Below are 71,372 nucleotides of genomic sequence, written 5' to 3'. Positions count from 1 at the left end.
TTGAGGAATCTGGATCCCATTCCAAGAGCAGTGGGAAGCTCTGGAAAGGATTTTAAGTGGGGAGATGATGTGAGATGATTTATGTTTTTGAAAATATTGCTCTGACCGCCGTGTGGAGAATTGACCGAAGAGGGCAGGCGTGGAAGCTGAGAGGATACTGAAGGCACTCACGTGGGAGGTGACAGTGGCTCGGGCAGGGTGGCAGCTGGGAAGATGGAGGGAGGTGGTCGGACCCAGGATGAGGTGACCGCGGGAGGGGATGGAGGACCGACCTCTTGCTAGAGGCAGATGAGGGATGGGGGCCTTTTGTCGGGGACGGTGGAATCAATATGTCTTTTTGTTTTTTTTGGCTGCACTGCAAGGCCTGTGGGATCTTTGTTCCACGACCAGGGATAGAACCCATGCCCCCTGCAGTGGAAGCTCCGGGTCTTAACCACTGGACCACCAGGGAAGTCGGGAGTGGTGGAATCAAGCCCCAATCCTGGGCAGTATGTTGTCTGACATGGCCACGAATCTGCCAGGTGGAGTTTAACAGGCTACACAGACGTGGAGTTCCGGGAAGCACCAGCCTGGGACTGAGCCCCTTAGCACGAAGATGGCATTTAATTCCACAAGCAGATGAGATTACTGAGAGAGTGAACAATGGGTGAATGACTCCAGGACCCCCGTGTCAGGTAGGAGGGACAGCTGGCATAGGAGACCCATGACAAGGCACCTTAAGCCTAGGAAGAATGATTCAAGAGGGGAAGAAATGTCCATGGTACCCAATACCTCTGAGGGGTCTAGTGGGGTGAGGTCTGGAAAGACCCAGTACAATTCAACAACATTGGTGACCCCAAACTAGAGCATATTCAGAGGGATGGTAGGAGCAGGAAACCCACTAAAAACACAATAATAAAAGAGACCAGAAACGGACTTCTGCGCCTATGGAAAATTCATCCGTGATGGAGAAAGCATTACTGGTCAGTGGAGAAGAGGTTGGGCTATCTACAAAAGAATACTGGTGGATATTATCCAGCACTAAAAAGAAATGAGCTATCAAACCACGAAAAGACATGGACGAACCTTAAATGCATATGACTAAGTGAAAAAAGCCAATCTGAAAAAGCTACACACTGTATGATTCCAACTATATGACATTCTGGAAAACGCAAAACTATGGAGACAGTAAAAAGATCAGTGGTTGCCAGGAATTGGAGGAGGGAGGGATGAACAGGCAGAGCACAGAGGATTTTCAGGGCAGTGGAAGTACTCTGTATGATACCATAATGATGGATACATATCATTACACATTTGTCCAAACAAATAGAATGTACAACACCAAGAGTGAGCTAGAGTGTAAACTATGGACCTTGGTAGATAATGATGTGTCAATGTAGTTTCATCAATTGTAACAAATGTCCCACTCTGGTGGGGGAATGTTGATAATGGGGGAGGCTATGCATGTGGGGGGGATATTTATGAGAAATCTCTGTACTTTCCTCTAAGTTTTGCTTGAAACTAAATTGCTCTAAAGATATGAAGTCTTTAAAAAAGAATACTGGAAAATGATGGTCAATATGCAAAATATGCAGACAGTCTTTCAGGTGGTGCCTTGATCCCACCTCCTGATTTTCAGGCCTTTGTGCAGCCCGCTCCTCTTGAGTGTGTGCAGGACCAGCAACTTACTTCTAACCAATAGAATATGGCAAAGGGGATGGGATGTCATTCTCTTGATCACCTTACATTATATAAGACTGTCTTGCTGGCAGTCCCTCTCTCTCTCTCTTAAACTTTCTCTCTCTCTCTCCCACCCTCTCTCTTTCTTTCCATTGCTGGCTTTGAAGAAATAAGCTGCCATGAATCCTACAGCTGCAAAGAAATGAACTCTGTCAATAATCCAAGGAGTTTGAAAGTGGATCCTTCCCCAGTTAAGCCTCTGATGAGAACTCAGCCCCAGCCGGCTCCTTGACTATAGCATTGGGAAAGACTCTAAGGAGAAGCTCTTGCTAAGCTGTGCTCAGACTGCTGACCCACAGAAACTGTGAGATAATAAATGTGTGTTTTTTTAAACAATCAATTTTGTATGTAACTTTATTATGCAGTGTAGACAACTAATATACACAGTATTACTTTGGATTCCAAACTACATAGCACACATACCCACAAACAAATGAATTCAAGATGCAGTAAAGATCTAAATACAAAAAGGAAAAAAAATTTAAATTCCAGATGGAAATACAAAGCATCTGTATAACCCTGGGGTAGGGGGAGATTTCTTAATCATAGCACAAAAAACTTAAACCCCAAAGAAAGAGATGGTTACATTTGACTATCTTAAAATTAAAAACTTCTTTTCAATCAGAGTCTTCATAAATAAGTTAACAGAGAAGACAAAAACTAGAAAAAGGTATCTGAGCACATATAACTGAGAGAGGATTGAATCCATAGTATGTAAAGAGCTCTTGCAAATCAACAAGAATTACACCAACCACCCAGTAGAAAAATAGGCAATGGGTACAACCAGACAGTTCTCAAATGAGAAAACCCAAATGACTGAGTCATGAAAGATGCATTAACCTCACCAGTAATCAGGAAATACAAATGGAAAGAACCACAAGATACCACCCGTCTGCTTAACAGAAATTTTAAAAGTTGAGAATGCCAAGTGTCAATGAGCCTGCAGGGAAGCAGGGCCTCTCCTCTGCTGCTGGTGGGAGCGTGAGTTGGCACAAGCAGGTTGGAGGGCTATCTGAGAGTATCTAGTCAAGTTAAATCTTTGTAACTTGACCGAACTATTGTTTCTTGGTGAATATTCTCTAGAAACATTAGCCTGTTGCCCAAAGGGATACGTCCCAAAATGTTCATTACAATGTTGTTAGTAACATGCTCCTTAAGATGAGAACTAAACAGCAGGATGCTTGTACAGTGGGATACTATACATTGGTGAAAATGAACCAGTGCTATGCCGATTTGGAAAACAAAACAAGCAAGTTGCAGAATGATGCATGGAATAGGTTACCGTGTATATAAAGTATTAAAATGTGAAAACTATTGCAATGTAGTGGATCCATATATAGTAAAAGCATAAGAACATGAATGGGAAGGATAAATACTGAGACATAAATATTCAAGACAGTTGACTAACTCACTAGAGAAAAGGGGGAAACAAATCCATAACATCTAATTACTTAAAAAAAAATCGGAAGCAGATATGACCAAATGTAGATATTTGATAAAGCTGATGGGTATGCAGCTTTCATTACGTGAATTTCTAGAGCTGAGTGGTTCCATGCGGTTGCCTCTCGCCGTATATGGGGACTTCAATGTAAATATAAGTTTATTAAAAGTAAATAAAATTTGAAATTTCATTTTAAATAAATTGCTGAGTCGCACTAGCCACATTTCAAGAGCTCATTAGCCAGATGTGGCTAGTGGCTCCCATATGGATGGTGCAGATAGAGAACATTTTCATTACTGCAGAAAGTTCTTTCGGATGGTGCTGTTCTAGAAAGTTCTGTATGCTTTTCATATTTCAGAATGAGTTTTTTTAAAGCAGGGACTGGAAGGTTAATAAAGGAAGTAGGGAGGGTGAAGTGTTTGGCTTTGGAGAGAAGGAGGAAGATGGCAAAAGAGTTGCGGGGGGATGTCAGAGGAGCTGGTGGAGAAGGGGTTCCAGGGTCTTTAATTGTTGCAGTGAGAGATGCCCTTGAATGCTGATGGGAATGGTCAGTAGACCAGGAAGTTCAAGGCGGGGTTGGGGGGGGTGGGGGCAGGGGACAATGGAAGGGGTGAGGCCCGAGCAGGGAAGGAGAGGTGGACATTGTCCTCAGCGGCCCCCCTGAGGCCCCTACCTGGTGCCCCTCTCTGAGGACTCCCACCCTGCACCCTTTCAGGCTCCAGCCAGTGGAGATAAATAACGCCTGCCACACCTGTCACAGATGTTTGAAAAACATATTAATCACTTTAACAAATATTAGCTCATTACAGCAATAAACAGCCTCTAGAATCTCCTCTTTGCGGCTGTATTACAATGAAAAATATGCTAATATGGGTGCCTAATTGATTGTGTTTGAATAACTTTCTTTATGACAATAAGACTTGGAGGTGGCGTCACTCAGAGTCATAAGTGGTGTCTCCCCAACCCTGGAACGCCTCCCTCTGTTCCCACAGAGTCACCCTCTGGGGAAAAGTTCTTCAAATCAACAAACTAGGAGAGCTCCTGGCTGCCGATCTAGAGAGACTTTTCAGAAGCCCACAAAGGGGCTGACATTTGGCCCGTGGTTCCTATTGGTGGGCATCTCACACACAAACATCTCCTTTCATCTTCGCGGTACTTCTACAAGGTCAAGATCATGGTCCCATTTCACAGAAGGGAAAACTGAGGCTGTGAGGGATGAAGAGACTCACCCAAGGTTCCTGAGTCATGCAGCCAGAAGTCTCCTGCAGGCTTTTGAGTCTGGAGCCTGTGTGCACCCTCTCCACCCCCAAGCCAGGAGAAACCTCTAGAAACATCCCATTGCCACTGTTCAATATTAACACAACAACTCTCTGTTCAATTGGATGGACAGCTGGGCCAGGTGATTCTCAAACGTCCTGGGTGTTTCTCCTGTAGTGCCAAACACAAATAACCACCCTTGTCGGTCATGCGGGGTCCTCTCTCCCCTCATACACACCTCCTGCAATCAACAATATTGCTTCTTCTCCCTCACTTCCTCCCCTTGGTTATATGCATTCTGGACACTTGCACCAGGCACAGGATCTCATGATTAGTGAGGTGATGGAGGCTAGTAAGTGCTTCTCCCATATAGTTCCTGTATCTTCCTCTCCTCCCCTCCTTCTGCCTGCACATCCCTCAGCCATCACGGCTGCTGGTGTAACCCCCAGACTTGTTCAAGTTCATTTTCTCTTCTCCATCCTTGCTGCTTTGCCCGAGTCCAGGCCGCAGCATCTCCTACCTGGGCAAAAAAGGGCTGTGAACTGATTTGGCTGAACTTTGTTCTTACCAATTTACTTTTCCTTAAAAAAAAAAAAAAGGCCATTTTTGTTTTCTGGATTATGCTTGGGGTGACACTGGCATGGCCAGTGTGGACGAAACAGGTTGGATAGGGAAGGGGGATTTTAATGAGCAGAAAGGACTGACCAAGGATCAGGGTGATATTGAGAGGGGCATGATAAGCAGGCTTCCGGGGCTGGGAATGTTCTAGGTCTCGATCTGGGCATTGGTTATAAGGGGTGTTGATTTTGTGAAAATCCACTGAGCCAGACTCTGATGACAGGTGTGCTCTTTTATACGGAAAAAGTAAAGAAGAACAAAAGGGCTGATGCTGTCCTGTGCCGGCAGGATGCTGGGCACACAGGCGCTCCCACGCCATGCTGGGGAGGGTGTAATGGGGCCACCCCACGGGGGAGCAAAACAATGGCTCATCTCACAGGTGTACAGGACGTTCTCACACTTGTGTGCAAAGGTCCGTGTGCAAGACATTCAGGTCAGCTGGAGTAGCGGAAAGATTGGGAAAACTTAAATGCAGATTCACTGAATAAAGGATACTGTTTCTGTAGATGGAGTACCACAGCCACTGAGAAGAAGGAAGACGCTGTTCTTGGGGGGATGGAATGATCTCCCGGTGCAAAGTGCAGCAGAAAAACATGAGGTGGATATGAAAAAAAACCCAGCATGTACACACACACGCACACACACGCATATGATTTTGTCTACAAGCAAGGACAACTTTCTGGAAAGATACACAAGAGCTATGGGCATGGCTGTGGGCTCAGGGTGGGAGGCCGAGTACCCACGTCCTTGGGGCTATTTCATTTTCTGTGTTAGCGTGTGTCTGGGAACTTTACATCAAGGGCAGAAGACAACTGAAAAAAATCGGGGCGATGTTTTCCCATACACTGAGTATTTACTAATCCCCCAATATATCCCAAGCCCCTAATGAATCTTTGGGCCCATCCTAGGGGGCCCCCTGGAGAACTCGAGACACCCCAGCTGCTCTGCAGACCCAGTGAGTCCCTTGGTGGTCCGAGGGGAGCAGCGAGGCTGGCTGGGAGTCTGAACAATGGGGCAGGACAAAGAACCCTTTGTGCTTTTCCACCTGCCCCAGCAGAGCCCCAAGACTGGCCTCTTCAGTTACAGCCCCCGAGGGCTTTCCCTCTTAGCTGGCTGAGCCCCAGGGTAAATGCTCTCCAGGATCACCTGGCAGGCCTGAGGGAGGGTCCCCTCGGAGTTGGAATCTCCTCCACCCCCATTTCTCAAGTCAGCCTCCAAAACATTACTCCTTGGTGGCTTGGTTAGGGCCAGCCAGTTAGCTGGAATCCTGGACACAGGCTGGGTGACCTGGGCCAGTGGATCCACCTCTCCAAGCCTCAGTTTCCTCATCTGGAAGATGGGGCAAAAGTCCTGTCTACCTCCTCCACAGCTTGCGGTGGGGATTCAGCTTGTGGTGAGATGGTTTGCGTGGGCCCCTGCCTCAAGAAATGGTGCCTCTGAAAGTTTGGGGGATGAAAAAAGGTGGAGCTGCTTAAGAAGAGTTCAGCAGTTCCTCAAACAATGACGCCTGGAGTTACCATATGATCCAGCAATCCCATCCCCAGGCATCCACCCAAGAGAGACGAAAACATATGCCCACACGAAAAATTGCAAATGAATGCAGCATTATTCACAACAGCCAAAAGGTAGAAACAACCCCTATGCCCATCAGCAGAGAAATAGATAACCCAAATGGGGGTCCAGCCACACCAATGGAATATTATTCAGCCATGAAAAGGAACACAGCACTGACACATGCTACAACATGGATGAACCTTGAAAACATGATGCTAAGTGAAAGAAGTCAGACACAAAAGACCACGTATTCTATTATTCTCTTTATATGCAATGTCCAGAATAGGGAAATCTCTGCTCAACTTCCCTCCTCACCTGGCAAGTGGAACTAACTTTCGCTGCTTCAGTAAATGGTGGTGAAGTTTGAAACAGAGGATGGATGTTGGAACGGTTGCACATAGTAGGTGCTTGTTAAATGTCAGGATGGGGGGAGAGGGGGGGAGAGAGAGAGCGAGAGAGAGAGATTCATTGCTTTTATTTCGGCAGCATCAATTTTCTTTTACCCCAGATCCACCCAAAGTCTAAAGAAGGAACGGACAGAGCAGAAAAGAATAGGTCATGGGCTTGCCTCCAGGAAAACAGAGTGGTACCAGCGTCCAGGGGATAAGAGGAGGGAGACTTTTTCTTTTTTCAGCGGCTTTATTGAGATATAACTCACTTCCCATACAGTTCCCCTGACGTGTACGCGGGTCCTGCATCTGCCTGCAGGTTCAAGCAACCTAGGATGGAAAATATTCAGGAAAAAAATTCCAGCAAGTTCCAAAAAGCAAAACTTGAATTTGCCGTTCGAAGGCAACTATTCATGCAGCATTTACATTGTCTTTACAGCTATTTCCATAGCATTGACATGGTGTTAGGTATCATGAGAAACCTAGAGATGACTAGGATGCGCATATGTTATAGGCAAATACTGCCGCCATTTTATATAAGGAACTCGAGCGTCTGTGGATTTTGGTACCCATGCGAGTCTGGAACCAATCAATGCCCTGCAAATACTGAGGGATAACTGTACTGACAGACTCTTCAGTGTATATCCTTTTGTACCTTTTGAATTATGAACCATGATAGCGTATCGACTACTACAAAATAAATGAATGAATGAATACAACAAGAAAGAAGGAATGGTAGGGAAAAGGTGAGAATCGAGTAACCTGAATTCCTGGCTGTCACCCAACCTCCTTGGGCCTCAGTTTATCTCCCTGCACCAGCTTTTTTCCTCCTCTCCTCCTTCCCCATCGCTCCAGGATCTTGGTGGTTTGTTCCAGGCTCTGACCCTCCAGCCCGCCTTCCTGGACTTTGCTCCAGGCACATGACAGGTGCCTCCATCATACTCATATCAGGATCAGGTCACGGGTCAGCAGGGCATCCGGCCTCCCAGCAATGCCCTTGCCTCCACGTGGTGTCTGGCAGGGGAGGAATCCCATCCCTGGAAGATCTACTCATCCCAGGAAAAGTTCTGCAAGTGAAGGAACACCCCTTGTTCAAGTTGCAAAAAACCAAAGCAAAGTAAAACAATGCAACGCAAGCAAGGACAGCATCTAAGTTTAATCTGAATGCTCCTGCTGTGAGCATGTGCTTTTTGGAACAACCTCTCAATGTGTTTTTCTTTGCTGGAGCCACTTTCTGACTTAAGGATCCCTGCACACTCAGTGGGTCTCCTGTTGGTCTGCTGAGAAGCCTTCAAACTGGTTAGGAATTCAAAGTTCCTTGTTTTTTGGGGTTTTTTTTCTTCTTTATTTTAAAATAAATTTTTATTGGAGTATAGTTGCTTTACAATGTTGTGTTAGTTTCTACTGTACAGCGAAGTGAATCAGCTATGCGTATACCTATATCCCCTCTTTTTTGGATTTCGAGAGAGAGAAAAGGCACAGCCAGTGGGGAGATCCCTCTGACAATCAGACAGTGGATAAATTGATCTAGGTGCCTGCCAGAGAACCTGGGGGCTGAGTGGGTGCATCTCCAAAAACAAGCCCTCCCCACCATCGCTTATCTACATTTTTACCAGGCATGAGTTCATTGCCTGGGTCTGTTTACTCTGCTGGACTCCGATTTCTCTCATCAGGAGCTGGGTCTCAGAGCTCATCCTGGAGGGAGTTGTCTGCATATCTGATGATGGGAGAAATGCGTGGGACCCAAGCAAGTTAGTGACTATGGAGCCGAGGGGGGTGGAAGGGCCCGTGGGCCACAGTCACAGCCCTGAGGGGCAGGCAGGGGTGGGGGGCCCACAGGGGTGGTGCTTTGGGTCTTGGGACAGCCCAGGCAGGGTCAGCCGAGGTCCTGCAATGAGCTGGGCTCAGGCTCCCAAATGAAGGCTGTCTTTGAAGCCTCTTGACTGCCCTCCCTGCCTCCCCAGGGACCCACCAAGCCCTGGAACTACAGCCCCTCTGCCCACCTGCCCACCCCCTACCCAGGCCGGGCTGCCATGTTTGCTCATCTCTGTTAAGAGGTGGTCCTCCTTGGTCAGCTCCGACCAGCATACATGTAGCAGCGGAGGGGGTTTAAAAACCTGATCCTGCCACCTCTAGCTTTCAGACCTCCACGCTGCTCCCACCCCAGCCTACCTCCAGACCCGGCGGCCTGGACTTTGCTGTGAGCTCACTCCTCCCCAGCCCCCTCCACGCTTCCTGACCCTCCCTGGGCCTTCCCCAGCCTCCCGTGCAGCGCGTGCAGCCTTCCAGGTGTTACTGAATTCTCTCTTTACCTGCCTGCCTCCCTCACGGGCAGAGTCCCAGGCTGTCTTGTTCACAGGCAACAGCAGCAGGAGAACAACACAACCTTAGGGGCTCTGTAAGTGTTCGCTGAACTAACTGTGGCCTGGCCCACAGCCCCTGAGTGACTCGGCGGGAAGCAGATGAGGCCAAAAAGGGGCCCCAAGAGAAATGACTACCGAGCACCTACTGTGCGCTGGGTCCGGTCCACAGCCCTTCTGCACACGTTCCCTTGGTGGATCTCCACACTGGCTTTGTGAGGGGGGCTGATCTTGTCCCCATTTTGCAGACACTGAGACAGAGGTGAAAGGGAAGTGAAGTCTACAGCTCAGCTCAGCATCGTGAAGCCAAGAGAGGCGGACCAGGATTTGAAGCCGGGGCCTGGGCCAACTCTGGAGCTGGTTCTCTTGGGGTTAGAGGCCAAATACCTGGATTTGTGGCTCCCTTTTGGCCTCTTATCAGTGATGCATTTCCCTGGTCCGGGCCTCAACTCCCTCATTTGTAACGTGGCGGTGGTACCGATGTCTGCAGGTGATGCGAGGGAATTACAGGTGAGTACTGTGCCAATGATAAAAGCTCTGTGCACAGGCCAGGGGCTATTATTCTTGGTTGTGTGAGTGTAGCAGACACCGTGGTGCTCACCCATTACCCCTTGGCTCTCACCATCCCCATGCAGGCCCACCCCACGTTTTCCAAATGCCAGTCCTTCCCTGATGAAGTGACAGGGATTAATGTACCAGGGGAGTACCCTTTGGCCAATGGCAGGCCCTATGGGAGATGGAGGATAAATACCCCAGCTCCATCCCTCCTTGGGTGAGACACTCCCAGGCATACTCCACAGGTCTCTCAGAGGTTCCCAGTGGGATGGAACCCCAGCTGCTCACAGCAGAATCTTGCTGGATAATGAATCTTTCCCTTCCTCGCTTCACTCCCGACCCTCTTACATCCTTTGCACTGCTGTGCTTGTCGGAGGTGTGCTTCTGGGGCAGCACACACTAGACAGGCAGGAAAGGGGGATGCTCCTTTGAAACAAGACCCAAAGCTTTTCCTCTAGCATTCCTGTAACCCCTCTCTTTCCCTGCATCAGGCCGTTGTGGTAGGGAAGCATTCTGTGTTTATCACCCGGAGGAGGGAATGATAACTTTAAAAGTCAGAACCTCAGATACAAGCAATTGGTTGGGAAGAACTGGTGACCCATGACCTACGCCCCACCTCACCCCAAACTAGACAGAGGCTTCCCAGGTTGGGCAGCCAGAGAAGAAGTGAAGCCGGAGGCTGTGTGCCATAGTCACCACATGATGTGAGTTACATGGCAGGTGAGATCAGAACCTAGTTAGTGTGGCTTCGGTCCTGCAAGTTCAATTACAGGAAACTAACATTTGTGTCCTGCATACTTGAGTTCAGGCCAAGAGATTCCTGATATTATTTGGAGAGAAGCTTGTTTGCCTGACTCACTTACAAAGAACTCTCTCCCCCAGAGCCTCCAGCCTCTTTCTCCCTGAGCTTCCCCTTACCTGGCTCTGAGTCACCTTGCTCCTTCAAGCCTGGAGGCTCCAGGATGTTTTCTGGGGCCCAGTCCATTTGGGGAAGGAGGCACCTGAGGGGAGCACCTGGCTTGGGGGTGGTGTCTTCTCCAGACAGGAAGAGGCATTGCGTGTTGGGATTGGCCTGGTGGGGAGAGGTGAGGGGGGAGAGGGCTGGGGGAAACAGGAGGCGGGATGTCGGGGAGCTGGAGGCTGGTTGCAGGAGTTGGGGGGGGCTGCTCTTGGCTGGGGCCTATTCAGCCAGGCTCTGCTGTGTGACCCTGGGGAAGTCACCGCCTCTCTCTGGTCTCTGTCTCTGCAGAGTAAAGGGCTTTAGACTGGTCTTCTGTCTCCCATTCTAGATACTCATTGATTCTGGAGCAGCTGGGCTTTCAGTGTCATAAAGACACATGCGCTTTTCCTTTCTCCCTTCCTTCCTCCTTCCCTCCCTCTGTTCCTTCACTCATCCCCTCCCCCTCCATCCCTGGCCTCACACGGGATGCTGAGGGTGCAGTGATCATCCACGCCAGCCCTGCCTTAGGAGCCCAGCCTGGCAGCAGACAGATGCGTAACAGCCAGTTGCAAGAGAAGGCAGGATGGGCATGTTAGTAATGACCAGCCTCGCTGCCCGAGACCCTTCTTTGTGCCAGGCCCTGGACAACGCCTGACTTCCCTGAAATCTCAGAACCTTCCCAGGGTCAGGGTTCTTGGTCATCTCCATTTTCCAGGTGAAGAAACTGAGGGGTGGGAGATGAGGGTCCTACATCTAGGAAGGGAGGGTTGGGATCAGGCCAGGCCTGCCAGGCTCAAGGCCCATGCTCAGAATCACTTGTTTTACTCCATCTTAGAACAGGAGCTAGCAAGGGCCCTCCTAACCTGGCCCTGCTGGGGAGAACAGGCGTGAAGGGCACTCGTGTCCTCCGCCTAAGGATCCCAACCCTCTTAGTTCCCTTGCCTTTCCCGTCCTCTAGAGAGGCTCAACTTGGAGAGTCAACTTTTGTCACAATTACATAACAGCCGTACTAGCTAATATTCCTTGATGAAGAGCCTCCTTAGTTCTGATTGGTGGGCTTGAGTCGAGGGCTTAATCCAGACCAATCCTGGTAGCCAGAGGAATGGACTCTGCTGATTGGCTAGTTATGGGGGATGTGCCCAAGTCCTTGCACTGGTGGGCGGGGCCAGTACCATCCAATCCACATTGAGAGTCAGGGAGCGTATTGCAAATCAAGGTGCTTTTAACAGAGAAGGTGAGAACAGAGACACCCCCTAATCTAGCATTTAGGTAAATCAGCTCATTACTCCCCATAGTGACCCTAAGTAACAGAGAGGCTAAGAGACTCACCCAAGGTCACACAGCTCGTAAGTGGCCGTGCTGAAGTTTGAACCCTAAAAGTCTGGCTCCTGAGTCTGTGTTTTTAATGGCAGTGCTATGGTGCCTCTCAGAATAAAGCTTAGAGCTTGAGTCAATAGATCCTGCTTGGAAATGGGGCGGGGAAGGGGGCGGGAGGTGGTGGTGCTTTAATATTGCCAAACTCCTCTCCTCCCCCAGACCTGACTGTTGGCCCATAAATGATAAAGATGGCCAAACCTGGCTGGCACCTGCAATTCAAACTGGGCTCCATGGTTACCGGCGGTGGGATCAGCACGGCATCTGAAGAAACAGATCACAGCCACACCCGTTCCAGCCCCAGCTGCCGCTTGTCAGCTCTGCCCGGAGACCTGCTTCGGGCAGTGTCTGCAGCTAGTTCAAGTGGCTTCTTGAGGACACATCTTAGAGAAGGACCTCAGGGTCAACAGCCCAGGCTTCTTGACTGTGTGTGCGCGCGGGGTGGGGGGTGGGGGGACTGAGGGGGAGGGTGGTGGTTTAGAATACCAATCTGCCATCATTAGCATTCTTCGTCCTCCTGAAAAGGTTTCTCTTGCTTTCATGTATCTAATTTTATTGTTGCTTAAATATCCATTGAGATGTCCTTAAACTAGCACTTTTAAGCCCAAATGTCCTTTTGGTGGCCTCGGCTAAACACATTGTGTGGAAATAACTCCAGAACAAACTTTCCTTGTTTATTTCCCTTCTTTCGCGTCTCTCTTCCCCCTCCCTGTCCACCATCTGGCTTTGAATAAACCTATATTGTGCCTTTACTCTTTGTTAGGCCCCTGTGTTAACATCCCAGGGAGACACAGTGAACTTGCCCTTGGCTTAAAGGAGCTCCCAGCCTTTTCAGAGGAAACGGATGAGCAATCACCGTGTAGTGGGGGCCCTTGAGGCCAGGAGGAAGGGAGTGACCCCTGCCGGGAGCGCTTTGCCAGGCACACCTAGAGGTTGGGTGTGGGAAGGGAAGGCGCCCTGGCCAGAGGGCACAGCACAGGCAAAGGCACAGAGGTGTGAAGAAGTCGAAGTTCATGAACATTAGGTGGTTTGGGGAGTCGCAGGGGTTGAGACTGGAGGCATGGCCAGGGCTCAGACAAACCACTGAGGGCTGTGTCATGGCAGAATAAGGAGGGCGTGTGGTCCAGGGCCAAGAGAGCACTGAACTGGGAGTCCGGAGATGCAGTCCAGGCTGTCTAATTTGAGGCTGCCTTGGTGAGTCAGGGTTCCTCTCTGAACGTTGGTCTTTTCATCTGTAAAAGCAGATGCTTGTTCTGTTGGCCTTTAAAGCACTTTGTGACTCAAACATCTGATGTATTTCAGTGATGTTTCTTCCCTTGTCCTTCCTGGAATCCCTCCCCAGCTCAAGCGTCCTGCAAAGGCCTTGACCCCAGGCCTTAGCTGGCTCAGAGATAAACTGATCTTCCTCATCCTGGCAGGTCTATCCATTAAAGCTTTGAGGCGGTGCTCCTGGGGTGTCATTTCATACCACCTAATTGATTTTGATCTTATTTCCATGGTCGTGCGGTAATTATGAAAGCCTCCTGCAATTATCAAAACATAACTCCAAATATTTCATTATTAAAATACCCCTATGGCCTATTATTAATTCATTAGGTAAATTTGGATTATGCCACTCAATAGTTAATGTGCAGGCATGGATCTGGGGAGCTTGGCCACTGGGAGTCACGTGACAACTGCTGGGAACAGCGGGAGGTTGGGAGATTGAGGATGGAGGTAGGAGAGAATGGAACAAACAAGAGGAAAAACAGGTGCTTACGGTGGGATGATGACCAGCCGCCCTCGGACATTCATTTAACCATCAATTCAATAAACATTTATTGCCGGCCTACTATGTGCTCAAAACTTTGAGTACATTACCATCCAAATATTAACTATTAAAAGATGGTTTCTGGGGTTTTCTTTCATCTGTCTGCACATTTGTCCACCCATCTGTTCACCCTCCCACCCACCCAGCCACCCATCCACCATTCCATTCATCCTTCCATCCATGCATCTATTCACTCACCCGTTATTCCATTCATCATACCATCCATCCACCCATCCATCCATTCATCCATCTATCCACCATTCTATCCGTCCATTCATCCACCCATCTACCCATCCATCATCTATCCATCTATTTACTGAGCACATTCTATGTTCCAAGCGTGGAAGGTACATTGAGGAACAAAATATGGCCTCTGCTCTCAGGAAGCTCACCTTCAATGTGGGGACAGGGGGCAGACATGTAGACCAGTGCTTATAATAATGTGACACATATTTTGATGGGGAAGGACAGGGGGTGGCAGGAGCCCAGGAGGAGCCTGACTTTGCTTTGAAGGGAAGAGGAACGGTTAGGGAAAGCTTCCAGAAGAAAAACTGTTCAGCTGCGGCAAAACAGAGAAACCAGGGTTGGGGCAGCCAAGCCAGGAGGAATGGCTTATGAAGCCAGAGGCCTGAAGTGGCTGCGTGTGGCCTGGGGTGGCTGGGGTGTGGACACATGGCCTGTGACGTCAGCAGGGGCAGATATGGAAGCCTCTCAGCCCCGTTAGCTTTTCAGATTTCATTTTGAGAATGCTGGGTGTAAAGCAGAGAATGAAATGGTTCTATCTGTGTTTTAAAAATGTTTCTCCAGCTGGAGTTTGGAGAACTGACTGGAAGGGGCATGCCTGGAGGCAGAGAAATGGGGGGCAAGGGGGGGCAGTCATCTGTGTAAGCAATAATGGCGGCCCTTGCCGGAGGGCTGGCAGGGGACAGAGAGAAGGAGCTGGACTGGAGGGGCCTCGAGGAGTGAGCTTCCTGGCTCTGCGGGTGAAGAGCTCTGCGGGTGAAGCCATCCCTGGCTCTGGGAGTGTCAAGTATGTGGCCCTATATGGTCTGGGCTCTATCCTGATGGGCTCTACCTAGACAGGTCGCTTCAGTCCAGCAAAATTTTCTAGAGTGCCTGTGTGTCAGGTTCTGTGTAGGAAACCAGGGGTCCCTAACCTGATAATTCAAGAAGCAGCCTGATGTGTGCAGAGATCTAACTGCAGGCAATCTGGATGGCAGGAGCACGAGAGCTGCAGGGGACACTGAGGCTGTAGAGGTCAGCAGAGGTCATATCACTGAGGGTCTCAGTGGTCAGGCTAAGGAGGTTAGATGTTTCTTGAGATCCCTGGGAGCATGGGAAGATTTGCAACCAAAAAGTGGCATGATGGAAGGTCAGGTTACAGGAGGTGGACGGCTCTGGTTACTATCCTGAGGATGGGCTGGAAGGGGTAAGCCCAGGGCCCAGGACCCATTGAGGAAGTTGCTGCTGGCGTGTAGGGGAGAGATCCAATGGGCCTCATAGGAAAGCATGGCTTTTCCGCTTGCTTGCTGTGTGATGCTGAGCACATTACCTAACCTCTCTGCGCCTCTGGAAAATGGGGATCATAATGGTTTCCATCTCACAGAGCTGTCACGAGGGTTAGATGAGGTAACACAGGAAAGTGCTTGGAGTAGCGCCTAATGCATAACAGCTCGCATTGATGATCTTAGACCTCTGACCTCTTGGGGCTCAGTTTCCTCATCTGTAAAACAGATATCACAGCAATGCCTGCTTTAAAGAGTTGTCCAGCATTAAATGATTTGATACACACAATGTACTAGAATAAAGACCGACTGGAATTGCTATGGAATCCAAGGGGCCAGTTGCAGAATGAAAATGCCGGGCCTCTTGTTCAAAAACACTTAAGAATTTCAAGACAGCCACAGCAGAGCGTTACACCCAGCGCGGACCCCTTCCTGTCAGCTTGACAGGTTGACAAAGGGGAAATTCCAGGCAAAAGGAACAGCTTGTACAAAGGCTCACAAGGAGCCTGGAACAGAAAATCTGAAGCTGGGGTTGTTTCGGAAAATGCAAACCTGTGGCTGTCATCATCTCAGGACATTTGCAGGATGCCTCAGACACAGGGTGCCACCCCGGGAGATCCTCCACCCCCGGTTTTGGGCGGGGGCCCAGCTCGACCAAATGTGCCCCTTTCCAGGCCAGAGACCTGCGCTGACTTTTCCAAGGACATACAGTCTGTTAGGGGCAGGGCCTGGGCTGTAGCCGGTGCTCAGGGCTCTTCACCAGAATCCCCGCCGACTCCAGGTGCTCTGCGGATGACCAAGAGTGGAAACAATTCAAAGACGTTTTTTTTAAAAAAAAACCCAAGCTGGCCTATCCTTTCTGTCAGTATCATGCTTCAGAAAGGATCTATTGGGGGCCATCAGAGAAGAATGGGTCTATAAAACGCGGCATTTCCCTGTTAGCTTTTAAAAGTTTTGCACAACATACTTTATGTGTTTATAGAGAAAAAAATCCCAGACCCAAATTGATTGAAAAAATGTGTTGTTATTGAAAGGGCCGAGTTGAACTCTTTGCAGAGCGTGGTGCTCGACAAGACTTGGAAGGCGAAGATTTCACATAAATAGTTGTGCCGAGTTGTTATGGCAACTGAAATTTGAAAAGTAAATAGGTTTGAGGGAAATATTTTCCCTTGTCTCTGGAGGAGTTTTCTGTCGGGGATCATTTGCAAAAGGACGAGTTAATTCAATGCCCGGTGGGCTTGGCGTCTGCTATTGAAGGACAGAAATGGGGTGTTCCCATGCTGACGGTCTCCATGCCCATGGAGCAGGTTCTTTCCTTTCCTCGAATGGGGGTTGAGATGGATGACATGGGCTAGGTCTTGCATGCTGTGTGACCTTGTGCCAATGACCTGCCCTCTCTGGGCCTCCACTTTCCTGTCTGTAGAATAGTTTGGTTGCGACTAATAATCACACAGTTGAATACCTATTGTTTTGAGGATAGGCACCTACTTGTGGATTGAACCCTCACAGCAGCCTGCTGGAGTAGGCGTGCTCCTCTCCATTGGATGAGAATTGGGGAAACTGAGGCCCAGAGCAGAATGGAGTCTTGCCAGCCATAACACAGGAGCCAACGGCAATGCTTGTGTTCCTGCCCCAGTCTCTTTTCTGCCACATTCCTGGGTGCCCTTGCTCATGTGTGCTGGCAGCCAGCCCGTCGAGGTGAGGCCCCAATGAACACCCATCCCAACTCTCCCTGAGAAGTCAAGGCCCTGGGGGCCCCTGGCCAATGACCATTCACCTGTGAGAGTCTGGCTGGGCCTTGTGAGAGCTGGAGACCCTCATGGGTGGAAACAGGGTGGCTCCCAGGACACGGCACTCTCCCTCCAAGCGGAGACGGCCCCGGAGCTCCATGGGTCCTCTGCATCTCCCCTCTTCGCAGTGGGGACACTATGCTCCAGACGGGGAAGGACCTGCTGGCTGCAATGAAGAATAATTACTCTCTCTCTTACTTCCCCCGCCTCCTTGGGGAAGAGCTATACGTGCCGGATGGCGTTTAAGCCTCGTGGTGGCAGAGACCAGGTTGGTGGGGGGCACTGAGACCCCATTCGTGTTTGTAAATTGAGACACAGAGCGATAAAGGGGCTCTCTTCGAGTCGCGTGGCCGGCAAACAAGGATCCTTCCCATGTCATGAGCTGCCTGGCACTGGGGCGGGTGCCCAGGAATGTCATAAGCTCCCTGCCCCTGGGGGCATTCAAACTCAAAGGCTGGACTCGGGAGAAGTTTCTGCAAGGAGGAGGCTGAGCTGGATGACTCCAAAATCCTCCCAGAGACCCCACGTGGGGGCCTGAAGGGTTGAGGTTGGATCAGGGATTGAGATCTTGGGGACTGACCTCAGCTCTGAGCTCTCTGCTTGCTCCACCCTTGGCTGAGTCTCCAGTGTGAGGCCGCAGAAAGGAGTGTCTGGAGACTGTCCCCTCCCCCATACTGGGATCGGAGACATGGTGTCCCTGCTTGGAACATGGGGCCTGTGCCCATGCGTGCATTGCGAGCATGTGTGTGCATGCACGTGTGTGCATGCTCGTGCCTATGTATGTGCATGTGTCTGTGCACGCCCATGCTTCATTGTGTCCGTGTGCATGCGTCTGTGTGTGTACCTGTGGATTCGCGTGTGAAAACTCTTTCCCTTCTACCACTTGTGGATCACCTAGGCCTTTGCTGGAACCTGAGGTCACTATGGAGTTGAGGACCCAGCACCTCCCTGGGATGGGGCTTGGATGGGGCCATGAGGGCACAATTAAGGGCTGGAACTCTGGAGCCACCCGGTTTGAATCCTGTCTTTGCCTCTTTCTCTCAGGGAGGCTTTGGTTCGAGCACAGTAGGCCCTAAACCCCAGTTCCCCACCAGCGAGATGGGACACAGTCAGGGCACATCTGCCGGGCCATGGCCAAGGTTCAGTGATGTCTGTCTGCAGGAACCACCCGCCCCTCTCCCCAGGCTGGAGTCCTCGACACATCTGCCTCCGCAGGCCCTGATGGCTGCAGGAAGGGCAGTGTGACACCAGGTGTTCAGGGCAGGCGCGGACAGGCTCCGCAAAGCCCAGAGACACCAAACTCCAGCTCCTTCCAGCAGAGCCCTGGCCCTGTGCCCAACTCCCTCTTTAACTACACGGCTCCCCCCCGGAGGGGATCTGCAGACTTGCTGTTGGGGGGGAGGTTCCTATTTGGGGAGCCAGGAGGCAGGGGTGCCTGGGCTTATCGGGAGCATCTTGGTTGGGAAGGGGGAGCTTTGGTAAATTGAAGTTCTGAATTGATTTTCAGGAAGGGAGGGGGAAAGGAGAAAGAGAGAGACAGGGACAGAGATGGAAAGAGACACAGGTATCTGTCTCTCTCTATGTATGTGTATGTGTGTGTATCTCTCTCTTTCCATCTCTGCTTCTCAGAGCCAAGACAGAAAGGGAATGAGCATATTCGCAACAGCTCAAGGTGAGCTTTATTGGAAAGTGGTCAGAGGTTGGCCTCCAAGAATCCCAAGCCTAGCCCTGTCCGTGGCCAGCTGGGTGACCTTGGGGAGGTTCTCCCCTCCGACCCTGGACTTTCTCATATTCTACTTCACATGAGGATGCCTGCCATGCTGCAAAATGCCACCTGAATGGGCATGTTCCTTCTTACCAGGTCTGGGACCCTCCAAAGATAATCCTCCAGTAGGTGGGTTCCAGGCTGCCTTGAGAGACCCCCCCCACCCCCCAATAACAAGGGCAGCAGAAACTATGCATCGCCTACACTGAGTGAGTTTGCTCCCTCTTACTAATGGAACTTGCAATTTTTGGCTGGGTGCGTGGCCTCCCAAAATAAAGACTATATTTCTCAACCTCACTTGTGACTAAATTTTGGTGAATGAGATACAAGCAGAGTGGTGTGGAAAGAGTTTCAAGGAAACCTTTTAAAAACACAGGGGGTGGGCACCCCTTGGCCTCTTCTTCCTCCTTGCCAACTTCCTGCTGGCTGGAAGGTTGACATGATGGCTGACGCTCATGCAGCCATATTGGACTGTGAGGAAAAAGTTCCGTATATGGGGGAGTCTCCCTCTGGACTTCTGTTATGTCAGTGAGAAATAACCTTCTGTCTTGTTGAAGCCACTGTTATTTGACTTCTCTCTCAGTCTTAATCCTAATGGATAAAATAGGGAAAAGGTAATTTCTGTTATCTGGTTTTCTCTTCTAGGATAAGGGGATATGGGCTGCTCATCATTGGCAGAAACATGGGAAAGTCTACTTATCTTGAAGTGAACAGCCTTGCAGAAAAATACTGTCAACAGAAATGACAATATTGTAATAATAATAATGACAATAACAGCAGTATTGCTTATTGAAGCACTTAATATGACCCAAGACTGTACAGAGGCAGGGCCCAGACTCAAGACCACATGGTGCCTGGTCGATGCCAAGACCTGCAGTCTTTCATTCAAGGCCCTTCATATGCTGATGTTTTCCCAGCCTGTCACACTGACCCCACAGTGGGTCCTTTGCCTGGCTCACAGTGGGTCTATGATGCTGGGCCATCCTCCCAGCAGCCAGTCCCAGGTCCACAGCCTTCTGATTTAGCACTGACCCCTCTCTGCCCCCCATCACGGCCATTTGGATGTACGTCTGCCTCTCCCACCAGGCTCTCCGCTCCTTGGGGGTGGACAGAAGCTCATGTTCATGTCTACTTCCAGCCTAGAGCCTGGCACACAGTGGGTGCTCGGGGAGGTCCGATAATGGGTCAAGAGTCCCGTATCCAACTAGACGGAGGACATGGCGTGACACAGAGTGGGTCCCTTGTCAGCAGCTTGAATCACACGTTCGTTCTCCAAGCACTGAGTCAATGAGCATCTGTGCATTCTCAGAGAGGGGACCTGAGGGTGGAAAAGAAGGGAAGGGGCATGGAGAACTGGGGAGTGGGGAAGTGCGGGGCCTGGAGAGAGGGCAGGACAGGTGTGGAGGCCACGGTGCCTGGCCAGAGAGTGCTGGGCCAGATGCCCCGGGCCTCCCCCACCCTGCCCCAGGTGGCCCTGCCTTCCAGGAAACCAGACCAGTGGACGACAGGCTGACTGGCCTCTCCAAGCAGAGAAGCTGCTGACAGATGGAGAGCAGACAAGCAGTGGGGTGGCTGCACTGTCCCTCAGGCAGATGGGAGAAGCCACACCTGGGTCCCTTCTGTCCCTGGAGGTCAAGAGTGTGGGCTCTGAACTTGGGTGCAAATCCTGACTCTGCTGCCCTTAGCCCATGTCCTTGGGCAACTGACCTCTCTTTGAACCTCGGTTTCCTCACCTGTCACAAGGCAACTGTGACAATGCACAATTGTCAAATGCAAGAGAGCAAGTTATCCCTCTATGTATGCAGACCAGTGCTCCCCAGACTTTGCCAGGGTGTTTATTAAATGCTCCCTTTGATGCAGCGGGTCTGGGATGGCGCCTGAGCTTCTGCATTTCTAACAAGGGGACGCCCAAGTTGCAGGTCCGGGAACGGCACTTTGAGTAGCGAGGCTTTAGCTTAGATCAGGGGTTGGCAGACTATGGTCCAGCGGCCAAATCCCGCCCGCTGCCTGCTTTTGTAAATAAAGATTTTTAGGGACACGGTCACATATTCATTTATGTATTGTCTACGGCTGCTACAAGGACGGGGTTGAGAGCAGTGATGGAGACCCTGTGGCTGGCAGAGCTGAAAGTATTTACTCTCGGACCCTTCACAGCCCAGGTTTGCCGACACCCAGATGAGTTGTTGAAAGGAGAGAGGAGGTGCGTTGGGGGCGTCCCCTCTGCATCCACCATGGGGATTGTTCTGGCTCCCGAGCTGGCCTCGTGGGCATCTCCTCGTGACTGACCCAGGAAGGTCCCCTCGGCTGAAACAGCAGGGAAGAGGGAGGCCAGGCCAGGCAGAATGGTATAGAAAGAGAGGGAGCTGGAAGAGAAAGTCACTCCAGAAAGCCCTTCCACACAAGCCCCAGGGCCCCTCCAGCCCACCCCACTTCCCCACATCCCCCAGCCTCTGAGAGAGGCTCAGGGCTGCCCTTGCAGGCCTGGCTCCAAGAAGCTCATCAGAGGAGGAACTCTTGGGTTGCATCCAATTTCCCCGGGCTCCTCATCGAAATGAGAAATCTGAGGCCCGGGAAGCCATGGAGAGCTGATAACACTCTCCCAGGTGAACCTTCCCACTTATCACTGCCGGGGTCACCTCTGTCTTGAAAGACTTGTTTTCTTTAAAAAAAAATTTAAAATTGCCTGGGACGTGTGATGGGGCTGGCCATGATAGGAGGGGGGGGAAGGGAAGAAAAAAAAAAGAAAGAGGCAGAGGCACACTTATTTTTCCAGACCTGGGGGAGGCGGGTGTTCTGCACCCCCTCCCGGCCTCCATCCCCCCTCCAACTGAGGGTGCCCAGTGCAGGATCCAGGGGAGGAGGGGGATGTGGGATATTTACATGGGGGTGTCTCTCTCTCCACATGGCAACAGTTGCCACAGGAAAGAGATGCAGCTGAGACTCCGCCCAGGTTTGTTTGACTAACCAAGTGGGTGTTTGTGCAGAAAGGAGCAGTGAGGGTGAGGGCAGGGATGGAGTGTCCGCAAGCCCCTACCCCGCAGCCTCTTCTTGCCGTCTCCCCTCTCGCCGGGCAACCTGTGGATCCTCGCCTGCCTCTGAGTCACACTGGCTTCTCCCTGGTCTCTCTCGGTTTCGGGGTCTCCGTCTCCCTGTTTTTCCATCCCTGGGTGTCCTTGTCTTCCTCCTTTGTCTCTGTGCCTTGGTGTCTCTGCCTCCCTCTTGCTGTCCTTTGTCCCACAGGATAGTGTCCCTCCCCAACCATCCCCCTCCATGCCATTCCCTCTCTCCCACCTCTTCTGCCCTTTTTCCCTTCTTTCTGTCTCTCCTCTCTCTCCCGTCTGTGGGTTTCTACCGGCATCTCTCCCTCTCTGTCCCTGCCTCTGTCTCTCTCTCTTTCCCTCAACACTTCTCTCTTCCCCTGTGTCTCTGTCTTCCTCACTATCTCTGTCTCTCTCCCCATGCTATGTCTGTCCCTGGGTATCTTTCCTTCCGTGTTTCTGTCTCCTCTCCCCTCCTGTCTCTGCATCAACCTCCCCACTCATCTGGAAGAAACTTTCTCTGCCACTGGCCTCTCTGCGTCCCTACGCCGAGGGGATGGATCCTGCAGACCCCAGTGTGGACTCTCTCCGATGCTCTGGGTCCCCGCTGTGCCCTGCTGGGTCTGAGGAGAGCCTTAGACTGTCAGAACTGCCCATGTTCCAGGGTGCCTCCACCCCAGAACTCTGCCTGATGAAGGGGCAAGTGTGACAAATGAGACCAGAGTCCCCAGGAGTGAGGGTGGACCCCTGGGATGGGAGGGGAGACTCAGGGCTTTTGGTGGCAAGAGAGTTGGGAGGCTCAGAGTTAAGTCAGACCAGCCTCATTCTCCATGAGGTCAGAGGCCCGTGGAACACACCCAAGTACCAACTGCCTGGCAAGGTGGCAAGGACTGATTGCTTAGGGCTCAAATCCTTGCTGTGCCACTTACTAATTGGGTGGCCGTGGGCAAGTCATTTCATCTTTTTGTGTCTCATTTCCTCACCTGCAAAGTGGAGATCACATTAATACCCACCTCATGAGTCAGTGTGAGGATGAGAATTATTTAAATTGTGTAATACTCTTAGAACAGCCCCGACACATAGTAGGCATTCAACAAATATTAGCTTTTGTTATTTTTATAGTGTAATCACAAGACACGAGAGTTACTATATCCTGTGTGAGGTCAGAGGGGAAAGGACATTTTAGTTGGGGTCTTGAGGGTTGAGTAGGAGTTTTCTGACCCTCCCCACCCCCCCCCCACCTCCCAGGGCCCCATTATTTCTCTTCACACTGTTTCTATGCAGCAAGTAGTGCTCAGGTCATAAGAAATGCTTTTCCTTCTCCTCACTGCCTGGCCACACACACTTTGTTCAAAGAGAGTCTGTGTCATTGAGAAAAAACACACTGCCTGGGTTTGAATCCTGGTTGCCCAGAGTCCTCACACCATATCCTCTCAGCTTAGCACCCAGTTCCCTTCTTCTATTGCTACATAACAAGCCACCCCAAAAACGAGTGTTAAAACAACACCATTTATTTTGTTCACAAATCTGCAATCTGGGCAGAGCTCAGTGGGAAAGCTTGTCTCTGCTCCACTTGGCATAACCTATAGTGACTCAAAGGCGGGGGGGTGGAATCATCCGAAGTCTCCTTTGCTCACACATCTGACAGTTCATGCTGGCTCTTGGCTGGGAGCTCAGCTGGGGCTGGAACATCAAACATGTGGCCTCTCCATGTGGCTTGGGCTTCCTCACAACATGGTGGCTGGGTTCCAAGGATGAGTGTCCCGAGAGAGAGAGAGCCAGGTGGAAGCTATGTCACCTTTTGTAACCTTGCCTTAGAGGTCATGCAGCATCTTCCGCTATATTCTGTTCACTGCAGCAGTCACGAAAGGCCGTCCAAATCCAAGGGGAGGAGAACCAGAGTCCACCTTTTTTTGGGAGCAAGCAGTGTCAACGAACTTGCCACCATGTTTTAAAACCACCAAATAGCCTCTGCTCTGTGGTCACTGATTGCCCTTGTGGTCCCCTGTGTACTCCTTGGACCAGGCCTTCTTGTTGGGGGATGGGATGTTGTGATTGTCCAGGCTTGCGTCACACCCCTATTTCTGGGGCCAGTGAGCACATTGACTGCAGCCAGGCTGAAGTCACACACAACAAGAGACTCCAAATCTCTTTGGAGAGATTTCTTCAAAGAAGGGAGGGTGGGAAGAAAAAAACAACATGTGTCCTCTCCAGAGAGTAAACAAATAAACAAACACTCAAGGACGTAATTACTCAGGGTGATAAATGCTCTGTTGGCAAAAGACAGGATGCTCTAAAGAGATCATGCCGAGGCGGGCAGTGGGGATGGAGCCTTGGACGGTTGGTCAAGGATGGTCATCACAGGAGTGATTTACACTGAGGCTGGAAGGGTGAGAGGGAGCCAGCTGGAGGAGGGCATTTCAGGCAGACGGTTTAGCCTGTGCAAAGGCCCTGTGGTGCAAAAGCTTGACATATTCAAGGACTTGAGTGACAATGTGGCTGGAGCAGAGTGAGTGAGATGGGGGTGTGTCAGAGGCAAGGCCTGATCACACCGTTCTCAAAGGCCATCCATGGTCAACACTTTAGAAGGGAAGGCGCTGGTGAGATCCAGTTCAAGTTTACATGTATCATGCCCCAAATGGCCGGCAGGGAGTCATTTATACACGGTACCTTTTCAAAGTCTGTTGGTTCCTTACCCCACTACCTTTCAGCCCCTCACTGTGATTTCCCTCCAAAATCAGCCCCAGCATGGATGTGCCATTTCCCGCACCCCGTATTCCCCGTCGTATTTCCTGTGACTCCCTCTTCCTCCAGGTTCCTGTTGCTGCTCTGCCCACTAAATCTGCCATCAGTCACCGGGCCATGTCCCGCTCAACTCGAGACACATGACGTCAACAGGTGGCAGCAGGAAGGCGACATTTTCCTCCCCCAGAGGCCACCCACGCTGCCAAGCCCATCCATCGCTCCGTGGCGCACCCAATGCATCCAATTTAAATAAACAAATCCCCCAAACAGGGCCCAGTAATAGAAACGCTGACAGAGCCTTCTCTACAGCGTCTTGGGGTGTGCACGGGTCCAAAATAATTTGGGCCTCACCGAGGGGGAGGAGTTATTGAGACTGTGTCGCACCTATGACAGTTTAATCAGATCTTGAAAATCAGGGACGTTACATTGTGCACCTGCTCATGGGGAGAAAAAGGGAAAAAAATGGCTGGTAGGGTTTTCAATCATGGGTCTTTTTTTTTAATACCCAGGTAGGACTCCCGTCACCCAAAGATATAATTCATTGCACGTGTGTGCGGGAGGGTAGTGAGCGAGGGAAGTGGGAACTAGACTTGTCCTGAATGATGACTAGGCAAGAATGAGGGAGGGCGCCCACCCAGGGCCTTCTTTTGTCTACACTGGCTGTATCTGGGAATGACGCAGCATGTCTGGGATATGAGGCAAGACACACCCAGGTTCAAGAACTGTATCCTTCTCTGCCCCCCTTCCTCTCTCCCTCTGTCCCTCCCTTTCTTCCCCCTTCCCTCTCCTCTCTCTCCCTTTCTTCCCTCCAAGGTCATTTTTTGGCCAGGTGCTAGGCACGGGATGCTATAATGACCCCAAAGTGTCCAGGCTCTGCCTTCAAGGAACCAGCAAGTATGGCCAGGGAGAAAAAGCTGCTCATCAAATGTCTTAACTTGGTCCCCATGAAAGCAGGACTGAAGGCACAGATTTAGGGACAAGGAGATGTATTTGGAGGTGATTGCAGGAAGCAGGAGTGAGGGAACTCAGGGTGAGACAGAGGAGGAAAAAATTCCAGTGAAGGGTGTATTACTTATCTGGGTACCCCTGTGGGCAACAGGGGCGCAACACCAGTGGGGACCTTCTGAGAAACAGCGTAGACTGTGTCTCAGCTTCGAGAAAACCCTGAGGCAGGGAAGCAGGGTAGTGTCCACTCCTGATGTGCTAAAATCAGTGGGTCAAGAGGGTGTGGCATTGCGCACCATGGACAGCTCCCACATTTGGATGATGGTGGGCTTCCTGGAAGAAGTGACATATGAGAAATCTGACAGCTGAGAAGCAGTTACATAGTCACCAGGGTGGGGGTGGGGGGATGAGGAGGAAAGAACATTCCAGGAAGGCGGAACAGCACGTGCAAAGACCCAGAAGCAGGATGGAGCATGGTGCTTTGGAGGACTGAAGCCACGTGACTGATGCAGGAGAATGAGGGGAAGATAAGCAGTACCCAGGACAGGAGGGGGCAGGACCCAGACCCTGTGGGCACTGTGAGTCTCACTGGAAGGCTGGGGATGAGGACATCAGAGACATGATCATGGCTTGTGTGGAGAGTAGATGCCTGTGGTAGGTGGCTGTGGGGAGATGATGCAGGGAGAGCAGAGACGATGCTGCTGAGGTTGTCCGGGTGGGAGATGAGGGTGTGCTGGCCTGGACTGGTCACCACTGACTCACCGTGATACCTGGACCAACAGACTCTGGTGTCATCACAGCCTCGTGGTCAAAATTCCTGAGAGCTGTCATGAGCAGTAAAGAAGGTCGTGTCCGTGGTGGTGGCTAGCACAGAACCCTACGCATTGTGGACGCTCAGAGCTCTTTCTTCCTCCTTCCTTCCTTATTTCCTTCCTTCCTTCCATCCTTCCTTCCTTCCTCCCTCCTTCCCTCCCTCCCTCCTTCCTTCTTTTCTTCCTCTTCCTCTCTTCCTGACTCTGGATCTCAGAGTGCATTTCTGGGAGGAAGGGGTCTCACGTGTGCATTATCAGTGGCAATAGAAAGAGAGCACCGCTGGCTTTGCCTTTGGGACAGTCCCCTCAACTGCAGGATGGGATGTGTCTGCCCAGCCATGCCATGCAAACTGTTGAGTGCTGTGCACAGGAGCATGAGCTGAGACGTCTGCGCCCAACACAGGACAGTAGACTCCTGACTCCATGGTGCTCTTTCTTTCCCTCCCAAGCCAGGCTGTTATGCAAATGGGCTTTCCAGAACCCCCAGACCCCCTCCATCATGCCTCCCCCACTGAGATCTTGTCTCAAATTCTTCCTTAATTAGGTTTCTCCGTCTGCAATCCCAGAGGCCTCAGAGAGACCCTGGGGTTCAGCAGCTTTCACTTTCAATAGACTACACTGTGGGAGTATTCAGTCATTCACACCTCGGTGTGAACTGGGCTGAAAGACGTGAATGTGCTAAATGCTAAAGGCAAGTGGCCAAGTTAGTGGCCTGATAAGCCAAGTGAGCTGGGCTGCACCCACTGCTAGGCTGGAGGGCAGAGGGATGCGGGAGGTGGGGGGATGGGAGAACCAGAGACCCCACTCTCTTCCTCTCTCTGAGCCTCCCTTTACCACTTTGTATAATTGGCAAGTTGGGCTATGAAACCCTGACGACTTGGCACCTTGGAGCTCCAAACAGGATTTCTATGGTACCCAGCACCAAGCACAGTACCCGGCATGTAGCAAGCACCAAATAAGTATCAGACAAATGAATAGATGGACAGATGGACAAACGGCTGATTGAATGAATAAGTCAGTGTTTGCATGAGCAGCTATACCAGGGCATCACTGATCAGACTCTGGTGAAAATTTTTTGGGCTGGTGGTTTGCATCCCAGAACCCAGGGTCAGCCTGCTTGTGTTGGAAGCCTGTTTCCCAAGGGGGCTCCCGGATCCAGGCTCTGTAGAACATCCCATTTTGCCTCTGAGGTGCTTGGGAGAATCCTTTCTAGACGGTTCTCTATCCCAGGCCATTGGATTTTAAGTGGCTATGACAGGTCCTCAGGCACAAGGAATATGACAAGGGCTTCCTGCCCTGTTGGGCAGTGGGATGGGGGATGGGAGCATGTAAAATGCAGGTGGAAAACCAGGCTTATTCATACTTCGGCCATCCGTGGAACGTCCCAGAGAGGTGCTAGGGCTCCGGAGACATTGTTTAGGTTGGTTTGGAGAGCAGATGAAGGACTTCTCTCTCACTAGAAAATCCCTGGAGTTTTCATTCATTCACTTAACTGTTCCTTTGATGTCCATTCTAAGCATTCACTCATTCATCTCTTTATTTTTTTCATGTACCCATCATCATTTAGCCATCCAACTATGCATCTATCCACCCTCCTGACTATCCATCCACCCATTCATCCACTCACCTATCTTTCTATCCACTATCCGTCCATCTACTCATCTCATTGGTACATCCTTCTATTCATCTCTCTAACTGCCCACCTACACATCCACCCACCTACCCATCCGCTCATCCATCCATCCATCCATCATCTCCAGGGCTCTCTTCTAGAAATATGAAATCAGGTTGGTGTCTACCTCTGGAGACATGTACCTGTGTGAATGTTTCCCAGAGTGGGCTCTGAGTACATGACATTGATACCCTTGCTCTCTATTCTATGCTCCTTGCAGACATTGCTAACTGATCACAGAACTATTTACACTGAGCTGGACATGGCCTCGAAACAGGGCGATCACATAATTTACTATGCAAACCATGACACTTTAGAGGGTGAAAGGGGATATGAGTAAAAATTATTTCTGAACAACAGGTATAAACTGGGACAGTCATGGGAAGACCAGAGAGTTTGGACATCCTACTTCAAAAAGTAGCTCAGTTCAATGTTCCTGGCAGCCATAATCAATCGATTACCAAAAAGGGCATGTGAGATAAACCTTATTTGCTTTTCCGGGTCTGGACAGACAATCCAGAGTACCTGATCTTTCTGGAATGGCATTCGTCTGGATCTGGTCAGACACTTGGTCAGACATCCCCTCCCATGCCTGAGTGGCCATGCTATCCTTCAAGGAGTGAGCTACCCCTTGCTCTGCATTTCTGAGCCTCCATGACAGGGGGCTTCTGCATGGCAAGCTCTACCCCAAAACCATGTCTCATAGATGTCCTCAGAAAGGACCTGGGGAGGGGGGACATCTAAGTCAAAAAATGGCTTTGGAAGTCCTTGTTGCCCCCTTGAAGGACTGAAGGGGTGGGTCCTTACCACAATGGAGCCAAGAGTTAGGGAACAGTGGGACCAGCCCAGGGGAACTTGTGCAGGGTAACAGCCATCCTCGGTTCTAGTAAATTCTGGCACTGTCTCATTTATGCTGGCCTCAAGGTGGCTGCAAAAGGCACCCCCAAACCCCTCGATGTCATTCATCTGAGGATTCCCAGTGGCTGGCCATTCTTGAATGCCTACGAACCATAGTGAAGTTTGGGGGTGTGCGGTCAAAGGACTTTCCTCTCCCACAGAAGTGATCATGATTAACCATCTTTACCTCCTTAATTCACAAACCCGGAAAGCTCAGGGGGGAGATGCACCCTGCTCAAGTTCACTGAACAGATTCATGGTAGGACTGGGCTCCCCAGCCTGGAACTCCTGAATCCCCGTCTGCTTTCCCCCTGACTTTGGTACCCTCTGAAACACCTGTGAAATAGGTACAGTTAAAACTGGATATCTGTGAGTAAAGCACATCTTTCCCTATCAAGTAAAACGTGGTAAGTTGCTTTAGTAAAGATAGAATACGTGACTTGAGCACGAAGTGCTGAAAGAGAGCATTTATCCAGCTCCTACTGTATACCGGGATGGTTCTCCCATTAAGTTAATGCAAGAATGTTCTGCAACCTTTCTGAGGTAGGGTTGCTCTGTGCATTTCACAGATGGGGAAAGAGACTCAGAGAGGTCAGTTGAGTTCACATAGCTGGGAGGGCCAGGGCTGGGGATGTGAACCTGGGCCTGGCCAGGTCTGGAGACCAAACTCTTGCCGTTTCTCCCCTTGGCCCCGAGCTGCTCAGCCTGGGGCTCCCCCAAACACCGCTGAGTCTTTGAATGACTCCTAAATCCACTTACAGTGGATAAATAGAGTGTTGTCAAGGGTTCGGAGACTGAAGCAGTGGTTCACGCGGCTGCTGATTCCGTAGTAAGGCCGACACCTCCTCTTTCCTGAGCACTTGTGTGTGCCCAGCATGATCTGAGCTACTGCACCCACCAATCCTGAGTGTGACCGTCGCTTTACGGATGAGGAAACTGAGACCAGGAGAGGGGAGGCCACGCAGCAAGGAGGAGGCAAAGTCAGGATCTGAACCCACACTCCGACCCCCGTGTTCTTTCGGGATAACCTCAGTGGGAATACGCCATCCCCAGGGCCATAAAGAAAGGCCTCGTCTCTAATTCTTCCCTTCCTGGGATGCAGGAGACAGCTGGGATGTGATGCGGCTCCCAGACGGATGAGCAGCATTATCGGATCTTCACGGCGCTAATAACCGTGCCAGCACGTGGAGCAGGCCTGGAAGATGGATGGTGTCTCCGGCATCCTCCGCCACGCCCAGCCCTGTCTCCGACCTTCCTCAGGGAATGTGGCCCTTGATGGGAGGCCACCTCTGGCTCCCCTGCCATATCCAAGGAGGGCATGCTGGGGCTGGGGCCCTTGACCTCGGCCAAAGCATTCTCCTCATTGTGCAGCGGACAAAACTGAGTCCAGGCTAAATCGGAAGGGCCTTACCTGAGGACAAGAACCAGCTCAGAGGCACCATCATATCAGGTCCTAGGAGGACCAGTGGTCCGCCTAGGGCCTGGCATTTAAATAAAACAACGGTGACGCGAAAAACCTAGTGATAACGAAGACCTTGATCATATACTCCGACAGTCAGTGTCTTGTGTGATCATCAGGCAGCCTTGTGATTCTGGTGCTGTTCCCATTTTACAGATGTGAAAGCAGAGGCTCAGCCCCATGAGTAATTTGCCTGAGGACACAAGATTTCAAGAAGTGGGGACTGAATCTGAACTCATACCCAGCTGAGCCCAGGCCCTTGTATTTTCATTTTCCACATGTGCTGCCTCTCTCCTAGTGGTTTGATCTCCAATGAACTCCTGGACCTTGAACTCTCTGTGTTAAAAGTGGAGCTCAGAGTGTGCACGGTGGGGTGAATACAGTTGGCCCTCTGTATTCACGAGTTCCACATCTGTGGATTCAACCCACCTTGGATCCTAAGTATTTGGGGAAAAAAAAATTCCAGACAGTTCCAAAAAGCAAAACTTGAATTTGCCATGTGCAGACAACTATTTGCATAGCATTTACCTTGTCTTTGCAGTGATTTTCATAGCATGTACATTGGTATTAGGGATTATAAGTGGTCTAGAGATGATTATTCGGGAGGGTATATATAAGGGTCTTGAGCACCTGGAGATTTTGGTACCTGCCGGGGCTCCTGGAACCAGTGCACCACAGATACCTAGGGATGACTGTATTTCTAGTTAAAAATAATGATATTGGGCTTCCCTGGTGGCACAGAGGTTGGGAGTCCGCCTGCCGGTGCAGGGGACACGGTTTCAAGCCCTGGTCTGGGACGTTCCCACGTGCCGCGGAGCAAAGAAGCCCGTGCGCCACAACTACTAAGCCTGCGCTCTAGAGCCCGCGAGCCACAACTACTGAAGCCTGCGTGCCTGGAGCCCGAGCTCCCCTACAGGAGGAGCCACCGCAATGAGAAACCCGTGCACCGCAACGAAGAGTAGCCCCCGCTCGCCGCAGCTAGAGAAAGCCCGCACACAGCAACAAAGACCCAAAGACCCAACGCAGCCAAAAATAAATAAATAAAAATGATGTTGGCAGTGACCACTTACTGAGCACTTACCCTGAGCCTGGCAGTATCAGCGCCATCGGAGTCTGTGAGTGGAATCTTCTTGTCCCCAGACTGCAGATGAGGGAACTGAGGCAGCCCACCCAACCTCGCAGAGAGGCAGGCTCATGCTTCTCCCTGCGTTCATTCCAATTTTGCTTCTTGCGTGTGTGGGCAGATCCAGGCTTGGGGCCTCCTGGGGGAGATCAGACGGAGACGTTCTCAAGGGGCCTCTCTCCCCATGGTCTGTCTGTGGTTCTGGAAGCCGGCAGCCAGATGTTTGGTGTCCACGGGGCAGGCCCCAGCTGTGGCCCTGGATGCCGAGGGCCTCCTTGGCTGACCTCATGGGGCTGGGAGGGGTGCTCTCTGAGCCTCGGGTTCAGCCCGAGGTCGGGAGTGGGCTGGGAAAGCACTTGTGCAGGGGTGCGGGTTTGCAGGAAACTTCTGGATCCTTCTCCCAGGGCTTGGGAGATCCCAGGGACCCCCGCTCTTCAGTCCCCCAACACCCACGCATGTGGAGGTCACCCTGGGGCTGGCTTCCTTGGGCCAAGCAGGAGGTCCCAGCTGGCTGGCTGTGTGACCAGGGTAGGTCACTCACCCTCTCTGGGCCTCAGTCACCTCATGTGTAAAGAGGGGTCAGACCATCGGGATTATCTGTCTCCCACAACTTGTCCAGCTTGAGAGGCCTGAACCCCAGTGCAGGAGGTCAACTGGCCCCTTACTCAGCCTTCCCCAGACTCCCCCAGCCTGCAGTCCTGAGAAAGGCATTTCTTTCCCCTCCCTGTGCCACAGTGTCTGCACCTGTAAAATGGGTTCGCGAATAGTGCCTGCTTCAGGGGTATGTGAAGCGGGGACCTTGGCACAAGGTCCGCACTGAGTAAGCGGAAATGCAGCCTGATAGGAAAACCTGCCCACTGAGGCTGGCTCTCTCTTCCTGGGAGAGAGATGGTGGGTGGCATCCGTTGACTCTGTTCTGATTTTTAGATGATGGCGTTCATTGGTCAGTCCTCCAAATTGTGGGCTGGTGTCTGGGATTTTAAATCAGCCTCGATCAAACTTCACTGTGCCCAGGAATCCCTCGGAGAGCAGGTTAAAATTCAGATTCTGATTCGGCAGACCTGGCTATCTGATTTGCAGGACCCAGTGTAAAATGACAATGCGGGATCCTTGTTCAACAATTGGTTAAAAGGATTTCAAGACATCGATCTCAGAGCATGAAATTAAACACATGAGCCAGCGCAGGTCTGACGCCCGCAAAGCTGGCCTGAGAGTCTGCATTTCTAACAAACTTTAGGGGAGCCCGCTGCTGTTGGCCCCGGGTCACACTTGGAGGAGCTGGGTTTAGGGTTTCAGGGGCAGCCTCGGGAAGCATTAAATGCTCACCTGGTGTCGGTTCTGGTCCTCTGCCTTGTGGTGTGAATTTGGACAAGTCTGGCCTCTCTGGGCCTCAGTCTCCGCAACTGGAAGGTGACCGGGTCAGATGAGATGGCCAGTAAGCTCCCCTCTGGCACCCTGTCCCCCCACGGAGCCCCCAACCTGGACCCCCAAGCCACTGGCCTGGATCAAATTGCCACAGTCGCCTCGTCCATCCAGCTGGGCTGCAAGCGATTTTTAAACAAAGCCCACGTTCCTTCCCAGCTATCAGTTTTCCGTGTTCCCAAGCCCACCACCACGCCTGCAATTTCCTCGCCAAGCCAACGTCTTGGAATAAACAAATGGTGAAACCCTGGCAAGCAAATAAATAAGCAACTCCCCACCACACCCCACCATGTCCCATGTCACTCCGGCATCTTTCAGAACAAGTGTCCTGGTGACAATGTTGAGACATCAGGGGCCCGGCCAGGGGAGGGGGTGGGGCTGGGGAGCTGGAGAGGACAGTTGGAATAAAACAGGTCAGAAGCCCAAGGAAGGTCAGTTGACTTTAATCCCATAATGGAAATCGGGGAGGATTTTGCCTTCGAAGACTTCCAGCGGACTTTTGCCCTGAAGATGACACGCACTGTACACGGAGAAAGTGGCTTTTAGAACTATTAGAAAGTGGGTGTGCTGGCGATGGGGAGGGGGTGCCCAGGATGGGAAAATTAAAATTCCACTCCTGCTGAAGGTTCCTGGGCTCCAGCTCGCCGCGCAAGCATCGATCTGTTCCAGCACTTGACTTTCAACCATGACAAAACTGTGGGCAAATTAATTGTTCTCCAGGATATTAAGCATCAGACTCCATTAATCCTTTCTGAGCGAGATGCTTGCTGAATACTAATCGGGAGGGTTCCAGGCTGCCATGGGTGATTTTCCTGCTCCCTGAGGCCCCACCATGTACCAACTTTCTCTGTCTCCCCCGGGTGTGGGTACCAAGGACTGAGCCCCTGCCCCCTCCCCTAATTTCTCTTTGTGGCGAAGGACAGAGCGGGGATAGGAGGGCCCGACCTAAACCTCCCCTCCCCCGCCTAGGAGGCTTCTTCCCGGGAAGCAGTGGGACTGGTAGCAAGATTGTTTTATGCAAATTCCAATATCTGTATGCAGGCGTGGCCGTGAGGATGAACGCAAAAAATAATTGCCAAATTATGCGCGTTGCGTTGGTTTTCCTGAATCCGGAGCCCTTTTTAAAAGAAAAAGCGAAAACACAGAGACGCGTGTGTATAAAACAGAAAAACAACCCGTGGCTCTGGTCACCCGTGGTGGGGTGGGCTGCTGCGGATATGGAGGGGGATGGAGGGGAGGCTCCAGGGCCAGGAGTCAAGGTTCTGGGCTCTAGGCTGCCACCCAATGGCAAGGAGCCCTTGAGCAAGTCACTTCCCTTCCTGGGGCCTCAGTTTCCCCATCTGCAGAAGGGGAGGAAGGCAAGAGGCCTGACAGTGCTGGGGGGACCCACTGAGCTTCAAGTGAGGCTGACTCTCCTTGCACAGCATGGGTCTGTGGGGACAGGGAGGACGCCTGGGACCTCCCCTTGCCCTCTAGATTCCCCTGTCTCGTTGTCAATGGCAACATCCTTCTTATTCCAGTAAGGTTTCCTGCCATCAACTCATCTCAGGGTGGTTTGAAACTATCGCCCCATTTTTTTTTTTTTTGTGGTACGCGGGCCTCTCACTGTTGTGGCCTCTCCCGTTGTGGAGCACAGGCTCCGGACGCGCAGGCTCAGCGGCCATGGCTCACGGGCCCAGCCGCTCTGCGGCATGTGGGATCTTCCCGGACCGGGGCACGAACCCGTGTCCCCTGCATCGGCAGGCGAACTCTCAACCACCGCGCCACCAGGGAAGCCCTATCGCCCCATTTTGATGACTGCAGCTCAGATCAGGAGAGGGACGAAGCCAAAATCATATCCTGCAGGAGACAGAAGGAGGATGAGATCGCATATCTGTACCCTCATCCTCGGACAATTCTACCCCCTTCCCACCCTGAGCTGCCTCTCCTAGTTAGCTGCTGCTGCTACTTGCTTCCCTCCCATGTGGAGAGCTCCGAACTGCACTGAGCAGGGTGCCGTTCTTGCTTCCTACAGTCTCAGCTCTGCCTGGTGCATCCTGAACCCAGAAGATTCACTGGGGGTCAGACCCCAATTTAGAGATTCCCAGATCTAATCACAAAAGGAGGCTAGAATCACCCCCACATATCGTGGAGCAGTTTGTGCTAAACACTTCCCATGTGTCACCCCTTCGACCACTCACAACCACTCCATAAGGGGGTCCTATCATGATCCTGTTTTCTGGATAAGGAAACTGAGGCTCAGAGAAGCCAAGCCACTTGCTCAAGGTCACACAGCAAGTCAGTGACAATGCTGGGTTCAAATCTGCATCGGACTGACTTCAGAGCCCACTAGCTATACTATATAAGTAGCTTATCTTCAGTTCCTCTTTCCCCCCATCCTGGGGGATGGAGAGGCTTTCCTTGCCCCCCACCCTCCCTGCTGACTCCACTACTCCCCATTTTCCCCAGGATGCCTTCTCTGACCTCAGTGGACACAGAGAAAAGCATGCCAGCCACTTGGTAACTGAGAGGATATTTATGCCTGTGCAAACACCACCCAAGGCTTCTGCATGATTTGGAGCTAAATGCAGTGTGACTTAATTAATGCACATGTAACATGCGAGAATATTACACCTATTAGAACTCACAGACAATTAACACTCCCGGGCCAGTGCTGCCACCGTGTCCCATTATAAAGGCTCCGACATATCCCCTGTGCTGAATCAGTAGCTCACAGTTATGCCTCTCCCCACCTGTGCTCCAGTCCACTTTGCCTCTTTGCCTTGGATTTTCTCTCTTTCCCTTTTATTTATTTTGGTTTTACTTATTATTTTATTTTTTCAGCTTTACTGAGATGTAATTGACATATAACATTGTGTAAGTTTAAGGTGTACAATGTAATGATTTGATGTATGTATATACTGCAAAATGATTACCACCATAAATTTAGTTAACATATCCACCACCTCATATAGTTACAAATTCTTTCTTGTGTTCTCTTTCCCCTTTATTTTAAACTTTTCTATATTTAATCTCCCAGCGTAGGCAATTTGGAATCATTACATATTAAAAATTATTACATATAAAACTTTATATTATATGTTACATTACATATTTTAAAAATTCTGAGTTGGAAGTATTTTGTGCATAAAAGTTTCTAAGTGCCATGTTGCCAGGAGTAATGGGTCATCAAATATTTTTAATTTCCTGCTTTCCAAAACTTCAAGGGACTACCTTTCTTTCTTGTTTGACTGTTTATAAGAGAGAAAAAAAAGTCACCTCTTCCAGGGAGCATCCCCTGATTGCTTTACTTCTTTTGGATACTTTTCTCCACTGATATCCTCCAGCACTTGATACTATAGGCTCCATGAGAGAAGGGGCCCCATCTGCCCTCTCCCACCCCCACCCCAGAGAGCCTCAGCTCTCACAGTTGTGAAATGAGGTCCAGAAGACTTATCTACCTGTTCGTTGGGGCTGCAGGGAAGAAGAAGCAAGATGTGGGCATTATGCAAATCTACTGCTGAGTTTGATGCAGTGTCTTCTCTGTGCATTCATCTTTCCATCTGTCAAATGGGCATGCCAATACCTTCCAGGAAGCTTGGCCTGAGTGTTAAAGAATCTGTCGTCACATGTAAAAAGCCGAGCCTGGTGCCCAGTGCTGGGGTAAATGACCTCGTGCCTGGTGCATTGCACGAGTCAGGCATCCCCTATCCATTCTAAAAGCATTTGTTGTGCACCTACTTTGTGCAAGGGTTATATTGGAGATTAAGTTAGACGCAACTCCCTGCTTCAGGAGGCTTCCAGTCCAGTTGGGGTTGATGGACAATAAACCCACAAACAGACAAACACATGGCTGGTCCTGGCTCATGATACAGGTTAGGAAAGAAATATCTAATGACAAGGTCACAGTTTCTTGGGCTGGTCAGGGAGGGCTTCCTGGAGGAGATATCCATTGAAGAAAGAGGAGGAGTTGACAGGTGACAAGGAGGATGAACAGATTCATGAGGTCGGTGCCCAGCCATATCACCTCCTGAAAGCTGAAGGGATGGCTGCAGGCGCACGTTTGGTCTGAATGTGGGGCAGGAGAAAAATATAGGGGAAGGACCGCCCCTCCCCTGGGGGAAGCAGCCCTCACCTGAAGGCAGATAGGTGCTGGGGTACAAATCCCCCACCTTCCTGGCCCCTTGGGGAGATGACCCTGAGATGCGTGTTCTACGTAGTTTACCAGAGGCCCCGGCACACCTGAGCCCCAGGTGCCCACAGTGGAAACCTGCTCATTTATGCAGCCTGACTTGGCTGCTGGCTTCTGTGGGTGCTTCTTGGGACCTGCTCCCAGATAAACTGGCCCTGGAGTGCTTATCGCAGGGTCTGTGGCTGACGCCTCCCATACAAAGACTCTTGGGGGTCAGGGGGTGGCTCTGGGCCCCCAGCTTGGGGTACCCCTAGAATCCTCCCAAGAGACCCCTCCCCTCAGTGGTCCCTGGGCCCCACCTGCAAGGCAGGGGGATTAGGAGGGTCCCCAGAGCTGCCCGTCAGATCCCTCCCCAGACACTCTTTCCAAAAAGGATTAAATAAATATGTCCAGCAGGAGGGGGAGCCCCGGCTTTCACTGCCCGCTGGCGGGAAATTAAATAATGCTCATTTCTGCTGCTGTGAGCTGAGCGAGGCTGGCCAAGCCACAGGGCCGGGCCTGGAGGCAGCTGCGATTGGCAGCTCGTGGCGAGCCCTAAATCAGAGGAGCCGATGAAATTTCTAATAACAGGAGCGCGACTGGCATCAGCGTATAAATAAAGCTCCCCTCTTGAAAGGCAGCTTATTCCAGCCTTGCCGCCAAGGATATTAAGCCCGGAGGACTGGCGGCTGCGGCCAGGCTGGACCAAGGCCAGAAGCCAGCTGGGCCCGGGAGGCGTGAGTTCTTCCCCGGCAGAGGCTCTGCTGCCCCTGAAACATTGCCTGGGGTGGAGCCCCTGGGCGTGCCGAGCCCCGAGCTGGGTGGGTGCACGTTTGCAAGGAGGGTATTAATTTGCAGAGCAGATTTTATCCTTCCCATTGCCCAGATGAGCACACCAAGGCTCAGAGGAATTAGGTGTCCTGCCCAAGGTCATACAGCTGGTAATCGGTCCCTTTGTGTGGGTAGGGTGGGAGAGAGGGAGGGATTCAAAGCCAGGTCTGATTCCACAACTCCTCACAGCTGTAAAATGGCCCAAACCACCCTACCTGGGATCTGGGCCACTTCCCAGGCTGGCCTCGCCCTGCTTCTCTGTTCTACATCCAGGCTGCTCCTTACAGAGATGAGCCAGCCCTATCCCTGCTCCCAGGGACCCACAGTCCAGTGGGGGTGGGGCAGACATGTCTACAGAGAACCCTCATGATCTCTTCAAATTGGCCCCAGTCTAGCTGAGTGACTGAGCCCATGTGGTCTGGAGCCAGACTGCCAGGGACTGAATCCTGTCTCCACCACACTGGCCATGTGGCCTTGGGCAAGTTACTTAACCTCTCTGGGCTTCCTCATCTGTAGAATGGGGATAATGGTTGATGTGAGAATCGAATAAGACGATTCATGTAGAGGGCTTGGCATAAGTGCCTCGTAAGCATGTGCTTTCATTTCTTACCATCCATCCATCCATCCATCTATCCATTTGCTATGGTGGCCAAAACGCCCGGCACGTAATTGGTGCTTTGTACATATTCAATTTCTTATAATTAGACATGCCACTGTATTGCTGGGTGCTGTGGGCACCGGCAGGGGAAATTTCTATTTCTTCATAGAAATAATTGTCATAAAGTGATCGTTTAAGGTTACACTCATGAAATCTGAGGCCCCCGGTCCACTGAGGTTCAGAGAGGACTTCCCCTAGCAGGAGTCACCTCCCCTAGGGCCTGTGGGTGAGGGGAAGGGCCTTCCAGGCAGGGGGAGCTGCATGAGCAAAGGCCATGAAACAGGGAGGAACTGCAGGGAGGTGTCCTGTGAGCCCCTCTGCAGGCCAGGCTCTAGGGCAGGTCGGGAAACTAGGAGGATGTGAAAGGGCTCAGGATCCTGCCTGCCTGTTTTATAGATGGGCAAACTAAGGCCTGGGGAGAGATGAGAGCCAGAGTCTGGGCGGATCCTGGGTTTGCCACTTTCTAGCCCAGTGCTTTCCTCCTAGGAGGAAGAGCTCACTCCAGCTGGGAGATGTTCAGGCCACCACCTGAGCCGGGTGTATGTCTCAGCTCAAGCGAATTCTCTCAGCAGCCCCTGGAAGGAGGCACACGGGTCCACTTCACAGAGCAGGAAGCTGGGACTCGGTGGGTTCAGCACAGCTGTCAGTGAAGGAGCTGGGATTCAAAGCAGGAACAAATGCTGGAATCTGGGTTCACGCCCTTGGGCTCTCCTACCTGGGGAGGAGGTGGACAAATAGAAGGAGGTGATGGTGGGGCGGAGTGGTACTGAAGGGATGGGCACACTTTTCCACTCTGTCCTTCTTGGGCCGAGAGTGTCCGCTCAGGCCCGGCCACCGCCTGGATAGATGCTCTGGCCCCTCTCCCCTTCTTTGTCCCTGCCCTATTGTCTCCAGATTCTGGTTCCATTTCAGAATCTGACTTCACAGGGCTTGGCCCTTTTGTGCAAACTGCAAAGCCCTTTTCTTTGTGATTATAATTTTTTCTTTTTCTTTTTTTTTTTGGAATCCAAAATCTCTTGACAGGAAAATCGCTGCTTGAGGTTGGAGAAGCTTGTTTCCTCCTCCATGCGAAAGCCATTACAGGGCTGTCCAGGACGGAGCCCACGCATGTGTGCACACAGACGGTCCAACTCCCTTCCCTGCACCCTGGAAAAGTGTGTCCAGCTGTCAGGCTGGAGCCGGCCCGGCCGGAGGTAATGCAAACCAGGCCGCCGGGGGAAGCACATTCTTTAATCAGGACTCATGTCCCCGCAGCCCCAGCCCCGCTTCCATCAGGTACCAGCTCTTTCACTCGGGGTGGTGGCTCCTTTGTGGCTACGGAACAGCCCGGGCTGTGGCCTGGTGGTCCCAGGGGAGGAGGGATGGAGCGGGGAAGCTTCCTGGCTGGTCCAGGCCCCTCCGTGGAGCTCGGGCTGGGGGATTGGGCAGAGCGGTGCTGATGCTGCTGGGGGTGGCGGTGGGGTACCCTCTGAAGGTGAGTATGGGGAGGGGGTGCAGGGGAGAGGAAATGGGGGTCTTGGGAGAAAAAGGGAGGACAGGGAGAGAATTGAGGAGGATGGAGCGAGAGTGGGATGGGAAAGGAAGTGGAGAAATGGAGAAAGTAAGACAGAGAGGGAGACGAGGGAGCCAAGGAGAGAAGAAAGAAAGAGACAGGAGGAGGGGCAAGTGGAGGATTAAATGAGGGATTGAAAAAAAATGGAGAGAGATAAACAGAGAGAGAGGAGCAATTAAGGGAAAGAAAAGGAAAAAAGAGCCCAAGATTATTTTGCAGAAGTCTATGGGGAGGTGGCTGGAATCCGTGGGCTTGGCCTCAGAGAGGCCTGGGTTTGACTCCCTTCCAGGCCATGTGACCTTGACGAGTTCCTGCCCCCTCCCAGACCTCAGTCTCCAGATCTGTAAAATGAGCCTACCAAGGCTGAGGCTTCTCCTGGGGACACAGAGGAGGGTGAAAACCAGGTGGCAAGAAGGAGGCTGTGGTTACTTTGTCATGGACTCGGCCTCTATCACAGCCCACAAGATGGGAGGATTTCTCGGCCCTACAGGAACGGGCTGCCAGTCCTTTTGAGAGAAGTTTGATTTCTGTGTTTACTTAGCTGCTTCCAAGGCCAGATTGCCTGTGTGTGTGCATGCATGTGTACATGTGTGTGTCAGTGAGTCACATTCACCAGAGTGACACCCCATCCCAAGGCTCCACAGCACACCAGAGTCCCCCGTCATCCCGGGGGGCTGGATTCTGGCCCCGACTGGGGAGTCCATCTCAGGCTCTCAAGCCTACTGGTGATGCTGGTGGATGGCCAGGGCTTGCTGTGGCCCAGCCAAGCCTCTGCCATCGATCATGGGGACCAACAAAGAGAATCCAGGTTGAGGACGGTCCTGAGGATGAGAAGGGCAGTGAGGTGATGGGTAAGGGAGGCTGAGGTCAGCTAGGGCCCAAGTCACCACCCCAGCTCTGAGCTCTGTGAAACTGGTGTAGCGTCACCCTGCGGTCTGTCTCTTAGAACTGCTGTCAAGACAAGTGCAGCAAAGGAGGTTCTCTGAGCCCCACCTTCCTGGTTCCCAACCCTGCCCATCCCACTGCACCGTCCTGCTTGTGCTTGTGTCTCCGCCTCTGGCTGTGAGCCGTGAAAGGGTAGGGACCACACCTGTCTGGCTCACCTGATAATCCAATGCCCAGCGAACGGGAAGTGCCAACCAATATTAGTGCCTCCCTGCTGTGCCCTTCTCCCCGTTTCCAACTTTGTCCAATAATGTGTGTGTCCACCTTGACCTGGAGACCTCAGGCCCAGGGGTTGTATCCCAACCCCTCCCCCATCCCTCTGTGAGACTGAGGGTACAAACTCGGGACCTCAGTTTCTCCATCTGTGAAATGGGCCTAGGCGTGCCCATGTTGCCTCTCCAGGTTGCAGGGAGGATAAGGGAAAGGGGAGCTCTGTCTGAGGTTGGTGGGGTGGGGGGCTTGTTTTCGCCGTTTGCAGGAGTACTGGATCAGGGGTCTGGGGGTGGCCTGTGCTCAGAGTGGCGACTAAGAGTCAGTGGGATATGGGGCCTCAGGTTTCTCATCTGTGACTAGCCCCATCCTGTGCTCTCTCGCCACTCCCAGGTCCCCATGGTCCCTGGTCCTGACTCTGGCCCCACCGCCCCAGCTGTCTTCTATGCTCTTATCTCCCCACTCTGTTCCGCAGCCTTGTCTCTGCTTCTTGCCCCCCAGCCCCCGCCCCCATTCATCCCTTGTCAGAGGTCATGGGTTGGGGAGGGGCCTCCCCTGCCTGGCTGGCGGAGCTTTATCTGTAATCTAATGCTGGCCCCAGGGACAAGGGGTCAGGGGCACTGCTGGAATGAAAGAGGAGGCCAGCGAGGACTCCTCGAAGAGGGAGATGGGGGAAGGGAAGATGGTGGTGGGAGGGTCCGGGCGCTCTCTCTCTGCTCTCTGAATGCCCCTTGGCGGGCGAACCTCCAACTCCTTGGGCAAATGATTTATCCTGCTGAAATCTCAGTTTCCTCCCCTGCACAGCAGGGTCAGAGCACGGTGGAACGAGCCCTTGTACCCCTTACGTGGCCTGACGGGTCCTTGGTTCTTACACACCACCGGCCACTCTGGTGCCTGCTGGGAACACCGAGCCTCTGAAAGGGGGTCTGGGAGAGGGCGAGCTGGGATTTAAAACCAGCTCTGTGTGTCTCCAGGGCCATGCTTGTACTCCCCACAGCAAACTGGTGGAAGTCAAAGGTCAAAGTCCCAAACCAAGCTTTCCCGAAGTTCCAGGAGGAGAGTGAATTATCTCCCACTCACAGATAAAGGCTTCTCTGGGATGTTGCACCTCTCCCTTGTGGCAGCTTGCAATTTTCCGGAGAAGGTAGCACTTGCAGTATTTACGAGGGAGTTTTATAGAAAGTAACCACGTGAAAGAGGCAGGGAAGGGCATCTTTGGCAGCAGGAACAGCACATGCAAAAGCACAGAGTCATGAAGCAGGATGGTGTTTGCAGAGAAGGTGGTGGTCGTTCTGTGTGCTGGAGTGAAGGATGCTTGTGGGAGTAAAGTAGGAGTATGCGTCTGGGGAGGCAAGCCAGACTGGGGTGCATTTCTGGCTGTCGGTGGATAGCTTTAAGCAGAGCTCCTTTTATAAAATTCTTCCAGTGGGCGGCGCTGGGCAGATACTCAATTGGCAGGGACAGGTCTAGATGCGGAAGACTAGTTCAGAGGTAGGTGACTGGGGGGGTAAACCAAGCTTGAAAGCCAGATGTTCAGGTGAGATGAGTCCAAGTCCAAACACATTAGGGGTGAAGTTTGTGGCATAGCATCTATCAGTGGGAAGGGTGATGGAGCAGGAAAAGTTGAGGGTAATGCCCAAATCTCTGACTTGGGCAGCTGGGGGGAAGGGGCGGGTGTTCCATGAGATGGGGGTGAGTGGGCAGCTTTGGGGCAAGGAAAATGAGTTTAGATGGACACATGTCACCTCTGAGGAGTTGGTGAGTGTATCAGTTATCTATGACCACAATAATGCTGCATAACAAACAGCCACTAAAGCTCGGTGGAATTCAGTGATCAATAATTATTCAGCTTGTGTGTCCATGGAGTCCAGGTGATCTGAACTGGGCTGGGCTGATCTTACCTGAGACGGTGCAAAGTCCTGGAGGGGACGGGCTGCCAGCTGATCTAGGCTCAGCTTCACACATCCCATACTCCAGCATGCTAGCCTGAGCATGTCCTCACGGCCTCGGCGGAGATGCAAAAAGCCCAGTCACGCAAGTACTTTCCAAGCCTCTGCTTGCATCATGTTTGCTAACTTCCCATTGGCCAAAGCAGGTGGCTGAGCCTAGAGTTGGGGTGGGGGGAGGGCTCTGCAAGTCACGTGGTCAAAGGCATGGATATAGAGGGGTAGAAAGATGGCGGCCAAGAGGGGGTGTCCAACCAGCCACGTGGAGAAACCAGAGGACTGTTGCGTATCCAGGACTGGAGATTTGAGGCTGTTGACCATGGACAGTCCCTGAGGCCATGGGAGGGGAGGGGTTGCCCAAGCCAGTGGTGTGACTGAGAATGGAGCTGGATCCCTGGGTGATCCTCTCCTTTCCTGCCACCTCCCAGCCCTCTTCATCTCATGGAAGAGAAAATCTCAGAGCTCAGATGGCCACAGAGGCCTCACCTGGCACGCATATAGTAGGTGCTCAAAAAAACGCCAGCAGAAGGAACACAGCTAGGCAGGCTGGGCGATTAACCCCTTGTGGGTCAGCAGGTAAACGCTGGTGCCGATGCGCATTGTGGGAGGCCATGGAAGCAGGTATGACCCAGAGGCACCCCCCCCCACAGGGGAAACGCCCACCCCAGGTCCTGCTTTGAACAAAACCGGTGGTCCATTTTCAGACCAGAACAGCATTTGACCTGAATGAGTTCACTCGTCGCCAAGGCTCTAGACCCTTCTGCTCTATCTCATTCCCTCCTCCCAGCAGTCCCAGGAAGATGCAGACCTTGTACCCCTCACACACACACACACACCCCTTTGCAGCTGGAGATCCTGGAGGAGCAGCAAAGCCCAAACTCACAGGGGTGGCTCAGTGGCAGAGCTTGGAGCCCAGTGCCACATGCCCAAACCTCAGCTCTCCCAACCGCTGACCCCGGCCCCGCTCTGGGGGGCTTCGCCCTGTATGCTGTGGCACGGAATCCGTGGTTCAGCGGGAGAGTGTTTAATCAGGCAGCGTGCCTGGATGGTGACCTCCCACAGAGCCACCCAGCCCTCGCCCTCAGCCAAAACTGATTTCCTTGGAGGGATTTTTTTTTTAAGGCAAAAAACAGCAGGAAAATCTCTCTCCCGCTGCTTCTTGTATTTCCTTTATAGTTTCCTTTGTTCTATATTTAATTTTTTGTTTTAAACCCAGTTGAAGACGGATGGGCGAATCACCAAGGGTTATTGATTTATTATTTATGGCTACTCATACGTTGCTTTAATTGTGTCTTCTGTCCCTTTCCTATTCTGCATAGTTGAAGGACAACCCAAGGAAGTCGTTTGAGGCATCAGAGGCTCCTGTTTATTTCTGCCTTGCAACCTGTTGGAAGAAAACGAGGCTCATTTTGGGGGGTATGCTGGCTCTTAGCTTTTCTCACAAGGGCGGAGATGTGACCCTGGGCCTCAGCTGAGGCAGAGGAACGAGCCTGGGGTAACCTCTCCTTGGTGACTTGGTGTGGCCTTTGGGCAATGCTGAGGGGTGTCACGAGGCTGCTTGTTAGTCCCCCAGCTAAATGGCCCCCAACGTCTGTGTTTTCGGGTTACTCTGGCTTCTTTCCCTCCAATTCCTACAGACATCCAGCTCCCTGCCACACCTCCAGCCGCACTCATGCGAAACAGCAGCCCTCTTCCAAAATCCCAGTACAAATAATAACAATGAACAGTGCATAAGAACTGATGTTATTGAGAGCTTTGCCATAGACAAATGCCAAGTGCCTTTTATATGAATCGTCTTATTTGGACTCAACCCCTTGAGCTGGGTTTTGTTTAGTCCCATTTTACAGGTGAAAACACTGAGACCACGAGGAGGTGAAGAACTTGCCCGAGGAAGCGGTGGGGCCGGACGGGAACCTGGTCCCACCTCTGAAGGCCGAGCTCTTATCTAGGAGCCCAACCACCTCCCTGGAGGACCCGAGCAGCCGGGCAGGGAGCCTGTGGCACATACAGAGGGAGGTCCATTCTGCGCGTGCCCAGAACCCAGGTGCTGGGCTCTGGGACCAGGAAGTCTTCCTCCTTGCTGCCCGGAGTGACGGTGCCTCCAGCACTTGGTCAGGGCCCTGGCTCCCGGCTCTCTACGGGATGCTGCTCTCTGCAGGCAGGGCTTCCTGTGCCGGGCACTGCATGACCAGGCAACCCGCAGCTTCTGACTTTAGAAAAGGACGCTTCTGGAAGCCGCAGAACCATGTGTGAGTATGAACTCTGGAGGGCGTGAGTGTGTACGGGAGTGTGAACACGTGACCTATGGGTGGCTGGAGGCACATAGAGGGACAGCAGTCAGCAAAGACCCACTGCGGTCCCCAAGGACACTCCTGGTGCTGGCTTCTGCGCTGTGCTGCAGGGCTGAGGACCCAGTCTTGCCCCGGCCCACCCCTTTCGCCCTGGCACTCAAGGATCTCACCGCACAGCTCCCTACTCCTCCCGCTGACACCTTCCCACCATCTCCCTCCAAATGCCCATCTGCCTCTTCTCACGTGCCACCTTTTATTTTCCCACCTCCACACATTTTCCACTGCCCTTGCCCTTGAAGTTAGCTTTCCCACAATCTCCTTCTTTCCAAATGCTTTCCACTCCCCAAAATCCTGATCAATTAGCACCTCCTCCATGAGATACATATGGAGAGATGCTCCCTTCGGGACTCTCAAAACACAATCTTTGTCCCAGAACGTGATCCTCACAAGGATGGGAGTTTGTCTGGCTCACCGCTGTGTCCCATGTCTGGGGCACCACCTGGAACAGGGGATGTGCCCAAGAGATACTGGATGAATCCATGAGTAAATCCTTTCTTTCCCCTGCTGTGCCATCAGCTTCAGGAGGTCAGAAACTATTGGGAAAAGGATAAAGCGGGGCTGTTGGAGTCAACAGACTGGGTTGGAATCCTGGCTTCCCCATCTATTAGCTGTGGGACCCTGATCAAAATATACTTCCAGGGCTTCCCTGGTGGCGCAGTGGTTGAGAGTCCACCTGCCGATGCAGGGGACACGGGTTCGTGCCCTGGTCCGGGAGGATTCCACATGCCGCAGAGCGGCTGGACCCGTGAGCCATGGCCGCTGAGCCTGCGCGTCTGGAGCCTGTGCTCTGCAACGGGAGAGGCTGCAACAGTGAGAGGCCCATGTACCGCAAAAAAAAAAAAAAAATATATATATATATATACTCTCCAAACCGTTCTTTCTATATCTGTGAAATGGCAATAATTATACTTCCCTGGACAATTGCACGGCACATGGCCCACCCTGGTGCACCGTTAGTGCGATTGATGGAAAAGAACCAGGGGCCAAGGGCACCTCACCTGGAACAATGGGAGAAGGTGTCTTAGAACTGACAGGACCACACCTCCGCCCCCCCCCCAGCCCCGCCTTGTCAGGATTGGTTTGCACATGTGCTGAAGGAAATGGTGTTGGATATGGTGATTGCAGGCAGCCAGTCAATTAGCTGGTGTTCAGGAATCTGATCATAGCAGTCAATTGGTGATTGCCAATCTGCATATTTATTCAGTATCATTAATTATGCATCATGCAGCATTAATCCCCGTCATATGCGTGTGTGCATGCTGTGGAACAAGGCTTCGGGTCCTGTCTGGAGGAAGCTGCTGGCATGGTGTGTGCTGGGGATGAGGGACACATACAAGTGGTGGCAGCCAATTGGCACAGAAGCAGATTGAGCGCTGTTTTGCATCGGCCACAGAAACTGGGCCTGGTCTGGCTCTTTATTTAAACCTGGTGTTGCAAACTGGTGGATGGCAGGGCTGAGCCAGGCTACAGATGTGTTTTATTTTGCCTGAACAGTAATGAAAAAGAAAATGGAAATAACGCATTTAGTGTGGGCATGCCAGTTTGCCAGCACCCCTACTCCTCCTTATTGCCTCATATACCACTTACTTTACTCCCTGAGTTTCCTGCTTGGCCCCTGGGGGCATTTGAATTGGTCACCTGTAGATCAGGGTGTCCTAAGTCTTTTAAAAATTATTGTCCCCCTAATGAACTGTTTTAGACATTTTCCCCGACTTGTCCCTTCTCCCTCTGGTGAAATTTTTTTAAGATGTTGGGGGTGGGAGTTTTATTAATTTATTTTTTTGCTGTGTTGGGTCTTTGTTTCTGTGCAAGGGTTTTCTCTAGTGGTGGCAAGCGGGGCCACTCTTCATCGCGGTGCACGGGCCTCTCGCTATCGCGGCCTCTCTTGTTGCGGAGCACAGGATCCAGACACGCAGGCTCAGTAGTTGTGGCTCACTGCTCTGCGGCATGTGGGATCCTCCCAGACCAGGGCTCGAACCCGTGTCCCCTGCATTAGCAGGCAGATTCTCAACCACTGCGCCACCCCTCTGGTGAAATTTTAATACCACAGATATATTGGGTAACTGTTCATATTCTGTACGTATATCTGTAAGATTTTTTGGTTCCCAAAGGGGCAAAGTTCACCCTTGCTGAGAATGCATTCTCTAGGTTGTAAGGTCTCTCTGCCTGTCTCTGGTTGCTTGCATGGTAGGGCAGGGATAGGAAGAGGGCTGGCAATGAGGGGTTGGATTTGTATAAATCATTTCTCTTTCGTCTTCCGCTGGATGAACCCTCCATATGGGCTCCACGGCTCTCCTTACTTCCCCCTAAACTAGCTCTGGGAGGTCCATATTCTACTCATGTGGTGGTGCTGCCCTCCACCCCCACCCCCATCCAGATACTCAAGACACAGATCAGACGTCCTCTCCTCCAGAGTTTGGCCAGTTAAAACAATTAACAATTGTTAAAACAAAATAGTAAAAAAACCAAACAATTAAAACAATTGCACAGAGTATTTTAGTATCAGAGGAGGAAGTCTCCTTGGGAGTCACAATTTCTCAACTTGTACTTTGCAGATGAGTAAATGGAAGCTCAGAGAGGGCAAGGGATTTGCCCAAACCTGCACAGCAAATCAGGAAGAGGTAACGACCATGACCAGATTTTAAAGCCAATACTTCCCATCCACCCCATTTACTCACTAAGGCAGGTTTGTTCACCCTTGCATCATCTGGGCCTGGCACAGGGAGAGTCACAGTGCACATCAACACGTGAATACATTAAAGGCTCTGACAAGTCCTGCAGGAAACAAGCAATTTTCGTTTTGCATAATGCAGCTTTCCTTGATCTTGTGTTTGATCACAGACTGTAAAACTTCTATATGCCATGCACTTGGGCACCAGAAGATAAAACCATAGTCTTAAAATAGCCCCAAACTGGAAACAACCCAAAATCCATCACTAGTAAAATAAAGAAACTCTTCTAAGTTCACACAATGGGATATTATATGGCAGGGAAAATGAATGACCTATAGCTCCTGGCAACAACATGAATGAATCTTACTGCACAATGTTGAAGGCAAGAAGCCAGACACAAAACAATACTGACATGATTACTACTATTATTCCATTTATATAAAATTCAGAAATAGGCAATACGAAACCATGTTGTTCTCAGGTCTAAAGAAAACCTGAGGAAGTGATCTTCATCAGAGTCAGGAAGGTAATGAAATCTCACAGGGAGAGGGGAGGGAGAGGCATGGAAGAGGGGCAAGCAGGTGCTTCCGAAATTTCATTTCTTATCTGGTACATAGGTGTTTGCTGGATAATTAATCATTAAATTGTGTTAAACTACATTTTCTGTGCTTTGCTGTATGTTAGTTATGTTTCAAGATTGAGAGAATAAAGAAAGCTTGTGCCGGCTTTGGCTCTAGGGGCAGGAGTAGAGGCTGGAAGGCCAGAGGGGAGGCTGCCACAGCCACCGAGACATGAGACAATGGTGGCCTGGACTGTGTGTGAGAGTGGGGGTGGGGGGCGTGGGCGAGTGGGACAGAGAGAAGCAGAGGGATTCCAAAGGGACTTAGCAGATAATTTGGCGACCCCCCCCCCCCACCACCACCACAGCGTGCTCACCGATGCATTTGGTTTCTGGCTTTTAACCACACCCTCGGGGACCTCTTCACCATCAGAACAGGGAGGCCAGACGGGGTGCCTGGCAGGGGGCAGGATGTGGAGAGCATTGGAGAACCCCACGGAAAGGTAGCCAGGAAAAGCGATGGGGAACTGAGTGCAAAGAGAGAGTGGTGAAGAGGCCATTGCTCAGAACTGTCAGCATGTGGGCCCCAGGCACCCAGCGTTCCATTAGCTGTTTCTTGGGATCATTTTATTGGCCCATGTGCACAGGTGGGGTGGCGGGCTGGCTAGGATGACCCGTGCACATGTGGCTGGAGAAGGGGACGGTGATCAAGGATGGACCTAACCCCGGCCCACAGGCCCCTGCCCAATCCCTATTTTCTAGTGCCTTCTCTCCCGCCTCCTGGGGACAGCCACAGTGTTTTCTGTCTGGCCGGCCATGCCTGGCTGTGCTCGGGAACACAGGCCCCTTCAGAGGTGCCCCCCGAGTCGGCTGAGCTGTCCGAGCCCTGACAAACTCTTGAGGGAAGCGGGCGTCGCAGCCCCAGCTGTGTAAATGTTTTTGGTTTTCCTGCTGAGGCTGGGGGTTGAGTCAGCGCCAAGACAAGCCTCGCTTGAGTTTTCTTTGGCAAGGCGGCCCGGCTCAGGAATGTCAGGCGAACTTTCCAAATGGGATGGTTTGTCGGTGGGACCTCAGGCTGAAAGCTGAGCCCTGGGTACGCTCTGGCATCATCTAATTGCTGCATCCCAATTAGAGTCGAGAAGCGGTGGCCCGGCCTGCTCAGATGGGAGCTATTTTCTCTGCTCACCCTCCTCCTGCCGGGAGGGGCTGCGGCCGTTTAGGACGCTCTCTGTGGGCTCCTCAAGTGGGCCTGGGTGGGAGGGTGGTTTTCACCATCCACAGGATGATGGAGTTTTCGGGGGGGTGGGAATGTGAACTCCATTCCGGGCCCCAGCTGTGAAGTTGTGAGAAAAGCCCACAGAATCACTGTGAGGTGTACGTTTTCCTTCTTGTTGTTGAACTCCACTTGGTTAATGATGACTTGGACCTTCCTTGGTACATCTCACAGCAGAGAAAATCTAGAGCAGGGCTTCCAAATGCAAAATCCTCCAGGGGCGGGTGAATTACCTAAATGAGTGAAGCTGGCCGGGAGTGAGGCAATACGGAGGGGTGGGGACTGGGGCAGACTGGCGAGCTCCTGCCGCATCCCCAGGGGTGGATGCTTCTTGGCTTCAGCTGACCTTGGCTCTGGCTGAATGTGATTCTGTGATGTGGCCCAAACTTCTGAAGTTCCAAGAGAGATCCAAAAAAAAAAAAAAAATCTATATTTTATGTGAAATCCCTCAATCTTGAAATGTTGGCAACTAATTCAATTAGAAAAAAAAATTGGACGAAGGGCCATGCCAGCCAAACCAAACACATCTGGGAGCTGGATGAGGCCTCCAGACCATGCATGCGTGACCTCTGGGCTCTAATTTCCTGACCCGTGACTGCAAGCTGAGGGGAGAGATGGAAACAGTGACTTCATCCACAACAATGACAAGAACAAAACCCTTTTGTCTGTGCTCTGGGCTGACCCAGGTGTGGTGCTGAGCACTTTATATGCTGCACTTCCTTTAACTCTCACACCAATCTGATGGGCAGGCATCACAATGCCCACTTCACAGATGGGAAGACTAAAGTCTCCAGGGAAGGATGTAATTTGGCCAGGGTCACACAGCTGATAAATGGCAGAGCAACGATTTGATCCCGGGTCTGTCTGACTCCCAGCACTGGGCTGAAGTCATGAGATTTGCTTTCTTCTTGTCGTTGCTGAATTCATTCACTCATTCATCTTTTCCGTAAACCTTTATTGAACTTTTACTGTGTGCCAGGCACTGTGCTCAGTGCTTTGCAAGGATTAAATGAGGGAATATACGCAAAGGGCGTAGAACACGTAGTAAGTGTCCAGGTTGTTAGCTATCTACATGGGGTGTGTCCTGCCCAGGCTATGGGGGCGGGATGATGGAGTGTGGAGGAGGTTGAAAAATATGAGTAATGTGTAGCCTCTTCTTTTTTTTTAATTGAAGTCTAGTTGGTTTACAATAGTGTGTTAGTTTCAGGTTACAGCGAAGTGATTCAGTTTTATATATATATATATATATATAAAATACGTATATAAGAATATATATAAAAATATATTCTTTTTCAGATTCTTTTCCATTATAGGTTATTACAAGATATTGAATATAGTTCCCTGTGCTATACAGTAAATCCTTGTTTATCTATTTTATATATAGCAGTGTGTATCTGTTAATTCCCTACTCCTAATTTATCCCTCCCCCCCTTTCCCCTTTGGTAACCATAAGGTTTTTTTCTATGTCTGTGAGTCTGTTTCTGTTTTGTAAATAAGTTCATTTGTATTATTTTCTTAGATTCCACATGTAAGTGATATCATATGATATTTGTCTTTCTCTCTCTGACTTACTTCACTCAGTATGATCATCTCCAGGTCCATCCATGTTGCTGCAAAAGGCAATATTTCATTCTTTTTAATTAGCCTCTTCTTTTGAAGGTGCCCAGCCTTGTGGGTCTCAGCTAGATGCTTCATTGACTCTATCCATGAATCCGGGATTGACTCATCTCTAATCTGTGAAATGGGTACAATATGGACCCAATCAGAGTCACTGGGCACAGAAGTTCAGCTCAGGGTGGCAAAGCTCTAGATGGTAAGTACTAGGAGGAGGGCTTGCTCATCTTGGTCCCCCCAGGGGCAACGGTGATGCTTGTGAAGGTGACTAGCCAATTTGGGAAGCAGAAGCCAGCCAGCCCTGCAGTATTGAGGAGGCAAAGTCAGGGGGCAAAGATGGCACCAGCTGGGGCTCTGAGTCCTTCTCTGTGGGGTCAGGGGAGTCTGGACAAAGGTCCCCAGAGCAATCTGACATTTACAGTTTGCAAAGCTCTTTAGTTTGCAGGGCCAGACGGTGCAGCCAGCTCTCCCCCGCTCTCAAGCGTTCGCTGGCTCCCCTTTGCCTCTTACGTTGCCCACAGTGAGCCTTGGATAAGAGTTTGAATGTGTGAGTGCACATGAACAAGACTGGGCCAGTCCTTAACCATCCACCTGGTCATGGCTTCAGCTCCACGTGGAGGCAGTTTGGATGGTGTTGGGTGGAGAGAGTCCAGAACCTGGCATTCTGGTAGAATTCCAGGGGGATCCAGGAGTTGGGGATGCCCTGTAGAGAGGCAAGGTCAATCCAAGCGCTGACTTCTGGGTTTCATTTTGGTCCCATTTCACGACAAGGATTCCTGCTGGGAGAGTACCTTCACAAGCTCGGGCTGCCATGACAAAATTACCACAGACTGGGTGGCTTATAAACAGACATTTATTTCTCACAATTCTGGAGCCGGGAAGTCCAAGATCAGGGTGCCAGCACGGTCAGGTTCTGGGGAGAGCCTTCTTCTGGGTTGCAGACTACCCACATTTTGCTGTATCCTCACGTGGCAGACCCAGGAGAGGAAGCAAGCTCTCTGGTGACTCTTATAAAGCCAGTAATCCCGTTATGAGGACGCCACCCTCATGAATTCATAAATCCTAATTACCTTCCAAAGGCCCCACCTCCAAATACCAACCCATGAATTTGGTGGAGCGGGGGAAGGGAGACAAACATTTAGTCCATCACAGGGAGGGAGATCCCTCAGGCTAGGGGGTGAACACCAATCTTGACAAAGACACCCACCATACTTTATGTTTATTGAGTGTTTATTATATAATGGGCACAATGGAACTTCACTTGCCTATCATACCCATTCTACAGAAGGGGAAACCGAGGCTCAGAGTGATGTCATTTAACAGATGAGTGGTGAAGCCGTATCTTGAACCCAAGCCTGTCTTCATCCAGACACTGCTTTTAGGAGCACATCCTGTTTACCCACAGTCCTCGACAAAGCAGACGATACTGCCACACCCACTTCACGGGTGGGGGAGGAAGCCCATCCACAGGCCCACAGCAGTGCAGAGTGGACCCAGGACTCAGGTCCTCTTCCCAGCATCACCATCCCACAGCCCCAGCCCCCTGCCGTGGCCAGTTCAACCAGTGCCTCCCATCCACCCATTGGATGAGGTTAAAGCCTCATGGGACATGAACTATCTAACTAGCAGGGTTTCTAAGGGATCCCTGAAGCCCCCAGGCTGAGGGTGTGCAGGGTGGGCTTGCAGCCTCTCCCCAGGAGCTGTTCCAGAGCCCGGAGCGCAGCTAGCCTCCAGAGGTGGGTGATTTGGAATCAGAACACATGGCTCTTGCTGGTATGTAATGAGCAGGGAGTGAGCTGGTAGATATGCTAATTTCATTATTCATGTACATAATTATAATCTAGAAGTTGGCAGCTTTCTAGGTAATGACAGGAGGGAAAGGGAAATTTACCTAACTTTTGTAATATATGTGTAGTATTATTTAACTCTTAAATTAAGGGACTTAATTCATTGCACGAGGCCCACAGATGTGAGGCACCGATGCAGAACTTCGCCATGTCTCTCCACCCAGTAATCCTCCCTTCCTTCAACAATTATCCACCATGTGCCAGGCCTTGTGCCAGTTTGAGGGCTGCTACGGTGTTGGAAGCCCAGTCGGATGCCCTCGGCATCTCATGGTCCAGGATGCGGATGAGTGAAGCAAGAATTTGACAGCGTGACATGAGAGGGGCAAGATGCAGGAAAAGCAGGGAGTCAGAGAGGGCTTCCTGGAGGAGGAGGCATCAGCGCTGGTCTTGAAAGGTGATGAGTAAGAGTTGTCCATGCTGAGAAGAGAGGAAAGGCATTTGAGATGGGCGGTAGGTAGGGGGAATAGGCATTTGAGATGGGCGGTAGGTAGCTTGGGCCAAGGCCAAGAGGGGAGACCCTGCGACATTTTTGAGGATGCTGGGCTGGAAAAATGGGAGGGAGGGCTGGTGTATGGCTCTGAGAACAGGCCTCTCCAGATTCAAATCTTAAAAGCAGACGTGCTCAGCCTCACTGGGCACCCCTGCGTGCCGGTTGCTGATGTGTCTGGGGCCCATCCTCTCTCCCCACCCCCACCCCCCCACTGATAAGGCCTGGGAAAGGGCGATGGCAGGGGGGCTCTTTGAGGCCCGTTTGGTGCCTGTTGGCCATTGGCGGAACACCCAGCTGGGGGAAGTGGGGCTCAGGCCTGGAACAGCCCTACAATGGGGGAGTTTGGAGCTCAGGCCTCTGAACTGGGCGGGGGCATGTCCCGGAGTGGGGCCCCTGCTGTCCCCAGCAGCCCGGCGAACAAAGCCAGCTTTGGGCTTTCACCCAGCTGGATGCGGGGTTTGCAGAGGGGCCTGGTCCCGATGGGGGTGTGAAATTCTTGATTAGGGCTGGCCATGGCCTGCCCCCTCCCCACATTCGGAGGAGAGGGAACAGCTGCACAAACACAGGCTCAGGCAGGGAGGCAGCCGGGCTGTGAGAAGCCATCTGTCCGGCAGCCGCATGCCCCACGCCCCATGCTGGCGCTCACGGATGCTTTCCTGGGAGAACCTGCATGTGTGTGGCACTTGGGCCTGCGTTCCGGTGGCCAGGAGGGTGGGAAGGCCACCGCTTGTCTGTGCGTGCACACGTGGGCAGAGGTGCATGCTGAGAACGTGGCTGAGTGTGTGGAACATATGTCAGATTATGGGTGTGTCGACCGTGGGTGCACACGTGTGTGTAAATGCAAATGACTGGGAGCGTGTGTGAGTGTGCGCAGTAAGCACACGTGTATATGCACGTGCACATGGGCAATTGTGCAGACACACACATGCAAGTGGGAGTGATGTGTGGCATGTATGCACATGTGTGCTTACAGTGGCACATGTGTACAAGAAGTGGATGTGTATGTGAGCACATGTGTGATTGCTTTGGAGGGTGTGGGGGTAAGTTAGGCTGTATGCATGTGCATGCATGTGTGATTGTAATGGCCCGTGTGTGTGGAAGGCGTAGGTGTGTGTGATCGTATTTTCTGTGTGCATGTGTACACATGTGTGAGATTGTGTTGGCCTGTGTCTACGTGTATATACAAGTTAGTGTGTGTGTGTGTGTGTGTGTGTGTGTGTGTGTGTGTGTGTGAGAGAGATGCTTGCCCTGGAAGGAGAAGGGGCTTATTTGGCATGTCGTGGCAGGTGAAGGTCTGAGTCAGGGTTCAGGGCCCACGTGCCAACCACATGGAATGTCACCACCTCCTGGAGTGCCTGTTCCCCCTGCTCGGCCGCTGGCATCTCCCCCAAGGCCCCAGTTCCTCCCTCTGGCTAGTCCTCTGTGGCTGCGTTCCTTGGAGGGAACGGTTTGTTTTCCCTTCCAGTCCATCCTTCTATAATTGTTTCCATGTATTTCCCTTGATTTGCAGTTTGCAATCCCTCTTCCACTCCCCTGCCCAGGACCTAGCTCCATTCTGGGACCGCAGATGGAGGGCCCGCAGCCGGGCAAGGAGACAACGGAGCTAGGTGAGGACCACGACGCACAAGGCGCCTCTCCAGTCACGAAGCCCTCCCAAGTCTGCTGGAAAGCTAAGACTTTTACATGAAACAACAGGACCCTGGGATCTATTATGTCCATTGATTAGACAATCTGCCTGAAGCTCATAGAAGGTGGGCAGCTGGCAGAGCCCCTGGGAACCCCAGCTGGGATGGGAACTTAAACCCGATTTCCTAATCCATGCCCCATCATGCCTTTCCCACTGCCTCATGGACCCACCTCACTGCCCGCTTCCTGGCCACTCTTTCTCCACCAGACCTTCCTCTCCAGGAAAGGGGAAAGGATTCAGGATGAGTTTGCAGTTCTGCAGGTTAAAATGGAGACCAAGGAAAATTTATACGATTCCACTTTCCGCTTCTCTCTGGATCCCTCACTGAGCCCGTAATGTATTCCCCCTTCTTGCTAACACACTTTTTAAAATGTTAATAGACTGTAAATTACTTTTCTTTTTATACTTCTTAAAATAAGCGTTTCCTCTTGTGGATGGCAAGGCAATGCTGGAGTTACGGGCTTGGTTTTATTACTGTCGAGATGAGATGGACTGGAGAGAGCTCATACAGCTTTTATAGGAACTATTTTATTTATAAGAATTTTCCTAATGTCAGATGGATGTGACGTGCCTGGTTTCCTTCTGCCCAGCCTTGAGAGAAGAGGGGAATATAGCATGGCTGGGGCCTGGGTCAACGTATCTTTGCCTTGGAAACTCCAGAACTGTGGACGGAATCTGTTCTTTAGCAGCCCTAATACAATCGTCTTCTAGTTTCTACTTGCACACTTCTGGTGATGGGGAACTCACTTCCTACCGAGACAGCCAGTCTCTAGTGAAAGGTGTAACTCCTTTCCTACATTAACATCACTTACTGGTCCTAGCTCTGCTCTCTGGAACTAGAGAGGAAATACTAGTGCCCCCACAGAACACTTGGGAACCTCCCGGGGATTTGAAGGTGGCCACCATGGCCACCATGCCTTTTTCTGCACCTTCATTTCTCTGCATGAAATAGCTCCCCTGGTTCTTTAAATATTTCTCCCTCACTTCATCATCTCACCCACCCTCCAAAACATTCAGATGTTTTTCCTCCAAGGTCAGAAGGATTATTTTAGCTTCTCTTAATTACCAGGACCAGCATTTCCCATTACCACTCCTGGGAAATCCCAACTCTGGTCATGTTTGTAAAGATTACCTGCTCAAATGAATTTGGGGAATGCTGGGCTAAAGAAATAGAAACAGGTTCCTTTGCAGCAGGACTTATCAGAGCCTTTATACAATGAATACACATGGCGACTCTCCAAAGTGGGTGCAGTAGGCAGCATATTACAAACTCAAGAGACATGGAACTATGGATTTTTAAAAGACATCCCAGAGGGTATGTGTACCCAAAACTGTTCTGAAACGCTCTACGGTGGTGAATTTCAAACAAAAAATAATGTCCGTTAGCTTATAGAAAACGAGCACGTTGGCTCTGGCATAACAGTTCCCTGTGGTGATCTCTGCTTTATGCAAGGATGGCAGATTCTCAGCATGGCGGAGGGAACCTTGCCTCCCCCATGCCAGGTTCAGTTTTCCTGTTACTAACCTTTCAAAGTCACCTCCAGGCTCTGTCCTGCTGGGAAGCTATGGTTTGGGGCAAGAGGGTTTGGGCTCATGGGACAAGTCATGTTAGAAAAGGAATCCAGCTCCGCCATGTATTACCTATGGGACCTTGGCAATGACTTCACCTCTCTGACATCCAGACTCCTCATCTATGATCTGCGATTCATCTCAGAGGCTTCTTTGTGGGGCAGACGGAGCCTGATGCCTGGCACAGAGGAAATGCTTGAGAAATGTCAGTGGCTCATTCACAGCTTTCAAAAGACCTCATCTGGTGCCATCTCCTCCCAAGCATCCTCACTCCAGCCAGGTTTACCTTCCTGCATGGCCTCAAGTGTGCCAAGCCTGCCCCTACCTCAGGGCCTTTGCACACAGTGCCCTTTCTGCTTGGAACACACTTTCAGGCTGTATCCTCATGGTGCATGGGAGATGCTCAATAGACAATGGCTGAACTGCTGTGAGTTGATGGCCCTTACATATCTTCCCCTCTCAGAGGCCACCCAGCTCATGCCCACAGTCTGGCAAGGCCTGAAATCTGCCGTTGTCCTGCCTTGAGAGAGCAAGCAGGCCCTCGCACACATCCACCCCCAAATGCCCATTTGAGCAGCTCTCAGGAACCCCTGGTGCAGGGAGGCTGTCGGTTGGGGGTTGGCAGCCACACACCCTGGCCACCCAACCCAGCCCATGGCCCCTGACAAATGCAGGTGATGTGATCAGGGCAGATTGCTGTCCCTTTCCCAGTTGCCCGTGCTGGCCACCAACTGAATCAATCTTGAACAATTGGCCACAGGCTTGTTTCCTTAAAAGTGATGTTACCTCTAATTGTCTCCGACAGGATGTGATGCAGGTTCCTCATTTTCCCTTTTCAGCTCATCAGAGCAAGTGTGTGCACCACGGCTGAGATAATTGAATCTTCTTTAAACCAACAGGCTGGAAGGGGGGTGGTCTGGCCTCCCCCGGGCTGAGCTGGCCTCCTATCATGACCCCGTGAGGCCAGTCTGGGGCATCTGCTGAGAACAGGGCAGTGTCTACGACCCCAGAGGCTCTGCTCACCCAAACGTCACCTGCCATTGATCTATAGCATACGCGATATTCCATTGTTTGTTGAGGGGGCGTTGGGGTTGAGAGCCCAGTGGTCTGGGTTCAAATCCCAGCTGGACCACTTTAGAGCTGAGTGATCCTGGGAAAGTTGCTTAACCTCTCTGTGCCTCAATTTTCTGGTTTCTTCATCTGTAAAATGGAGGCACTGGTCGTATCTCATGGTTGTATGTAGAAGAGTACCTGGCACATAGTAGGTGCTGTGTCAGTGTGGCCACTATTACTGTCAAGAGCCCCCTTTTTGTGGGGTGGGGTCGTGGGCAGAGTTGGGAGGGTGATTTTATGGAGGATCTATCTCCTTTGGGAATTATATTTTCAAGTTAACCTTTCGACCCTTTAGGCTGATGCTTCTGGGAAATGGGTGAATCCAATAATGGCTGCAGAGAAACAGAATTCAAGAGACAGAACTTGGGACCGGAAATGGTAAAATAGTATGAGTCATTTGGACCAACCCTCTTGCTTTTCAAATGGGGAAACAGACCCACAGCAGAGTAAGGACTTGCCCAAAGTCACATGGGGAGATGGTGATAAACTCGGTGGGAACCTAAGACTTAATGAAAATTGTCAGGATAAAGAAGATGCATTTATTGAGCACTTATTCTGTGCAGAGCTGCTTGCGCTGTTTTAACCCTCTCTACAGCCCCATGAATGAAGTAAATCTGGGTGCTGTCCCCATTTCTCAGATGGGAAAACTGAGTCTCTGAGGTGGTTCTGAGCAGCATTCAGCTTGCAAGTGCAGAAGCGGGATTGGTGTCTCCAGTCCAGATCTAGCATTCATATCCATTTGGAGGGGCTTGGAGGATGGAGTGAGGCTGGAACCCCTTCTGTAGTTACATAGTAGACCATCTGCTTCCCTCGGCTGAATAGATGGGGCTCCATCTATGTGGAACCATGACTCCCAAGTGGAAACCTTACGCTTCAGCAAGGATTGGTCCCCTTCAGGAAGAGGAAGCCCTGGGAGTCTCTCCTGACAACCAGATACTCTTGTGTGGACTGGACCAGTGGGGGTTTCCTCTCCAAAGAGACAGTTAAGGTAAGGAAGATAATTTTCTCTTTCTTCCACAGCATCTTGATGCCTGTTGGGAAAGCCGGGACACAGCAGGCGGGAGCAGCATTGCCTGATGATGCCTTCCTGCCCACCGCACCCTCCTGTAGGGCCTTTGTCCACACCCGGCCCTGCTCATCTGCCAACCACGGATGCCCTCACGTGCGGGGCACACCGGCCCCCCATGCAAATCTAGCTAGGCTGATCCCTGCCCCGGCAGCCGAAAGTCTCTTAATAAACAAGTGTTGGTTTGCTGAACAGGAGAGACCCTTGACATCAGGGGTAGAACTTTCTGGGAGGAAAACACTTCATTTCCAGGGCAAGTGTTGCTCAGCTGCTCTGAGACTCAAACACGTTCTCAGCCTCACTGTCAGCAGGGCTGCAGGACACCAGCCACAGGAGGAGGAGGCAGCATGGATGTGTCCAGCTTCTGGGGCGGTGTGGGGTTGGGGGGCAGCTCAAAGAGCACTGGACCAGGAGTCCTGAGACCCAAATGAGAGAGCACTAACAACAACAATAATAATAACGATAACCAGATGCTTGTTTGTTTATTGAAGGCTTACTATGTACCAGGCATGGTCAGAACATCTGGCGCACCCAGCCCTTTGAAGAAATTTTCTACCGTTCCCAATTTGCAAAAGAGGAAATAAGGCTCAGGAGGTTGGAGATGATAGGAAGGCTTCCCTGCGGAAGTGGTACTCTGCCTGGAGTCTGAAGGATGAATTAGATGTTAAGTAAGTGAGGAGGGGGAGGGAAAAACATTGTAGCCAGCAGGGGCAGCATGTGCAAAGGGCCTGTGGTGGGCATAAGTCTGGTGAAGCTGAACCCCGAGAGGAGCAAGTTCCATGTGTCTGGAGGGAGGGGGTACTGTGGGTTACAGGGAGCTGACAGGGGCTCGTCCCTGTGGCTCCTGTGGGGTTTGGGGCTTCATTCTAAGACCTCAAAAGCCATGAAATCTTTAAAGAAAGATGTAACAGGCTCAGATCTGGGCTTTTGAAAGCTCCCTCTGGTGACCCCAGAGTTGGGTGGACAGTGGCCTCAGGATGGGAATGCATACAGCTGAGACTTCATGTCAACCAATCTTGCCCAGGGCAGCCCCAGGGGGAGACTGGGGCCTGCATAGCCTGTTAGGAGGCAGGGAGCCAGGAGCCTTCCTTACCCCCAAGCTGGTGGGCTCATTTACATGATCCCAGCTTAATTCTCCCAGGGTATGCAAATGTATGCAAACCACGATCCAGGAGAGGCAAAAATAGCAGGGCGCATTAGCATCCCCCACAGGAATATTGTTTTATGCAAAAGTTGAGCTTGGGGCCTGCTGAGTGGGCGGCAATGGAAGATGCCAGGGAGTCCAACCTCCTGGCCTGTGCCCTCCAGGGTCCGGGCCAGGTCCCTGCTGCCGGGGAGGTTCCAGGGTCCAGGGGCAGGTGGTGGACGGAGGGCCCTGGCTGCCCAGTGTCCAGGGCCCAGGTAGGGTCTCCAGGCTGGGAGGACCCCTGACCTCAGGGCCGCACTTGCCCTGGCCTGGCCTCCACCCTCTGACGGTCTGGGGTCTTGTCTTCCTCCCTCCCATCTTACCCGTCTGGCTTCTCCCCCGTCTGCTCTCTCAACAATCTCAGCTTCCTCTTTGCTTCTCTCTGATCTTTTTTTTTCTCTTCTCAGCTTCCTCCAGCCCTTCCTTTTCGGTGGCTTCTCTCTGCCCAACCTCCTGGTGCCTCTCCCCTGAGAATTCGCTCTGAGGTCCTTCTCTTGGTACTTGTCTCTCTCTGGGTCTCCAACTCCAATACGACTCTCTCTGTCTCTGTGACTCCCTGTCCCTTTTTCCTTATCTGTCTCTGAGATTTCCTGTCTCCTCTTGTCTCTGTCTCTCCATCTCTCTCTGCTTCTCTCTGTCTGTCTGTCTTGATATGCATCTTTCCCTGCCTGCTTTCTGGCTCTGCTGGTCCCTCTCTGTTTTGTTTGAATTTGTTTCTCTCTGTCTTTCTGGCTCCCTTGTTCTCTTTCTGTTGCTGCCTCTATGCTGTCTCTGCTCTTTCTACTTCATGATCTTTCCGTGGCTTTTTCTCTGTAGTTCTCACCCCAGCATCCTCTTCCTTCAGGGCATCCTGGAGAGCATTCAGGGACAGGCAGCAGCATCCCTGAGCTCATGTCTGGTCCAGGACCCATGTGGAGAGGTGCAGGGACCCCTCCACACACCTCCAAGTTCCAGTGGGCACCAGACCCCTGACTGCAACCCAGTCCAGGCAGCTGTGGAGGCCAGTCTGGACAGCTCTGGGTTTTGGGAAGGGGCTGGGTCTTTCCAGATCCCTGGAAGCCTAGGTCTGGCTTAAGTCAGGTCATACTGGCTGGGAGTTGCTTGAGACTGGGGTATTGGGGAGAGAGGGCAGGAATCAGCCAGATCCTCTCTGGACAAGAGCAAGTTAGGGCAACAGACACTTCCCAGCTGTGCAACCTCTGCAAATGGATTCCTCTTTCTGATCCTCAGTTTTCACCTCTTTAAAATGGGTTGATCCTGGTGTCCAAGACTTGGCATTGTTGTGGGACTGGCCAGCTGCATTGGCATCATTTGCGATGTGTGGCGACGCTCAGTAAATGCTATCTACAACAGTTATTGTTATCATCCTCGCTCCTGTGGTTCCACTTAAGCTCTCTGTGCCTCAGCCTCCTCATCTGGAAAATGGGGAGAGTAGTTCTCACGTCATTGGGCAGTTGTGAGAACTGGATGAGATGGTTGCAAACTTGGTACATAGTAGGTGTTCAATAAAAGGCCTGTTTTCTTTTTCTTCCTTCTCGGACTAACTGTGTGATTTTGGCAAAGCGCCTGCCCTCTCTGGGTTTCAGTTTCCTCATCTGGAATGAATACAGCATAGAGCACCCTTTCAGACTGGTTTTGCCTCCTCTGAAGTCTTTTGGTCACACTATACTGGACTGGGGTTCCTGGGTTGGCTGCCAGTCGGCGGTGACTCCACAGTGCCACCAGGTGGTCACCCAGGTCAACATGGTGCAGGCTTTGGGGTCTGGGGCTGGGGGCAGGAGTGGGCCTGACCTCTGTGACCTTGACAGAGCCAACAGGCCCATTACACAGAGGGGAAGAAATCTGCCTAAGGTACCACTGGCTTGTGGTCCTGGAGCTGCCTCAGATTGCTGGGTGACCTTGGGTCAGTGCATTCCCCTCTCTGAGCCATGCTTTCTTCCCCACATCAGACCAGAACAGAAGCCCCTCCAGCAGCCATGTCTTCCATCCTCGTGGCCGGTCCAAGGCTACATTACCTTGATAGTTCACATTTTTATTAGGCATCTACTCTGTGCTATGGACAGGGCAAACAACAATGACTATGATAATAATAGTAAGTCATCATCAATAACGAGAGCTTATTCTAGGTCTGGCCTTATGCTAAGCATCTGATCTGCACCAGCTCATTTAATTAACATGAGGTAGAACTTTCTAAGAACTTTACAGAAATTAAGTCGTTTAATTCTCCCAGCAAAGTGAGGCTCGGGGAGGAGAATTGACTTTTTGTCATTAAATGCGTTCACTATGTTTTTGTTGAGAACCTACGACATGCTTAGCACTGGGCGCAGTGGTGAAGAACACAGATTCAGTTATAGCCCCCATAGGTTCACAGTTTAGTGGAGAGACACACAGTAAGCAAAGAAAACAGCAAGGAATACAACACTGGGAAATATGAGATCTAAAGGAAAAGAACAGGGAATGGTGACAGAGAAGAGGAAAAAAAGCAGGAGAATCAGGGAGAGACAGCTTGGAGAAGGTGGTGTTTAAGCTGAGGTCCAAGGGAGGATTAGGAACCTGCAAAGGGTAGACTGCAGAGGCTGCTGCAGGAACAGCCTGTGCAAAGGTCCTGCGGCAGTGACAAGTTTGCCCCATTGAGAAATTGACAGCAGACCTAAGGTAATCCTCAAACCCAGGGTCGCCTCTGCACCTCCAGATTCCCAATGAGGTTCATATCGTGGTTCTCAGAGTCTGAGAAAATCTCCAGGGAGATTTAAAGAAAACTTATGCCTGGACCCTCCCCAGGGCAATCCCATGAGACTCTTTGAAGGTGGGGCTGGCTCAGGTAATTATTTTAATCCTCTGGGTGATTTCAATGGGGCAGACTGGGGGTCCTTCAGACTCCAAGGCTGGGGTCTTGCTAAACTTTCCTGACCCAATGGCTGGGGTATGCACAGGGAGAAGGGTTCCTCTTGAGGAAAATATTTATCAATAATTTTCCCCTTGGTAGGCCCAGCTCTGCCCCCTAGATAAGACTCTGTGTAGAATCCTGGCTTATCTCACAGATGCCATGTGACCATAATGCTGATGAATTAACCATAAGGGCCTCCTGGGGTAATATTTGCACTATAATAACCCGCACAGAGCCAGACCAACTCCCCCAAAGGGCTATCCAAATAGGACAGCCTGAGGCGGGCCCCTCTGAGCTGTGCCCAGGACCGTCTGTCTTCCTCTGGCCATTTCTGGCCCCCATGGGACTGCCTGGCTGGAGAAAGAGATTCAGGTCACATTGGGGCTGGGGGAGAGTGTGCTGCAATGGACTGGCAATGTCTGCTCTGGGTCCAGCTTGGAGTTTTTGAGTAGTCAGTGCTGGTTTACTCTATCTAGCTACATTCAGGCCTAGCATATGGGGTCACCCCCACCCCCCAGAGAGGCAGGAAGGATCCAAGCCCACTCTATCCCTTGCTAGCTGGGCAGCCTGGTGAGGCACTAACTCTTAGAGCTTTGTTTTCCCATCTGTAAAGTGGGTTCACTGATTATATTCATTTTCTAGGGCTGCCACAGACTGGATGACTTAAACAACAGAACTTTATTTTTTAACAGTTTAGGAGGCTGGAAGTCCTGGTGTCAGCAGGGTTGGTGTCTTCTGAGGCCCCTCTGCTTGACTTGTAGATGGTTACCTTCTCCCACTATATTCACAGGGTCTTTCCTCTGAGAATGTCTGTGTCCTAATCTCTTCTTATAAGGACACTAGAAAATATTGGATTAGGGCCCACTCCCATGACCTTATTTTAACTTGATTGCCTCTCTAAAGGCCCTATCTCCAAATACAGTCATATTCTGAGCTACCAGGGGTTAGGATTTCAACATGATATGAATATGAATTTTGGGGGGACACACTATGAATTTGTTGGGGGACAAAGTTCAGCCCATAAGAATGATGGAGCTTTTACCTTATAGGGGAGGTGGCGGCCCTTTGAGAACTGCCCATCCGTCCACAGCAAACATCTCAGGAGTGATGGCAAAGCATCAGGTACTCTGCTGTTCCTTCTAGGTGTCTGCTGCTGTATAACAGACCATCCCAAACTTAGTGGCTTAAAACAATAATATTTATTTCGTTCATGGATCTTGAGTTGGGCAGGGTTCAGCATGGATATCTGGTCTCTGCTTCATGGGGTGCCAGCTGGGATGGCTCAAAGTCTGAGAGTGGGGACTTCCGAAGGCTTGTCCCCTCATATACCTGTGGTTGCTGTTGGATCGGGGGCTGTAGGCTGAGACTTCAGCAGGGGTTCTTGTGTGAAACATCGCACACGGCTATGTCCTCCCTATGTGAGCTGGGCTTCCTCACAACATGGCGGCCGGGTTCCAAGGGCAAATGTCCACATTACCTTTCACGACCTCGTCTCTGAAGTCATGTAGCATCTGCTGCATTCTTTCAAGTCCATGCCGTTGCAAAGACCTGCCCACTATTCAGAGGGAGGGGAATTAGTCTGTATTTCTCATTTGGCAAGTTCTGAAAATGTTGCTGTAGTCATTTTTGGAAAACACAATGTGCTCTAATTACAGATGAAGCAGGCGAGGCTCAGAGAAGGAAAGACTCCCCAGGCCCACACCACATAGGATGCCCGCCCTCCCATCATCCCTGAGAGCCCCTTGGAATGTGTCCACCCCCCACGGTGGGGACCAGCGAGGTGGCCTTCCTTCCCCAGGCCCACACAAAGGCCTGTGGCTGAGCCTCCATCTGGCTTGTGGGATGGATTTGTCACTGGGAGGAAAAAAACCTGATTTTCTGCTTCTTTTTTCTTAGCTCCTTATTCACGTGTTGCCCGGCAGGGAGCAATCAGGACTCTGTGGTCCTCCTGGCTTGCTTAATTCATCCAAGAGCCCTCCCTCCTCCCCGCCTCTGCCCTCTCCCCTGTTTGTCCCTCCCTGAGTTTCTCTCTTACCGTTTCTCTCTCCCTCTTTCCCCGTCTCTCTCCCTCTTTCTCCCTGTCTCTGTGGCCCTGTGTCTGCCTCCTCCAGAATGTGCACCCCAGTGACACCTTGCGTTTCATTTCTGCTCCCTTGCAGGGATTACCCTCAAGGGACACAGGCTGCTTAGTGCCTGGGCATGTTTGCTCAGGATGCCTGCCCTGCCCCAGCTTTCAACCCACCGTGCTGCTTCCAGAAGGAAGCCAGGAAGGAATGTGCCAGCTGCCTTCCTAGCTTATTTTATTTAAAAAATGTTTTTAATTGAGGTGAAATTCACATGGCACGGAACTAACTGTTTTAAAGTGAACACTTCAGTGGCTTTTAGTACATTCACAAGGTCCTGCAACCATCACATCTATCTAGTTCCAGAACATTCCCATCGTTCCAAAATTAGCCATCAACAGTTCACTCTCCAGGAGTTCCCTGGTGGTCCAGTGGTTGGGACTCGGCACTTCCACTGCCGTAGCCCGGGTTCAATCCCTGGTCGGGGAACTAAGATTGCACAAGCTCATCTCTGCCCCAGCATCCACTAATCTACATTCTGCTTCTTCGGATTTTCTTATTTAGCACGTTTCATATAAACAGAACGGTACAATCGGTGTCCTTTTGTGTCTGGCTTCTTTCACTTAGCATACTGCTTTCAAGATTTATCCACATTGTTGCATGTGTCAGTACTTCATCCTTTTTTTATGGCTGCAGGGTAGTCCATTGTATGGATAGACCACATTGTGTTTATCTATTTATCCGTTGATGGACCTTTGAGTTATTTCCATGTTCTGGTGATTGTGAATAATGCTGCTATGAACATGTGTGGACAAGAATTGTTTGAAAACCTGTTTTCAATTCTTTTGGTTATATATCTAGGAGTGGAATTGCTGGGTCATATGGTGATTCCATGTTTAACTTCTTGAGGACCTGCCAAACTGCCTTATTGTCTTACTGTGCAGACCTTAATGGTGCCTTTAGAGGAATCGCATTGGTGTCCTGAAACATGTCTACCATCAATGTCCTATCCATTTCTATCTGAGAGTTAGCAGGGAGACCTGGAGTCAGGTACTAGCTCTTTAGTGATGAGATACTACTAGAAGGACTATGGAAGGAGAGACCAGTGTGGTAGTGGACAGGGCTGGAAGGTCAAGATTGTGGATTCATTCATTCATTCATCCATCCATTCATTTACTAATTCATTGGTAAAATTTACCTAGCACCCACCATATGCCAGGCTCTGTGCTGGGCTCTAGGGAGAGATGAATAAGATAGATTACATGCTCGCAAGGGGATCACAATCTGGGGGTGGGCAAAACATTCACATAAATAAGCAGTTAGGAAAGAGTATAATACAGTCCCACATGGAGGCTCTTTAAGGTATTGGGGAAGCAGCTGCCTAGGAGGACCAGGCAAGGCTTGACAGATGGGCACCTCTTTAGGCCGGGGATTGAAAGATGAGTAGGAGTTCATCCTGAGGCCAAGGCAGGGAGGGACACTCCAGGCCTAGGGAACAGCATGAACCAAGTTGTGGAATTTGCAGTTATGGTGAGTCTTAGGTGTGCCTGGGGTACAAGGTAAATCTGGTGGAAATAATACTGAAATGGTTGGTATGTGTTTATAAAATAATCAAAGCTTATTAATAATATGCTAAGGAGTTTGAGTTTTAATCTGGAGGTGGTGGGGAGTCATCAAAAGATTTAAACCCGAGTGATTAGGGGCAGTAAATGTAGCTTTCATTTCCCTGTCTATAAAATGGAAGCATTTTAGTAGCTTGCATCTGTCAGGATAAACTGGGCTATGTTGCAGTAACAAATATCCCCCCAATCTCAATGGTATGAAACAATGTTTTTCCCTGGCTCACACTATATGTCCATTGCAGCTTGGCTGGGGGATCTGCTACACATTTCCATTATCTGTAGCTTAGAACCTTGATGGGTGGAGCAGTCACCTTCTGGAGCATGGCTGGCCACAGTGGCAGAAGGAAGAAAGAGGGGAGAATCTCAGTCCCAAAGCTACTATGCAGGAAATATATGACATATGACATTGAAGCCAGTCCCAAGGCACACCTGTCTCTAAGTGGGCAAGGAAGCACAGCCCTACCATGAGGAGGAGAACAAGACGTATGAGGTGGGCAACGTGAGTGACCACCACATAGGTCCTCTCCGAGTTCCTTCCTCATTTATGAAACAGAAATTTTGCTCAGGGATGTTCACCGCAGCACTGGTTGCAATAGCCTAAAACTGGAAGCAACCAACATGTCCATCAATGGGCGATTAATTAACTGTTGCTACAGGAACACTTTGTAGTATCACGCAGCCATCTAGAAAGAAAATTAGGCAAACTTTTATTTGCTAAAATGAAAAACAATGCCACAAATATTTTGTTAAATTAAAGAAGTCACTCTAAGGTGTAGAACATAGTGTCTGGTATGATCCAACTCATTAAAAAAAAAAAATATATATGTATGTATGTATGTGTGTGTGTGTGTGTGTGTGTGTGTATATATATATATATATATATATATATATATATATATATATATATATATATATATGATTTCCAGGAAGATAATGCAATAAATAGTTAACATTAATTAGCTCCGAGGATAAGGACTGGGGTAGGGACTCTGCTGTTCTGTTCAATTCTATATACCCAGAGCTCAGCACATAGTAGGTGCTCAAAAATATTTCTCAGATAGATGAATTAATATTTCTAAGGAGAAAGAATTTGACCTTTTAGTTTTATGGACTTCTGAGCAGTCAGAATTTTTTTTAATCTTATGTGAACATAAAACACAGAATGTGATTTTTCTCTCTTTTTTTTAAAAGAAAATGGGGTAATTCCATTTTCTGATCTTCCTCTCCCATCTGCTGCCATGAAGAAGACAAAGACTTGGGGTCACATTTCTCTGAAGATGCACAAAGAGCAGTAAATAAGTGTAGCTTTTGAAAAATCCGGGGAAAAACTGCCGTTTCAGTCTTATATATATAAAAAAAAACCCCGAGAAACAAACGAGGGTGTTCCTGCTAGCCGCTCCTCGTGCTGCGGTGATATTCGTCTTGGAAGGCGCTCAACAAGGCCTCCCTCGTCTGCCTCCCAGGATGAGCCTGCCAGGGGAGATGGATCGCTCCTGAGGTCCCCCTGCAGCCCGCACTACATGAGGGTTCAATTACGGAATCCATTCCTACATTCCCGCCACCGAATAGCGCTGGGCATCTGTGCGACCCTCCACCAGGATCTGCAGCCCGCCGTGCGGAGGAAGCAATATATTTTTAAAAAATCTTATGTCTTTTAATTGCTTATGGGCTGATTTCTTGCCTGCCACCCCCTTCCCTCACCCACCCCATCCCCCCAACATCAGAACCTCGCTTCCCTGCAAGAATAATGTTCTTGCTGGGAAACAGCTCAGCTTCACTGAATCATGGGAATGAGTGTAACTAACTGCAGGGAGCAGTGAGGTGGGGGTCTCTCTGGGGGGGATGTTGGGAGATGGGAGCTGATGGCCAGTGGTGCCGTGACCTCCATCCTCTCAAAGGTGGAAAGACCTTGCTCCGTACCATGAAGCCTTGTCATTTTGTCCAGACAGTCTGGGTTCAAACGCAGACTCTGCCCATCCACAGCGGTTGCAAGCCTTGGCAGAATGACTCCACTGCTCTGGCCTCACTTTGCTCATCTGAAAAATGGGCGTGAATAATAGCAGCTCCCTCATAGGGTGTTGTGAGCATTTAAGGACCTAGGGATTGTAAAATAAGTGTTGACGTGTGTTTATTTCAAGGCATACTTTTATTTCATTGTAAAATGACTTTGGGATAGACTGGCCAGAGATGGAAGAAATCAAGTACCCCATCTTAGAAGATTTATATTCAGAAAGCCAGCTCTCTCTCTCTCCCAAGTCTGACGGATGAGCTTCCGAAAGTGGAAGTAATACTGGATGAATGACCTCAAAAGTTCTTCCTAAAACTTACATTTAAGTGGAAATAGAGAAAATGAACATTTACTGAGGGTCCATGTGCCAGGTACAGTGCAACTGGTGGTGTATCAGGGGCTGCAAACCACCCATCTGTTTTGGTAGGATCTGTGGGCTAAAAATAATTTTTTACATTTCTAAATCATTGAAAAAACATCAAAAGAAGAATACTATTCTGTGACACATGAAAATTATCTGAAATTCAAATTTCAGTGTCCAGAAATAAAGTTTTATTGGCACACAGCCACACCCATTCGCTCACATTTTGTCTCAGGCTGGTTTGATGCCACAGCGGCGGCACTGAGTACTTGCAACAGAGACCATCTGGCCTGCAAAGCCGAAAATATTTAATATCTGGCCCTTTACAGAAAACGTTTGCTGACCTCTGGAATCTATCACGGCACTGAGGGCTCAAGGTAACTCTGTGAGGCTCGTTCTTATTGACCCATTTTATGGGTGAATAAATTGAGGCTTTGAGAAAGTAAGTGATTTGGTGCCAGGGTTGTGGGAAAGGTGGTCACTGAGTGGCGTTATTGTTATACCCATTCTGTAAATGAGGAGACCGGGGCCTGCGGAAGATACACCAACTTGCTCAAGGCTAACAGTGAGTAAAATAAGGGCAGCGTTGGCACCAGAATCTTGCTCTTAAGACTGGGGCCATTTTTCTTTGCTCCTGCCTCTCTTCCACGGGACTTAAAGGTGACTCCTCCAGAGTAAGTGGGAGGGGCTGTCACTGATGGCTGATCCTGCCGCTGGGAGGACACAAGCCCCTTCAAGCTGGGGACTGAAGAGAGCTGCTGATGGATTGGGAGCTGGTGGTGGTGCTGGGCCAGGCTTCCAGGAGGGCAAGCGGGGAGAGGAGAGTTGGAGTTGCGTGTTTCCTTTCCAGTTTCCTCCTTGGACCTGCCATATCTCTGCCCATTGTTCCAGCAAGGGAAGCAGGCATAACTGGGCTGCATAGAACATGCGTTCTTGTCACCACTTGGTAAATAGCTAATCCCTTGTGTCATAAGTCACATTCTCCAAACACAGGCTCTAAAAAGACAACTCTCCTGGGAGGAATCACACTATATTTTGACCTTAAAATGTTTTTTATCTGGGGTAGTCCTAGGTGCCCATGTAGAGGGACTTGGACTTTCCTCTCCCCACCCCCCCACACATTGAGATTGGTGTGCGGAGACAGAGAACGCAGCAAACTTCTATTTCCAAGCATACATATAGCAAAGGGAATCCATGAGAGGGTCCTGGTGTCAGACAGACAGGGTGAGAGTGTGGACTCTGCCTATGAGCCATTGACCATCACCTCCTTAGCCTTCTCAGTTTTGTGACCTGTAAAATGGGGATATTGAGAGTGTTATCTTGGGTTGGCAGTGCTCATACATGATAAAGTATATAAATATTTAGTTTCCCCATTAAAAAAATAAAGAATAGAATCTATTTGTAAATGTGGAGAACTACTGGGCTAAACCAACCTAGGCATTTATAGGTCAGGTAACTGTGGCTCAGAGAGGGTGAGTGGTTCACCCAAGGTCACACAACAAGCGAGGGGGAAGGTGGAAAC

General features: G+C 50.9%; 1 long non-coding RNA gene across 2 annotated transcripts; it reads left to right on the top strand.

Annotated features, from left to right (window-relative positions):
- The first annotated feature begins 45,740 nt into the window (after positions 1-45,740).
- On the top strand, positions 45,741-62,967 carry LOC149747568 (uncharacterized). Of its 2 annotated transcripts, XR_016387530.1 has the most exons (4): positions 45,741-52,150; positions 53,963-54,192; positions 55,799-59,035; positions 59,678-62,967. It is a non-coding gene; the product is annotated as an uncharacterized LOC149747568 (long non-coding RNA). The 2 variants fall into 2 exon arrangements; XR_016387529.1 differs by having other exon boundaries at positions 45,741-54,192.
- Positions 62,968-71,372: the final 8,405 nt, after the last annotated feature.

Source organism: Delphinapterus leucas, chromosome 14 (genome assembly GCF_059928025.1).
Source record: "Delphinapterus leucas isolate spDelLeu-1000000601 "Yukka" chromosome 14, BTC_Dleu_Yukka2, whole genome shotgun sequence".
Classification (NCBI taxonomy): Eukaryota; Metazoa; Chordata; class Mammalia; order Artiodactyla; family Monodontidae; genus Delphinapterus; species Delphinapterus leucas.
The sequence above is the reverse complement of the archived record's forward strand: the minus strand, read 5'-3'. Positions and strand labels throughout refer to the sequence as shown.